This window comes from Lagenorhynchus albirostris, chromosome X (assembly GCF_949774975.1).
Source record: "Lagenorhynchus albirostris chromosome X, mLagAlb1.1, whole genome shotgun sequence".
Taxonomy (NCBI): Eukaryota; Metazoa; Chordata; class Mammalia; order Artiodactyla; family Delphinidae; genus Lagenorhynchus; species Lagenorhynchus albirostris.
Genome location: NC_083116.1, coordinates 130,660,709 through 130,731,613, shown reverse-complemented (window position 1 = coordinate 130,731,613; position 70,905 = coordinate 130,660,709). Strand labels below are relative to the sequence as shown.

The following is a 70,905-nucleotide window of genomic DNA, read 5'->3' as shown; positions in this document are numbered from 1 at the left end:
TCACTTTTCCCTCGTGCTGGGTCCTCGATGCTCTGTTTCCCCGTTTCCCCTGATGCTTCTGTGCAGACCCAAGGGGCTCACTTCCATCAACGAACTATTCTTTGAAAGAAGCCGAGGTTTCCAGCAGCCACTCTTTGCCTCTTTGGAGAAACCTTCAGTTTGGGGAAGAAAGGGGCGGGGGGCACAGGAGGGAGCTTTGAGGGCATCTTTACACAATATACGATGCAAAGCGCAATCCTTGTAGGACACAAAAGTGTTCTCAAAACATATTAGGACACTGTTATTAAAAAAGTGCTGTCCGGGACTTCCCTGGCGGTCTGGTGGTTAGGACTCAGCGCTTTCACTGCCGAAGGCCTGGGTTCAAGTGTTCAATCCCTGGTCGGGGAACTAAGATCCCACAAGCCACGCGGTGCAGCCCTAGGAACGTTAACTGACAGCTTCCAAAATGTAAAAATAGAGACACACTCTTTTTAAAATTTTAATTGAACTATCGTTGATTTACAATGCAGTGTTAGTTTCCGGTGTACAGCACAGTGATTCAGTTATATGTGTGTGTGTGTGTGTGTGTGTGTGTGTGTGTGTCTATATATATATTCTTTTCCAGATTATTTTCCCATATAGGTTATGACAAAATATTGCGTATAGTTCTCTGGGCTATACAGCACGTCCTTGCTGGTTATCTATTTTATATACTAGGCACACTCTTGAATTCACTTTTTCAAATCTGTATGTCTGATTATCAATATTTATAAAGAAATAAGTCATAAGCTTTTTTAAAATGGAAACCTATGTGCTCAATGCCTGTAAATATATATTAAGCAGTTATTTTGTAATCTATCAAAAACAACTTAGAAGAAGAATACGATTCCTAAGCCCTAAGGGAGAGGTGAAGAGAGAAGCACCATTAAAAATGTTTGGAATGGGACAGCCACGGAGGTGAGCTTTTATTTACAGACACACGTGAGCGTGCGTGCAGGTCCGCGGTAAGAGCTTGGAAACTCTTGGTGACTGGTTTGTTTTCCTTGTGATCTTAGGAAAATTACATAATCTTTTTCTTTTAACCTCTTTTTTTCTGTTCTGTATAACTGGAATCATCATTAGACTCACGTTGCTGTCAGAAGGATAAAATGCGATGTAAATAGTGTCCCTTTAACTCTGGCTGGTACTTTGTAACACACTCCGTAAGTATAAGATGTAATTGTTATTTATAGGAAGCCCCATTTTGTTGTTTCCTTTCGGCAGGCACTCTGGGTTTGTTGCTTGTCCGTAGAAAATTCAGAAGGTGACAGGACAGATATTTCTACCTTGTCACACTCTTTCCAGCCTTTGGAGATCAGCCTCACCACGCCCCCCCCCCCGGATTCAGGAGTGATCTTTCTGGGCCCCAGAGAATGATTCTTGGTAGAGGTTGCTGTCTTCAGGCAGAGGAGCGGTCTCCTTTTAGACGGTAAACACCCACAGGGTCCCCAGGATCTCGGGGCTCCCTTGGAGAGGTGATGGGTGGAAACATGCAGTGATGGACATAAGTCATGGAACAGGGCGCTCCTTTCACGGAAGCAGAGGAAGGTCTCCCGAGCGGCCCCTCTCCGGCCGGAAGCTCCCCGAGCATGACTCTGTCCTTCACCAGTGACGCCTCGGCACTTCTGGCTCCATGACCTTGGGCGAGAAACTACCTCGGTTTGTACCTGAAATGGGAATACTGGTGTTTATCCAGAAGGCCATTTGGGAAGGTCTCCTGTAGATCACAGAGGCTACTGTGAACGTGAGGGACCGTGATTTCATTATGTCTAAAAGGGTCGTGGTTCTGCCCTGGTCTATGTCGGGGTGGGAGGGGGCGAGTGTCTACACTGTGGGCATTACCGTGTCACAGCAAGAGCATTAACTCACGGATTCATTAAGAGCAGCCGACTTCACACACGCCTGGCCATTTGAATCCGGGGACCCTGTGTTTTTGTCCTGAATTTGCGATGACCCTCTCCGCAGAGACGGCAATGATTACGAAGGAGACGCATTTCATGGGTCACAGAAATAATATGCAGATGGCTGGTTTCTAATTGATGGGAAGGCATATTCTCTGGGAAGTGGAATCAATGCTGATCTGTCGGGATTGAAATGGCGTGTGGGGAACATAACCCAAGGGAGGCCCAGCATGGACCGACCTGACACGTCACCGGATGGGAATGGGGTCCCGCTCCCGTGTGTGTGTGTGTGTGTGTGTGTGTGTGTGTGTGTGTGCGCGCGCGCGCGTGTGTGTGTGTGTGTGTGTGTGTGTGTGTGTGTGTGTGTGGCCAGCACCATCAGCCGTGGGGGACCGACCCTCCTGCCACAGGAAGACACCCTGGATGGTCTCAGTTATGTAATGCTGGGCTCTTTTCCTTGTAAAGGTGTTTTCCTACCCCTGCCAGATGGGCCCCACTAGCCCCCAATCACAATGTCCTCCCCCAGGCTCACCGGAGACTCAGGCACCTCCTATGGGTGGCTTCCCCTTTCCTAATCCACTCTCCCGCAGTGTGTGTGTTTGTTGTAATTCTGGCTCCTAATTCACGTGCGGTGCGTGGGATGCAGACTTGTGAGGTACTTTCTCTGGTGGAGGGGGGACAGTTTTCAAGGCATCATATTTGGGGATGTGATCACGAATCTTTTAACCTCCTTTCGCGCAGCTAATTCACCTGATACCTAAGGCGCGGCGCTTCAGAAATTTATCAGAAGTATTTGCCTAGTCTGTTTCGAACCCAGCTGAGCAAATCTTAGGCTCTAGCTCTAGAGATGGGGGTTGGGGGCGGTGGGGGCGGTGGACAGGGGAAGCGGACCGGTCTCCGGAGCTGGGGCAGGCCCTCCAGAGATGCATGTGACAGGAGAGCGTTTCCCCAGCCAGCTCCACAGAACGCCTTCAGAATGCATTTGCATTCGGGGCATTGTCTGGGGGGTGTCCTCGGATCTCTCTTCCCTCAAACAGCGTTTGTCATCTTGAAAATGGGTCTCCCCTCCCCGCCCTCCAGGTCCTCAGACACTGGATCTTGGAGACGTGCGCTGGAGGCTGCAGGACCACTCTCCGACTCCGCACCAATTTTAACCGCAGGAGAAAACCCACGCAACGCGCACAAACCCTGATCGCCCCACATCAGACAGGCTCGCTCCCCTTGGGTTTTCCAAAGATTCCGGGGGACGAGGAGTGCCTGCGCTTTCAGTTTCCTTAACCCTCCAGGGGCTGGAAACGGTTAGTGGGAGAGGAATGCACTAACATGAATTGCACAAAGCTGGGCTGCTGAGAGCTGGGGCGGCTCCCTCATGACCGCCGGGACCCAGACATCCCCCTCTGCCCTGATTACCCCAGGAAGACGGCCTAGCCATCTGCAGGTGCATAAACTGGCAGCCTGTCTAAGATGGGTGTTTTTCCTCACGCGTTCCTTCTGCACAGAGACGTTCAGAGAGAGGTATTTTTTTCTGGATAACAAGATATTTATTTAAGTCGCAAACTTGCTCGGCACACCTGGCGGAGGGCAAAGCTTTCCCACTTTCCCTCTCCTCTGGGGTAGGGGGCTAGGGCACCGGGGAGGAATTCCCATCCCCGCGGGTCTGCGCCCCTCGGGGGTGCCTGGGGCGTGAGGAGGGCGCCCCGGGCTTTCGACCCGTTTTCCACTGCTGGCGGGAGGTATCCCTTTGCGGTGGATGGCGCTCGGCCCCCCCGCGCCGCGCTCTCTCCGCACGGCCCGGCGGGGCTGCCCGGGGTCCTCCGCGCGGGGGCCCCGCGCCCGCGGGCCGACGGCTGGGGACCCGGCAGCGCGCGGCAGCAACCGGGCGCCCGGCAGCTCGGTCCCGCTCCGCCCCGGGCCGCTGCGCAGGTGGCGACCCAAGGCGGGAGCGCCCGGCTCCTCGGACCCAAGGCGCCGGGCTGGATCGGGGGGCGCCCGGCCCTCCGCACGCCCTCCCGCCGCCGCCTCCCCCCGGGTGGCGAGGCCGGGGCGCGGCGCCCACCCGGGGCCGGTCCCGCGCCGGCACCCCGCGCCCGCCGCGAAGTTGCGGCTCGCCCCCGCCTCGCCCCGCAGGGCGGCCGCCGGAGTGCACTCACCCGCTCTGCCCGCTCCGTCCCTGAAGGTCAAGGCCAGGTGGCTGCGGCGGGCGCGCGGCGGGGCCCGGGGCGGGGGGCGCCGGCGGGCCGCCCCGCCCCCATGCCCGGCGCCGCGGGGGCGCCCTCAGCGCGGCGGGCCCCGGGGGCCGCGGCGCTCAGATGCCGTGGTCGCAGTCCACATCGCGGCAGATGTACCAGAGGATCACGTACAGGATGAGCAGGATGGCGAAGATGAAGAGGGCCACCAGGATCGCCTTGGTCACCGGCGAGATGAGCGACTGCATGGCCCCGGCGGGGCGCGCGGGGCGCGGGGCGCGGCGCTCACGACCCCCGAGCGCGCCCGGAGCCCCGCGCCGGCCCCGCGCCTCATCCGCAGTGCTCCGTGCCGGGGACGGGCGCCCGCCGCTCGGCCGCGGCTGCTCGGGGCGGCTGCGCGCGGGGTCCGACCGCCCGGCGCCGCTCCGGGGCCCGCGCTCCTGCGCTCACCGGGCCCGGCGGCCGCGGGGCTGGGCGGGCGGCGCGGGGGGCGCGGCGGCCATGGGCGAGGACGCGGACGCGGACGGAGGCGGCGAGGCGGCGCGCCCGGCAGGTCCCCGCAAACTTGGGCGGCGGCGAGAAGGCGGGCGCGCGGGGACAGGTGGAAGCCCGGCCCCGCGGGGCGCGGCGCGCGGCCGTCCGCGGGCGGCGTGGGGCGCGGGGCTGCCGGGCGGCGGGGGCGCGGCGGGGAGGCGCGGGGCCGCGCGCGGGGAGGGGCTGCGGCGCGGCGGGGGGGGGGGAGCCGCGTCCCCACCCGCGGCCCGCGCGCGCCCCTCCCGCCCCGGCGCCCCGGCCCTCTCGCTCCGTCTCAGCCTCGGCGGTCCGCCCGCTCCCCGTCCGCGCGCCCCCCTCGCTCCCCGTTTCCCGGGCGCCCGCCCCTCAGCCCGCGGCCGGGGCGCTGAGCTGTAATTACGGAGGACCGGGGAAGGCGGGCAAGAGGCAACGGCGGAGTCGGGCAGCCCCTTCCTGCCCCCTCTCTCCCGGAGCGCTGCTGGCTGGCTGGACTCGGGAGGGGCTGCGGGTTGTATCCAACTCACTGCTGACCCGGGCAGGACGGGGTGCAGACGCGATGGGGCAGAGGCAGGGGGCAGGTTCAGACCGGAGTGCCCTTACGTAAGGGGGCGCCCCGTTCTGGAGGAAATGGATGAAGAGCCCGGGGCTGGACCTCCCGGAATGGGGAGGCGGGCTTGTGCCCTGACGGACGAGAAGCCTCGCACGCCCGCGCCACCTTCCCATACGTGCGTCTCCCACCCTCCTGGGCTGGGCCTTGTGGATGACAAACCAGACCTTGTCCCCCACCGCCTACACACTCACACACACACACACACACACACACACACACACACACACACACACCCCTTTCCTGCGGGCTGGGCTGCGCTTAGGGCTGATGCCCCCTGGCCCTTCCGGCAGGGACAGCCGGAAGGAGGTAGAATCCCCCCAGCCCAGCACTTCAGGGACGCGGTGCAGGACAGGGGTACCAGGGCCTAGACTAGAACTTCGGGATATGCGAAAAACAGAGCCACCGGTGTCCCAGAGGATAGGGCGTTCAGGACCCAGGAGCTCCGATTTCAGTCTCCACCACGTGAGGCCCCCAACGCCAGGGGCTGGGTGGTCAGAAGGCCTCATGTGTGCAGGGTGAGGGGCTGTGAACGGGAGGAACGCATCTGCAGGGGAGCCCCCCATCCCTGAGTCCCGGGTGCCTCGGGGGCGGGGGGCGGCCAGGGGCTCTTTTCCTGTACTCACTCCAGGTGACCTTCAGAGCCTGGACACAGGGCCTGAACCCACCGGAAACAGCATCCCCTCTGACGGCAGCCGAGTGAGGATGCGTGCAGGACGTGCACGGTGATCGTGAGGGGATGGTCTGGTCCGGCGGGGACACAGGGCAGGAAAGAATCAGGAGTGGATTCCAGAGTGGCCCTGGACCCCTTCCTGCAGCCCACCCCGGGGACTGTGCTCTCCCCGCGGTGCGGCATAGGAAGAACGGAGGGTACCCACCCGCGCTGGGGCCAAAGAAGGAGGCCACATCCCCGGCTCCGGGCAGCCAGGACGGGTCTGCGGTCTGTGAAAGGAGTAGGGGCTGAAGGAATGTCCTTGCAGGTGAGGTGACCCAGCCCAGCAGGATTTGCAGTCAGGGGGCTTCTCAAGGTCACCTGGCGGGGTGGGGGGGGGGATGCCTAGTACCTGCACACACACAGCAAACAGTTGGTATCCCCCAGGAAGTATCTGATGAGCAGCAATACTGTGCATCTTTTTGCAGGGCTGCAGCTTCTAATTCTGAAGGCATCTGCCTTCCCAGCCTCAAGCTGTCCCCGGGCCAAAGCAAGAAGGGCAACGGGCTGCCTGTTCCCGCTTCCGGTACTCCCACCTCACTCGCACACGCAGAGTTCCTGTTTCTTGGGGGTCCGCTAGGGAGGGGAGCCTATCTCTGACATTCTTCGTTAAACTTAACTTTGTCGGCAGAACCTCTCCGACGCCCAGAGCCAGAGCCGCCCTGGTGTGAAGGCATAGGAGGTGTCTGAGGACACATGTCACCATTCTTTGCTCGCCAAATGGACTTGGATGTTGACCGTGAGAAAATGAACTCAGTTCAGGGAGCGTTTTCCACATGGCTCTCCTGAGCTTTGGTGCCTTCTGGTTGGTCGCCATCTGTTAACGTCTTGTGTGTGTGTGTGTTTAACTTAATCGGATTCCCGGAGGAGCCTTGACATAGAAGCTAGTCCTGTGGATGGCGAGAGAACAGTCACTCTGTCGAGAAGCATGCCCTCGCCCAGCACCGTAAAACTCATACCGTGTCCAGGCTCTGTGCACCCTCAGAGCCAGCCTGCCCTTCGCACCCTCGTCTGGGTTACTTAACTTTTTTTTTTTTTTTTTTTGCGGTACCCGGGCCTCTCACTGTTGTGGCCTCTCCCATTGCGGAGCGCAGGCTCAGCGGCCATGGCTCACGGGCCCAGCCGCTCCGCGGCATGTGGGATCCCCCCGGACCGGGGCACGAACCCGCGTTCCCTGCATCGGCAGGCGGACTCTCGACCACTGCGCCACCAGGGAAGCCCGTGGGTTACTTGACTTTTGCTCTCAGCCCCCGTTCCCCGCACTCGTGGCTTTATCTGAAAGCTGCTCTCACACGGAGGCTCCTGTCCGTTCTCCTTCCACTCGCAGAATTGTCCTTGTTGCCTTTTATTTCTATTTACTCCTGCCATGGGTTTTCCTCTTCCAAGTCCTGCAGGAACACAACTTTCAGTGCCTGTGATCTTCCTGGAGTGAATTGTTTTGGAATCAGATACATGGCTGGTGCCGAGATCAAATTTCAGGAGCTGCTAAAACCTCTTCCTAGGTACAGTGGCTGAACCCGCAGGCCTCCGGGCAATGATTGGTCCACTCTTAGCCATCAGGGCTTCCTTTTTTTCCCGACGTGTGTACGTTTGTCTAAAACCTTTCCTTGCTACTGAGTGTACAAAGCAACCTGAAAATCCAGGCCAGACGGTCCCTACAGGGGAACTTGAACTTTAGAGAGAAATTGTGGATGAATCGACACACCTTCATCCTGGCTTTGGTGCACTGTTTTTCAGACTGCAGGTCACGACCGGTGAGAAGGGTCTGAGATGGATTTGGGTGGATGCGATGGGAATTGTTAAAAACCCAGTGGATTGTAACAGCAGACGGCGCCACCTGCAGGAAGCATCGGTGCTGTGTCAGGAAGCTCTGGGTGTGTGTGTGGGGGTGTGTGTGGGCGTGTGTGTGTGTCTGCATGCCCATGCGCACACACACATGTGCTGGTTGTTAATGGATACTGTCTGTCAAAGGTGCTAGAGGGTAGCCACCCTGTGGGCGGAGACTTGAAAGATGCAGAAACTACGACGGGGGAGTTTGGATGGAAGGTTAGGAACAAAATTTTTTTTTAATGTTATTGACGTAGAGTTGATTTGCAATCGTGTGTTAATTTCTACTGTACAGCAAAGGGATTCAGTTACACATATACATACATTCTTTTTCGTATTCTTTTCCATGATGGTTTATCCCAGGATGTTGAAGAGTTCCCTGTGCTCTACAGTAGGGCCTTGTTGTTGATCCATCCTATATCTACTGGTTTGCATCCGCTAACCCCAGACTCCCAATCTTTCCCTCCAGATGGTCTTGGTAAGCAAAGCCATGAGCGGACATCTGTAAGCCACAGGTGAGTCCCCTGGATTGGTTTTCATTTGAGCTGGCGGTAGCATTTGGGAACTCAGGGGCAAGGGCACCCCATGGGTTTGGGGCAGGCAGAGAAGAGCAGGGAAGGTCCCCCAATGACCCAGGGCTCCTGCATGACTAGGAGAATCAGGAATCCAGTCCCCTTCTGTCTGATTGTCTGGCTTGATGTCTGTCTGACCAAGCATTGGCCGTGGTCCACCCAGAGAAGCTGTGGGCCCCTGGCGAGCCACTCTCTCTAGGTAGGCTGGTGCAAGAGATGTGTGTATTTTCCTGAACGGACTACAGGTCTTTGGGGTAACCCTAGAGCAAGCTGGGGGCGGCCCAGCGTTTTATATAGAAGACTGAACACCTTTCCTGAGAGTTTTTGGACAGTGTCTTTTTCTGGCTTGACTCAACTGCCTGAGTTAATCCAATACTAATTGCTTCTCCCTCAGCATCACTTGGAACGCCCACATGTGTGTTTTTATCATAGGAAGCTTGCCCGAACGGCCCCCCGTGTCCATCTCCCGTGGAGGATTACGGATCTGGGGACCCCGTCTCCCGGGTTTCCACGTCGAGTCGCCAGTATTCAGCACCCACGAAGCCTGGTCAGGGGTCCTGTTCCTGGATCCCAGGATTCCCGCTCCTACAACTCGATTTGTGTAACTGTCAGTTTTCTCTCTGGCTCTGTGGCTGGTGCATGTGTCTTGGGATGAGAGCGGCGGTGTTGAAATTAGCATCCTTTTCCATCTTGCTAGGTTTCTGTGATGATAGGTTTTCGCCTACATGTTGGCTTAGGCGAAAACAGACTTGCTAATTGAGGCCAAAAAACAAAGCAAATGGTAAAAACCCACGGGAGCCAATGAACTAAAACGGGATGTTTCCATAGTAGCAAGATGTCACCCTAAGGCTGGGATGGCATTTCATCTTCTTAGCGTGTGGTTTCTGCTTGCCTTTACTCTCTCAGCTTTCTTATCTGTGGGATATGCCTTTTTATAATTTGTCCAAATCCTTTCAAAGCTCACACGGGTCAGCCCAGTGGATAATAGCTAAGGCTTTACGTAGATGCACTCAATACACTGAAATTAAAAATTGAGATGTACCGCATTTCCGTCTGTGAACCGAAACGCCTATAGGAGAAAGACCTCCCCGTAAAGGGAAGCAGCTGCAGTCCATCTGCCCCTTAGAATGGGGTCGCTTTACAAGGAAACATTCCTCGCATTCTTGGGATAACTGCTTTGTCCCAGAAGACAGATGCATTAAACTCAGTGCATTGGAAAGGTAGTCATCAAGTAACAGAGTAACCAAGGCAGCGCTCATGGCAAGTTCAGACTTTAGCACTTTGAAAAAAACTTTATTGCAGCAGCTCTGGGTCGGTGACCAACTATAGGAACCGTAGGAAAGGGTTTTACTTTTGAATGGTTGTGTTTGTAGTCTCCTTTTAAAAAATGTTTATGAGGTGGATGGTGTAACCATCTGTATTTCATGCATCAGGGTCCTGTCGACAGAGTGTGGAATCTTTTATAACTTGCATGCAGGTCTGTGGCCTCCAATTAACATTTGAAACGCTCCTCAATTAGGAGATCACGAGGGCTGACTTCAATCCGTATTTATGCCCTTTTATGGGGAGTGGGGGGGGTCCTTGCTTCCCACGGAGTGGGTGCTCGATAAAGATTGATGGTCCGTGAAAATCAGGGGAAATCCCGCCAAGATAGAGCACTGATGGCTTGTAGGAAAATGTCCACTTTCGTGACAAGCTCAACACCACCCACCCTCCCAAAGGGACGGGGGAAACTCAGGTGTCCGGAGGACCTCCTGGTTCTGTCAATGGGATATTTAACAAGCAGTTTCATGTTCTGTGAAAAACATCATATCCTTTAAGGCAGGAATGCCCACGTGCTCTTCATCCTTAACCGTCAGGCTGAATGTAAGATGACTAGCAAGGACCTACCGTATAGCACAGGGCACTATAGTCAGTACCTTGTAATAACCTATAGGAATGCCCTAGTAGGGAAAACTACGGGACTGGGGGACTAGAGGGGAACAAACAGACAATATGCGTTCATCGATTGCCCTTTCATGGTGTTTCCTGTGTGTGGAAATATTTTACATAAAGCCCATCGCTTTGAGGGAGGAAGGACTGTGCCCCTTTCAAAGGAAATAGTGGGGGAGCCAGACCAACTCATCTATGGGGTTTGAACCCCACCCTTCCTTGCGGGGACAACGGTAGGGGTCATTCAGTGTCAATAGATAATTATGGTTTGTTTCTAAAAAGGTGTAAGAAGTGTGGTTTTTAAATCTTCCCTGCCTTTAACACAAATTCCAAATTTCCAAGTATAAAGCCAGACTTGGGTGCCCACTTGAGGCATCAGAAAACTCATGATGGCAAAGTGTCTCCTATGCTCTACGTTGTCTAATATTTACTCTCTTTTTAAACCGGAGTATGGCTGGTTTACAATGCTGCGTTAGTTTCAAGTGTACCACAAAGTGCTTCAGTTATACTTCTATAAATATCTATTCTTTTTCAGATTCTTTTCCATTATAGGTGGTCCCAGGATACTGAATAGAGTCCCCTGTGCTCTACAGGAGGACCTTGTTGTTGATTTTAGGTCCAGTGATACGTATCTGTTCATCCCACGCTCCTAATTTATCCCTCCCCCTCCCCTTTCCCCTCTGGTAACCCTGCGTTAGTGTTCTATGTCTGGGAGTGTGTTTACGGTATTTAGTCTTTAATCGACCTCTGACCTTGTGCATCTCGCGCCTCCCAGGGTTGGGGCGGGGCGGGGCCGTGGCACCCTGGCTGGGTTTCCTTCGAGCATGGGGAGGGTCCTGGCGGGATGACTGTGCGGGGTCATCACGTGTGTGAGGACCTAGCACAGCGTGCGGGGTGAGGCTGCCCCGCAGACTCCAGCTGTGATTCGGGGGCTGCCTGCCGGGACGCAGGCACCGGCGCAGCTCGGACCCCCTTTACCGCGATCTGATGGCGCCACCTACCGGCCCTGCAGGGCGCGCGCTGCCCGCCTGGTCTTTTCCAGGCGCAGCTGCTGTTGTTGCCCGTGCGCCTGTCGGAAGCCTGGTGCCGCCCTGGGTCCACCTGCCCGGCCGCCCCTGGGGTGCTGTGCACGGTGTCACCTGCCGTCCGTCGGGTTTGGGAAGAGCTCAGAGCAGGGCACAAAGAGTGCCCATTTTGTTAGGGATTTCTGAGGTGGCTCACCCCATCTAAGCTTCTTTAATAATGGAAACTTTTTGGTGATGTGGTGCTGGGTTCTAGAGAGGAAACGGAGGGGTTGGGGAAAGGGGGAGGGAGAGAGAGGCTGAGGCCGATTGGCCATTTCCTGAGCCATGACTGATTTACAGTGTTAGGTAAGTTTCAGGTGTACAACATAGTGGTTCAATGTTTGTACAGGTTAATATACTCCGCTTCCCTTTATTATAAAATGTTGGCTACATTCCTCGTCTTGTACAATATATCCTTGTAGCTTATTTTATACATAATAGTTTGTGCTTCTTAATCCCCTACGCCATCATGCCCCTCCCCCTTCCCTCTCCCCGCTGGGAACTATTAGTTTGTTCTCTATCTATGGGAGTCCGCTTCTGTTTTGCACAGACGTTCATTTGGTTTTATTTTTTTAGATTCCACACATAAGTGATATCATGCAGTACTTGTGTCTGACATCTCATTAAGCATAATATTCTCTAAGTCTATCCATGTAGCTGCAAATGGCATTATTTCATTCTTTTTCATGGCCGAGTAATATTCCATTGTATATATGGACCACATCTTCTTTATCCATTCCTTGGCTATTGTGAATAGTGCTGCTATGAATACCGGGGTGCATGTATCTTTTCGAATCAGAGTTTTCATTTGTCTCTGGACATATGCCCAGGAGAGGAGGTGCTCGATCACGTGTGATGCACTCTTCTCCCCCCAAATGAGAAGAGCAGCGTCACTGGGGTGTTTTAAGCCATCCACCGTATCCAGTGAAATCACTATGGGAACACACGGACTCCGTGAGGCCGCGGGCCGCATGCGCGAGAGCGCGCCGTCCACAGGGCACCGGGGTGGTGGCCGCGGGGCTCGACATCGCAGCGCTTCCTCCCCGGAGAAACCTCAGTGGCATCCGGGAACCCCGAGGAGCGCGGGGCTCAGGGGCTGCGAGTTTCCAGTGAAATCACTATGGGAACACAGAAGCCCTGGAATTTCAGTGGCTTAACACATTAAATGTTAAATATTTATTTCTAGGAATTCCCTGGCGGTCCAGTGGTTAGGATTATGGCCTTTCACTGCTGGGGGCCCAGGTGGTTTTTTTGGTTTGGTTTTTTTGTGTTTTTTGGCTGCGTTCGGTCTTCGTTGCTGCAGGTGGGCTTTCTCTAGTTGCGGCGAGCGGGGGCTGCTCTTCGTTGCGGTGCGCTGGCTTCTCATTGTAGTGGCTTCTCTTTCTTGTTGCGGAGCACGGGCCCTAGAGCGTGCGGGCTTCAGTAGCTGTGGCACATAGGCTCAGTAGTCGTGGCGCATGGGCTTAGCTGCTCCGCGGCATGTGGGATCTTCCCGGACCAAGGCTCAAACCCGTGATCCCTGCATTGGCAGGCGGATTCTTGACCACTGCACCACCAGGGAGGTCCTGCTCATTTATTTTTCAAGAAGTGTTTTCACAGGGGTAACATAAACTAATTGGTGGTGTTGGAAAGATCCTACATTGTGTGAGACTTCCAATTATGATGGTAAAGTGATGTTTAGAGTGTGGCCGTGGTGGTGACAGCTGAAGTTAATTGATAAGGGACGTCATGATCATAAAAGCGGCATCTTGATGAATATTAAGATAACTCCAAGAGGTGGGTATTCCAAGAGCAACGTAAATCAACGTCTGAGTCATGGGAGGAAGGGCAGAGGAATCCCAGAACGGTTAAGTTCATGTGCTTTGTGGGCAGAACCCAAATGCCACCTTCGGGCTGGATGACCCTCGGCAGGTCCCAGCCTTGCATCTCAGCCCTTACAATGGGGTGTCTTTAGTCCATTCGGGCTGCTATAGCAAAACTATCACAGACTGGGTGGTTTATAAATAATAGAAGCGTATTCCTCACAGTCCTGGGGGCTGGAGGTCTGAGATCCCGGCGAGGGCAGATTTAGCGTCTGGTGAGGACCCTCTTCCTGGTTCATCGATGGTGTCTTCTCGCTGTGTCTTCACCTGGTGGAAGGGTCGAGGGAGCTCTCTGGGGTTTCTTTTCTAAGGACACTAATCCCATTTAGGGGGGCTCCACCCTCATGACCTCATCACCCCCAAAGGCCCCACCTCCTGACACCATCACGTTGGGGGTTAGGGCTTCCATATATGAATTTGGGGGGGGGACATAGACTTTCACGCTATATCATGGGGGTGAGGAACCAACTCTGCAGGGTTGTAGTGAAAATAAAATCAGATCATGTAAAGGACTTAGTACCTGGTGCTTAAAAACCAGTCCATAAATATTAACTCTCATTACTTTTAAGACATGGCTGTTCATGTGGGAAATAACACTATAATAATAGGTTTAACATGCAAAGGAAAGGTGATTCTTTAATAGGTTGTGCTTCTCATAAATATGTTCCCAGGGACAGAAGATGTTCTGTTTCATATTAAAAATATAAAAAACCTCTTGACTTCTCATTAGCCTCTTAAAAATATTGCAGTGATGTCCATGGTATTAAAAATGTAGGGACGTCCCTGGTGGTGCAGTGGTTAAGAATCCACCTGCCAAGGCAGGGGACACGGGTTCTAGCCCTGGTCCGGGAAGATCCCACATGCCATGGAGCAACTAAGTCCGTGCACCACAACTACTGAGCCCACGTGCCACAACTACTGAAGCCCACGCGCCTAGAGCCCGTGTTCCGCAACAAGAGAAGCCACCACCGTGAGAAGCCCGCTGACCGCAATGAAGAGTAGCCCCCGCTCGCCGCAACTAGAGAAAGCCTTCACACAGCAACGAAGACCCAACACAGCCAAAAGTAAATAAATAAATTTATTCAAACAAAATGCAAACTTTTAAGAGATATTGTTTGTCGAGGAGCAGAGAGAGAGCAGTGGCTTAGCTGGCCTCTGGCCAGGATGGCTGGTGATTGATTGATTGAATTTTATTTTTTAATTATTCAAATCATACCTTAATTAAATGTTAAAATTCACATTCAGCATTGACTTCAGGGTACTTGAGTGTTTCAGATGGTTTTCTCTCCCAGTGAAGAGTGCAGTTACACAGGGCACCTCTCTCCCAGGGGTAGCTGGAAACAGAAGGAGACCTCACAGAGCTTCCTTTTTCCGTGAGTCTAGAATTCAGTTTTGACGCTGACCCTTCAAGGTATGGAGAACATTGGGTGAAAGACCGCACACTCAGTGAAGTGGTTTTAAAATCTCCTTCTAAGCAGCCCCCGTTGGCCCTAGGAACTCTTTTCTTCCCTCTGGTTCTGATTGTCTGGGACACTTTGCCTTGCAAGGCAGGCTCTGCGGAAGGGAGGGAAGTCCTTCCACATTTGGGTTTTAGATCCTCCTTCTTTTTCTGATAGCCGTCTGCTGGGAAGAACTTGAGATCTGCTCCCAGAAAATTTGTGAATTAATCTCATCCATGTTATTTGTGGTGAGTAAATTAATAAATATGGTAGATAGAGATAAATACATGGATGGGTGGATGCATGGATAACCTGGATGGATGGATGGAGGGAGGGATGGAGAGATAGATGATGGATGGATTATAAATAGATGATAGACAGATGGATATAGATAGATGGTAGGTAGGTAGATATAGATGCATGGATGGGTGGAAGAATGGATGGATAGAGAGGTGGATGGATGGATGGGTAAATAGATGATTGATAGATTTATAGATAGATAGATACATGGAAGGAGGGACAGGCGGGCCGAGAGCTGAAGCAGTAGTCACCCCTGAAGACTCCTGACCCAAAGGCCAGCTGCCCAGAACCAAGAGCCGGGCCCCGTCCTCAGGTGGTGAAGGCTCCCAGCACCCTCTAGAATTAAGTGGGCTGCTGCGTTGCGCTCAGAGAAGAAGAATGGTCCATGACACTCATCATGAACCCCCTGAGTACCAGGCTTTGGACATAGGTTTTACTGAATCCTCCCCAGACCCAGGGAAGGGGCCACAACCATGTCCGTGTCAGATATGTCAACAGTCCAGGAGGTTAGGAGTCGTTCAGAATCATGGGATTGGGCTTCCCTGGTGGCGCAGTGGTTGAGAGTCCGCCTGCCGAGGCAGGGGACGCGGGTTCATGCCCCGGTCCGGGAAGATCCCACGTGCCGCGGAGCGGCTGGGCCCGTGAGCCATGGCCGCTGAGCCTGCGCGTCCGGAGCCTGTGCTCCGCAACGGGAGAGGCCACAGCAGTGAGAGGCCCGCGTACCGCAAAAAAAAAAAAAAAAAAAAAAAGTCATGGGATCAGTCTACATGGCCCCCTGGGAGGGGCAGGCGGAGGTCGGATCATCCGTGTACCGGAAGATGCTGGGCGGACGAATCTGACCACAGAGAGAGACTGAGGAGGAGGGAGGACCCATCTACCCACGAGTCTGGTCAGACGGGGACTCTGACCTCTGTGTGCTTCTTTGTCTATGTCTGCGTTCCTTATAAAATCCTTATTGTTCAAGATTTCATTGGCTTGTTTGCGAAAGACATGATAGGTTACTAAAAATGGTACACCTAAAACCATCTTTATGGCAGCTTTGCAAGAAAATTGACCTCCAATAACATCAAAACCTTTACTATTAGAAATGCATGGAATAGCTTATACATTATTAAGCTTTTCCTTCTTTGGCCAACGCCTAAGAGATGAGTCAGATATATTCTTGGGTGACTTCAAGCTTTAAATGCTGGCCTAGTTCCTGTTTTGTTTTGTTTTGTTTTCGGGGTGGAGACAACTTTCTGAAACATGTATAAAATTGTTTATCCTTCATGCATACTCCTTTCCATCTTGACAGAATTAAAACAAAAGACTTTTATAAATTGTTCTTTCCTTCCCCCCATCCTGTGCCAACAGAAAGCACAAGTGTGTTAGCCCATGTTTATGCACAAAGTTCTACTGCCAGATGTTTCATATCCTTGGAATAGGGTTTAACACACACACACACACACACACACACACACACACACACAACTTGAGAGTAATGGAAATGGGATAACCCAGGTCTGGATTTGAACATACAGCTCACAAAGTGTCCATTTTTGGACACAAAATATAGTTTTGCTCTGTTTACCTGTTTAAGCAGTTTTTGCACTTTGTAAAGGACACCCACTTCTTTTCGGAATGGGCAAGGCTACGAGAACTCTGATGTGGACCCCTTCGTTGTGACATAAAACCGCATTGAACGGCCGATTTAACATGAATCACGCTTCCGCCCATCTGCTTCTGCAGCTGCTTTGAGTTTCCTGAGGCCAGAATGATGCTCACCAGAAGTGACAGCTGGTTCCCAAGGAAACCCCACCCCAGGGGCTGCACCCGGGGAACCTTCTGCTTCCCTAAGAAGCAAATGACACACGCAACTGGGAAGCAACAGGGGTGCTTGCAAGGCACCCCCGGGCTCTGCTGCTTCCATTAATCTTTCAAACCTGAGAGTGACTTTGCAGACTTACATCACCTCGGCCACGGTGACTCCCAGCCCTGTCTGTGTGATCCAGGGACCTTAAAGAACACCGAAGCCGGGAGCCCCTCCCCTGCCCTGAGATTCTGATGTCTTTGGGGTCTTGGGGGCAGCTTCTCCATCAGATACCCAGGGCTGGGAGGTGTGAAACTTGGGAATGAAACTCTTTATTCAGTGTCCTAAGCTGATAGGCATTTGGGCTGAACGGCCATGCAGGAAAGTAAGGATTAAACATCCAGCAATCCCACTCCTGGGCATATATCCGGAGAAAACCATAATTTGAAAAGACACATGCACCCCAATGTTCATTGCAGCACTATTTACAATAGCCAAGATGTGGAAGCAACGTAAGTGTCCATCAGCAGATGAGTGGATAAAGAAGAGGTGGTACATATACACAATGGAATATTGCTCAGCCATAAAAAAGAATGAAATCATGCCGTTTGCAGCAACATGGATGGACCTAGAGATGATCATACTGAGTGAAGTAAGTCAGACAGAGAAAGACAAATGTCATATGATAGCAGTTATATGTGGAATCTAAAAAAAGCAATACAAATGAACTTGTTTACAAAACAGAAATAGAATGACAGACATAGAAAACAAACTTATGGTTACCGAAGGGGAAACGTGGGGGGGAAGTGATAAATTAAGAGACTGGGATTAACAGATACACACTACTGTATATAAAATAGATAAGCAACAAGGATCTACTGTAGAGCACAGGGAACTCAATATTCTGTAATAACCTATAATGGAAAAGAATTTGAAAAAGAATGGATATATATGCGTATGTATTGCCAAATCACTTTGCTGTACACTTGAAACGAACACAATATTGTAAATCAACTATATTCCAATAAAAATTTAGAGATAAACAAATAAACAGAGTTTATAAACAGAGTTTATAAACAGAGATAAACAAATCAATATTGGCTAAGAACAGGGTCCAAACAGCTCTTATGATTCAGCCCCTGCCTCTAGGTGCCTGGTCCGTGGGGCTCATGCCTTTGGGAGTGGATGACACCATGGCACGAGAGGGCAGATGCAGAAGGATGAAAGGGGACAGTGGGGTGCCTTCACTTCCCGCCACTGTTGTCACAATTACCAACACTTAAAATAATGCAAACGTATTATCTGACGCTTCTGGAAGTCTGAAGTCCGGGATGGGCGTCGCTGGGTTACGACGGAGGTGTTGGCAAGGTCACAAACGCTCTGGAATCGCTTCCAATGAATCCGTTCCTTTCCTTGTCCAGTTTCCAGAGGCCACCTGCATCCTTGGCTGGTGGCCCCTTTCTCCATCTTCAAAGACCATCTCTCGGACCTCTGCTTTCATCAGCACATTTTTTTCTGTGGTTAAATCTCCCTCTTATGAGGACCTTTGTGATTCCGTTGGGATTGTGTGGAAAATCCAGGACCATCTCCCCATCTCAATATCCTTCACTTAATCCCATCTGCAGAATCACCCTTTTTCAGGGACACTAACACCTTCACAGCCTCCAAGGATTAGGATATGAGCGTCTTTGGGGACCACTCTCCAGCCCACCACGTGGTGTCTGTACAATTCATGGGATCCAGGAGCCTGGAAAGGAGGGAGCGCTGAGTCGCTGTGGGGCTGGGTCCTTGAGAACCAAGTTGTTGGAGCAGGTGATCCAGGAGGGTGGTGACTCCTGAGGGCACCGGCTTAGCAGAATGAAGGGGTCCATGGATGGAGAGACACTGGGAGTCTCCAACTGAGAGAGGGAGCCACCTACGTACAAAGGGAACCCTTTATATGTAGATCCCTGTGTGACAATAGGATTGTATCTAAGCAACTTACATGAATGGAGAAGTTCAACCTCAAGAAGGTGAGCGCAAGCGATATCAGTGGTTTCCTTCAAGGGCAAATGTGAGTGTTGTGTGTGTGTGTGTTTTCCTCCATTTACCGTATTCTTTTGGTTTTCCTGGTTGTCTGTAATGAGCAGACTGCTTTCAAGATGGGAAAGTAAACACTGCACTTTGATGCTCGAGGGAAGGATGTTAGCGATGGGACACCAGTAGAAGCAGCTTAAGAGCCCGAGCCAAGGGCAGCTGTGGGCAGGAGGGGGCTCTCGGGGAGCATGCTGGGATGGGGGACCCCATGAGCGTGGGAAGCAAGGATGGCGCTGGGGAAGAGTCAAAGGGACGTTTTCAGGATTGGGCTGCCCCCCCACCCCGTCCTCACCTCACCCTGCTCACTTTGCCCCACCCTAGCCCACACTTCCTCTTTTCTTTTCCCCACTTAGCACCCCCGGCATCCTCTGCCCCGCCTGTCACGTGGGATGCCGCCACCCAACACTCCCTTCCGGTCCCCTTGGAGTCACAAATCCTGCTTCTTCTTCAACAGTCAGCACAGATATTGCTTCCCCTCTCGCGAACCCCTCTGATCCCCATCTGGGCTCCTGCCAGACCCCCTGGGGTCCCCTTTGGAAGCATGCAGAGCCCCAGACCCCTCATCATTGTTGTTCGCACAGAGGTGCTTCATACTCTGTTGAAGATTTGGTTCCCAGCCTCCTTCTCTATTGGATTCTAAGCACAAGGAAGGTGGACGTCTGGCTGATCTGGGCAGACCCTGGGCATCTGGTGGTTTTCTAAGCTGGACCATCCCCATGGGTGCGGGAAATGGAATATTGTCGGCCATATCAGTAAACAAAGGATGTCACAGTCATCAGTGGTTGCAGCCAGGTGAGAGGGTGAGCCCTGAAGGAACTCAGGAAGGGAAGAATGCCTGCCACCAAGCAGCCATCAGACGGCAGCCACTCCCCGCGGTGAGCCCTGAGGAAACTCAGGACGTGAAAACACGGGATCCTGGCCCCAGAGAGCTGAGGTGCCTATCAAAGGAATGCTTTCAGTGACCCCACACTCTTGCACCTTCCCATACATAGAAAAGCGCTGAAGTCCTTAACTTGACATATTTGGTTCTCTTTCATTAACAGTAATCGTCTGACGTTCCAACTACCTGCCCTTTGTTACAAAACTCCTAGATATCCTAGACCCCCCCTCGCCTCCTAGGAGCAGTTCTCTCAGGGTCACTTGAGACGCTGCCCCCCAGGCTTGAAGTCTTAAAAATTCCCGCCGAATAAAACAGAACTCTCAACTTTTAGGTTGTGAAAATATTCTTTAGTCAACAGGTGCACCTGTGCCCTGGGCGGGGGCCAGTCCTCCTTTTGCTTGCTTCTTTCCTGTCACTGGACCGCCTCACCTTACGTTGCCCCCTGCCCCTGCCCCCCGACCTTCGCAGCTCATGCAGCTCCCAGGCTTCCCGGAAGCTCTCCCTGATGGCAGGAATGCATCGACGTGCCCCCTCCCTCCCATAAGTGCACAAATTCTGCAGCAGCTGCTACTCTGGGACTTTGTTGAGATTTCGCCTTTTTAGACATATCTAAGGATATAATGACAACGCACCTTCCTGCCAGCAGTCACAGGGAACAGCTCCAGACACCGTGAACGTGCCACACTTTCAAACCAACATCTAATAGCTCTCCAGCTTAACACGGGCATCCAGCCTTCCCAGCATCTCCTCAGCTCTGTGCCCACCACCTCCCACCTCAACCCACCGTCTTGTCCCTCCTAATCCCATGGGCACCCCTGACGATCTTCGCAACGGCCATCATCAGATCCTAGGTCTTCGGCAAAACCAATAGCAGAGGAAAGACGTCCCTCTGGGTAACAGGGGCATCTTCCTCAAGTCTTGAACTGTTGACTTAATGTCCTCCCCACAGTAACATAAAGGTGTTATGGGAGTTTCCTATCTTTTCCTGTGACAAGTAGCCGCAAACTCTGTGGCTGAAAACCAAGCAGGTTCGTTCTTGTATACTTCTGGAGGTCAGAAGACTGCCCGGGTCTCACTGGGCTAAACTCCAGGTGTCAGTAGGGCTGGTTCCTTCTGGGGGCTCCAGGGGAGAATCCATTTCCTGGCCTTTTCCGGCTTGAAGAGGCACCTGATTCCTTGGCTGCGGGGCCTCTTCCTCCATCTTCAAAGCCAGCAATGCATCATCTTGAAATCTCTCTGACTCTGGCCCCCCTGCTTCCCTCGTTCACTTATAAGGATGCCTGTGATTCCACGGCGCCACCTGAGTCATCCAGGTATATCTCCCTGTCCCAGCGACCGTCATTCCATCTGGAATGTTAATTCAATTCCCCATTGCCACATGATATAACATATCCAGAGGTTCCAGGGATTAGGATGTGGGCATAGCAGCAGGTAGGGCTGTGGCTAGGGGGCTGTCAACAGGAGTTGCCTAGGGATCCATGTGCTGGGCAGGAGGGATGGAGAGAGGGAGGGATGGATGGATGGATGGGTGAATGGATGGATGGATGGGTGAATGGATGGATGAGTATTTGAGTGGATGTATGTATGGGTGTTTGAGTAGATGGATGGGTGGATGGATGGATGGATGGATGGGTAGATGGACAGATGGGTGTTTGAGTGGATGGTGTTTGAGTAGATGGATGGGTGGATGGATGGATGGATGGATGGGAGTTTGAGTGGATGGTGGATGGTGTTTGAGTAGATGGATGGGTGGATGGATGGATGGATGGATGGATGGATAGATGGACAGATGGGTGTTTGAGTGGGTGGTGGATGGTGTTTGAGTAGATGGATGGGTGGGTGGATGGATGGATGGATGGATGGACAGATGGGTGTTTGAGTGGATGGTGGATGGATGAGTGGATGGATGGGTGGAGTTTGAATGGCTGGACGGGTGGATCAACAGATAGAGAGACAAAGGTAGCTTTATTACAATGACAGCCAGAATTTCCCCCTTTGGGTCAGAAAGGGGGAATTACACCTCCAGGCCTGTGTCATTTTGTCAGCATGGGGCCCTCTTCCCAGCCTCCCGGTGTCCAGAGAAAACCCAGTGCAGATGTAGAGTAACCCTGGGCGGTGAGCCCAGCTGTCTTCTCTGTGGGGCGATCTTCCCCAGATCCTTGAACTGTCCTCGGTCTCCCTCACCTCCTTTGTCAAGTGGAAGTCTCTGGGGTTCTCCTTCTCTGTGACATGTGGCTCTTCAGTATCCGGAGGAAGGGGGGGCAGCCTGAGCCTCTCTGGGAACCCCTTCCTGCCCACCACCTCCTATCTCTTTGGGCCACACTTGAAACTCTAGGATGGGCTGCTCGGGTTTCTCTTCCGGGGCTGTTTGTGGGAGTCCCCGCCCCACAAATGCACAGATTCCTTCCCTCACCCATTCCATCCTCTCCTTCCTGCCAGTGAGCTGCCCCTGCTGGCATCAGCCACTTCCTGACACAGGGACCCTTGTTCAGAGCTCGCTGACAAGGCGCCGCTGCCTGAGTGGGAACCCCGCGGGGCACAGCCCACTGCGGACATTTTTGCAAAAGTCACTCAAATGCCTGGTCGTTTACATCCTGTCTGCAAACACATCTGAACATGCTTCCTCCCCACTGGGCACATGACTCCTTGCCCTTTCACCGCCAAACCAAGGCGGGGTAGGGAGGGTTGTCTATACTGCCCACGGGATGGCCGGAGACAGAGTCTCTGAGTGTTTGAAAGTGGGGTCAGAGTGTCTGGTTTCTCCTAGAAGCCAGGCACGTGGCACTCAGGGCCACACCAGCTGAGTTTGCGAGTGGCTGGCGGGGCAGCTGAGCGACCAACCAATGAAACGAGGCCCTGGGAGAGTTGGGGGGCTGGGATGCCATTTCCCTGCCCCAGTAAATTGCATTTTTTTGTCCTAGTTCTGGAGTCTTCCAGCTCTTTTTCCATCCCAAGTGGGCAATGGGATGTCTTTGCCTCTAGCCTGTCCCTGGGGTATCACCCCACCGTGCACTAAGAAAGACAGAACATGGACCAGGAGACCCAGCTTTTTCAGTCAGTGTGTGTATTCTTTTCCCCCATGGTGCGCACTAACTTATGGACACAGGCAACAGACCACAACAGTATTCGAGCTGCCTGTGGATTTGTGACCAATCATAATCACAGGTATTTTCATATCACTGCAGTGGACTTTCAAATATCTTAAAGTATCCTTCATGCTCATCACCACAGCAAAATTATCACGGTTAGCATGCCTATAGATGCTTTAATTTAACGGATCTCTAAGTGCATGACAGGGTTTACCTGACAGCAAATGAAACCATGATTTACCAGTTGCCCAGGTGAATTGAAGCATGTTTGATAGCTGGGAAAAATCATTCAGGATTTTTAGAAGTCCCCTATGTAGCTGGATTTTAGACTTGGGAGTCAATCTCGTAGGATTTGCTGCCCGATTTTAAGATGACACACATGTTTGAAGACCTTGACTGTAGCATAGGTTTTGAAATGCCACGTTGGTTTCTAACAGCAGATGGATCTCATGTTGGGGCAAAACTGTATAGCCTTGGTAGTATCTAGTGTACACTTGTGTGGGCATGCGTGAAAATTTGCAATTCTTTTCTATATTCATCTAAAGTGGAAGAGAACTGGAAATAGAGTGTGCTTCTTTTGCAATTCCCATACCTCTGCTTTATGCGTATATCAATTTCTAAGAGGAGCTAGTGGGCTGTTTTGCCTTTCAGAACAATACTCTTCCCTGACCCAAAATTTGAGCTGACCTAGAACCATCCCCACTGGACCCAACCGGGGACAAGCCAGCCTGAATTTTAGTGCTGTTTAAAATACATTAAAACCTCAATTGCTTTTTGAAGAGCTACCTTACCCTAGAACAAATGTGGAGATGTTCTCCTGTGGAAATTAGACATCTATCAGAGCAACCCAAGCTCTGCTTTACATAAGAGACCCACAATTATTTAGAAATGTTGATTCCTCGGGATTTGGAAATACAGTTCTAACCAGAAGACAGGAACTGCATGAACCCTTCCTCTAAACACTTTCAGTCGTCTTTCTGTTCAGAGTTGCATTTCCACCTTCTGTACAAATGCAGTGATGACGAGGAGGTCATGAATGCATGACTGAGTTCACTTCTGTGTGACCAGAAAGCTTCCGTGTTGTGAATGTGGGCATCTGTGATTCTCTCCAAAGGTTTCTCTTTAGTGTGGTGAATGTGTGATGGAGATGAAAATGTTCCGTATTCTGAGGATGGTCCATTTTCCTCCAGACCACAGTCAATCACTGTGGCTTCAAAGGTAGAGATGTTCAAGCTCAGTTTTGCCCACAGACAGAGGCTGGTAATCACCTGTTTAGCAAGGGCACCATTAACAGTTGGGATCTCCCCAAGAGGAAGGTGATGGTTGTTGTCATATTTTAAAAATTTATTTATTTTATTTATTTATTTTTGGCTGCATTGGGTCTTCGTTGCTGTGCGCGGGCTTTCTCTAGTTGCAGCGAGAGAGGGCTACTCTTCGTTGCGGTGCGTGGGCTACTCATTGCGGTGGCTTCTCTTGATGTGGAGCACAGACTCTAGGGTCATGGGCTCAGTAGTTGTGGCTCGCGGGCCCTAGAGCACAGACTCAGTAGTTGTGGCGCACGGGCTTAGTTGCTCCATGACATGTGGGATCTTCCCAGACCAGGGCTGGAACCCTTGCACTGGCAGGCAGACTCTTGACCACTGCGCCACCAGGGAAGCCTGTTGTTGTCATTTTAATCGTGCCTGAATTTTAGCTGACATCCTGGGGGTGGAAAGCTCTGTGGCTGATACCCATTTCTCAGCCAAGGTGAGAAGCAGGGGTCTTACCTCCTGTGTCAGGGGAAGAGGCATGGACACCTGCACAGAATCAGAGTGTGGAGTGGTGGGAAGGCAATCAAGGGCGTCTACTATAAACGTTTATGATGAATCCCTTCCACCTATCGACACTGGTCGAGGTGCATAGCCCCAGAGGGAAGAATACCCTGGAACAAGCAAGCATAGGAGAGAGTGAGGCTCAGGGCCTGGGTCCACCCCACCCGGGAAGATTCCAAAAAGTCTCAGGCAGCTCATTTCTGTTTCCTCTCTGGAGGGCTAGCTTCGGCGACTCATTCATCCAATCAAACGTTGCACAGATAGCTACCGAGCTAACCTGTCTCAGAGAAGCAGCCCAGAGGTGGAGACACAGGAGAAATGGATGGCTGGGGCACACAGGGAGGGCATAGGAGACAAATCCTCGTGAGTGACGTCAGCGAGCGTCACTTTAAGGGATGCGGTCAGCAAGAAAGGGGTGAATTTTCATTTCAGAACGTTTGCTCTGGGAGCAAAGGATGGATTCAAGGAGGACCAGAACAGAATTGCAACGATGTGTCCTGAAGGCCAGGGGGGTTGGATGATGGGCAGATGCGAGTGTGAAGGTGACGAGGAACCCAATGGTGACGAGTTCATGGAAGGCTATGCAAGATAACCAAGGGTCATCTTTGTCAACTCATTCATACATTCTTCTGGCGGATAAGCACCAAGTCCCACCGTGCCCCACCGAGCATGTGTGTGTGTGTGTGAGAGAGAAAGAGAGAGAGATTTAGGGTGATGTAGCGGGGAGGAGAGAGAGATGGCAGGGGGCATTTGCTGAGGTGTGAGAAGAAGGAAAGAGTTCCTCCTTGGGACTTCCCTGGTGGTCCAGTGGTTAGGACTCCAAGCTTCCACTGCAGGGGGCACAGGTTCGATCCCTGGTCGGGGAACTAAGATCCCACATGCCTTGTGGTGCGACAAAAAGAAAAGAAAAGAAAAGAAGATTTCCTCCTTGGAGGAAGGAAGAGGTTGCCTACATCTATTGCCTTCGTGTGAATTACAAGACATGGAGTGTCATGTGGGATCTGGCTTGGATGGAGATGCCCACTGAGTACCATATGTGTGATGGCGGCCATGCCAGTCTCCACGAGACAAAGGTATTCTGGTCTCCTTGTACCTGGAGTCCTATGGAGGGCCAGGAAGGGGAAGAATAAAGCAATATTCTCTTCCTGCATCTTGAAAGAAAGCATCACGGGCACCATCTCTTCCATGCAAAGGAGAAGACACACTCCACTCGCCAGTGACGTGGTTGTCAACGCTCCAGTGCAGACGGTCCTAGACTGTGTCCAAATTTCTTCAGGTTTGAGATGAGTGCGTGAAGGTTCAGGTCTTCAGGTCTGAAGCACATCTCATCTATTTGGGGAGCGTGCACTTAGGAATAGGATGACTTATTCTTATGCGCTGGGCAGAGGGGTAAAGATGGGGGTGATGAAGAGAGACAGAATTGCCCAGCACTGGGGCAGTCTCCGGTGAGACACACGCTATTTTTTGCCTCTGGGTCTGTGCTGTGTTTTTAAAAATATCTGTGGCTGATAAAATAACAAAATACTCAAAATATAGGAAAAATAAGATCCCTAAGATACCATAAAATATCTTCAGTTTATAGAGATCACCCTAATGTATCTTCAATTTGGAAAGGATTCATATAGATCCATATAGAAACTGCACGATAGAGTGAACTTTATTCTGATCAGAAAAAGAATAATTTTTTTTTTGTTCTTTGGACAAAAGAGTCCTAAGAAGGAATAAGATTTGAAATATCCATGCTTACTATAAAGTTGCTTAAAGAAAAAAACTCAAAAAAAAAATCCATGGCAATGGTAAGAAGCTTTTAAAACCTCAATCTGCTCCCCGATCTAACATTTTTCAGTTCCTGCAAACAAAACCTGCACCGGGGCAGGAAATCTTACTAATCTTCAGCCCTTCATTCTTTGTGGTTTAAAAAAAGCCCGATTTAGAGCTGCACAAGATCTCCATGGAGAAGGTGAAAACAAAACAGCAGAAGCGAGAAGGGCCGGCGGGAAGCCTGAGCTGAGCCATGCGGAGACCCGGCGGCGGCCGGGGCGGGGCAGCGGGCAGGCATCTGGGTGCAGAGGGCCTCTGCTGCTTCGGTAGAGCTTTCGCTTGCGTTCCGCTTGGTAGCGAAGCAAAGCAACACGGCCGTGCAGAAGTACCTTCATTTGTCCTGACCCCAAGCGAAGGGTGCTCCTTCTAGACCAATGAATATCTTATTTTAACACCACGGTCGGAGGGAAAAAACGGACCTGGGGTTTTCCCTGAGACACATTTACTTAATTTATGATTTAAAATTTTTTAAAAAAATTTTTAATTTAACTCATTTTATATTGGAGTAGAGTTGATTTGCAATATTGTGTTAGTTTCAGGTGTGCAGCAAAGTGATTCAGTTGTACGTATACGTATATTCATTCCCTTTTAGGCCCGGTGTCCCCCTGACCGGAGCACATTGGCTGCCAGACAGGCCAGCTCCAGAGGACGAGGGACATAGGATTTTTACGTGGCCGGTGACACCAAATGTCTTCCAGATGCTGGATGACCCATTTTTAAAAAAGTCGAATTCGTCATTAGAAAATGAAGAAGTATATGGGTGTCCTTTTCATTTTCATGGAGTAAAAGTCGCCTTTGCTCACGCTGATTTTTAGGGCCATTAGTGGGTTGAAACTTGGAGACCCTTCAAAGACATGTGGGAGACCCCGAAATAGGCTAAGACGAGGGGGTGTTGAGATGGGAAACGGAATTTCGAGGCAAATAAGCACGGCAGCTGGAGCGTTCTCCACGTGTGATTATTAATGAACGGTTCCTGACGGGCTGTGTGTTGAAAACATTAACAGAGCAGATTCACACGTCCCGGGAGATGAGGAACCTTATCATTTTATTTATTTTATTTTGTTCTCTTCTATTTTTTTTTTCTTGGCTGTGTTGGGTCTTTGTTGCTGCACACGGGCTTTCTTTTTTTTTTTAAACATCTTTATTGGAGTATAATTGCTTTACATTGGTATGTTAGTTTCAGCTTCACAACAAAATGAATCAGTTATATATATACATATGTTCCCATATCTCTTCCCGCTTGCGTCTCCCTCCCTCCCACCCTCCCTATCCCACCCCTCCAGGCGGTCACAAAGCACCGAGCTGATCTCCCTTGCACACGGGCTTTCTCTAGTTGCGGTGAGCAGGGGTTACTCTTTGTTGCGGTGCACGGGCTTCACATTGCAGTGGCTTCTCTTGCTGTGGAGCACGGGCTCTAGGCGCATGAGCTTCAGTAGTTGCGGCACACGGGCTCAGTAGTTGTGGCACACGGGCTTAGTTGCTCCACGGCATGTGCGATCTTCCTGGACCAGGGCTCAAATCCGCGTCCCCTGCATTGGCAGGAGGATTCTCAACCACTGCGCCACCGGGGAAGTACCTCTATTTTTATTTGTTTTATCTTATTCTCTTCTATTCTACTTTATTCCTACTTTATTCTATTTATTTAACTTTATTTATTCTTGTTTTATTCTTAGTCACACTTATTTTATTCTATTTATTCTATTCTATTCTACTGTTCTTATTTATTTTGTTTTAGTTTACTTTAGTTTTAGTTTTTCACAATTTATGGGATTTCTTTGTATTCCAATTTAAGCAATTCAACTGTAATCCACGTATTTTAAGACAAAGTGTAAAGATATTCCCTGCCTTGATATTTGATGAAATTGTGAATTATTGATCTTATTATTATTTTTTTTTTGGTACACAGGCCTCTCACTGTTGTGGCCTCCCCCGTTGCACAGCACAGGCTCCGGAAGCGCAGGCCCAGCGGCCATGGCTCACGGGCCCAGCCACTCCGCGGCATGCGGGATCTTCCCGGACCGGGGCACGAACCCGCGTCCCCTGCATCGGCAGGTGGACTCTCAACCACTGTGCCACCAGGGAAGCCCTGTAGTAGTTTTTAAATATGAAATTTCACCTTCAGAGATACTCAAATATTTATCGATCATTTTTAGGGTGTAATGGTTTTTAAATATGAAATTTCACTTTCAGAGATAGTTACTCAAATATTTGCAGATGAAGTTTTATGATGTCTGGGATTTGTTTGTAAATAATCCAGGGTGAGATGAGCAATAGATGAAACAAGACTGGCTGAGTTTACAAGCATACACTATTCTTTTTACCTTTGAAGAAAGGAACCTCCTATTTTAAACGAGACATTGAAAACAGATTATACGGCGCACTCACAGGGGTGACAGGGAAGGACTTTGCTGAGTGGAGTTTGGCTCAGTGACGCCTTGACACATCCTAGTGAATGTAGGGCCATTAAGAAGTGGTTCGTGAAGCCCATTGCTCACGGCGGGCTGAACAGAATGGTGACAACTTTCCCACGTCTGGGCCACTCCCCTCCCCGTGAACTCCAGTGCAGAAGCAACCTCAGAAGACATTTCCCAGTTTCCCTTGCAGTTGGAGGAGGGGACCTGAATCCTGGGGTCTGTGACCAGATGCATCTGTTCCCAGGCTTTTCATGGGGGGCTCGAGACACAGCTGGAAGTCAGTCTCTCCAGAGGCAGAGATGGGACAGCAAGGCTGAGTTCCCGGGGCTGTGGTGCCCAGAGAAATATCCTCACAGGCCAGTTTTGGGGGTTGGTTTGGGGGCATTTTCCTGTCTGCAGGGTCCCAAGGCTGCTTCTCCGGCTGAAGTCGTTTTCTGATAGTGCATAACCAACTAGTGCAAATTTAGCATCTTCAACACACGTTTGTTATCTCATAGTTTCTGTTGGACCAGGAGTCCAAGCCTGGCTTAGCTGGGTTCCTGCTTCAGGGTCTGAGCAGGCAGCCATCCTGGGATAAGCTGGGCTGTATTCTCAATCAGATGCTCATCTGGGGTCAGGTCCACTTCTTGTGGTGTTTGAGGCTGTCGGTGGAATTCATCTCCCAGCAGCTGCAGGCAGGGCTGATGCTTCCGTATCTTGCTGGAAGCAGCTCTCAGGTCACCGATCCTTCTGTATCATGTGAGCTCCTCTATCTTGGTCATTTACCTCATGGCAGCTTGGTTTGCCAAAGCCAGTGACTAGAGGAGAGAGAGAGAGAGAGAGAGAGAATGAGAATAGAGCTTTTCTTGCTAAGAAAGCTACATCGTGTGTAATCATGGCAGGGACATCCCATCCTTTTTGCCATATTCTCTGGGTTAGAAGCACATCTCAGATCTCACCCACACCGAAGGCAAGGGGATTATACAATATTATAAACATATAAACATTTCATATCTGTGCACCCACCGGCTCTTTAGCAATTCTGCAAATATCCAAATTCCTTTTTTTTTTTTTTTTGCAACATCATTCAGAAGTCTATTCTTTGCTTGCACCTAAGAAACTGAATAGAGGACAGATCAACGGTGCAGCAGAATGACCCCAAACAACACTTGTGTCCCTTAATTATTTCTGCCTCTGACTGTCATATGTCTCTCCACCCTCCCTCACACACACACACACACACACACACACACACACACAAATGATGATGTGAAGAAAGGCATGTGAGTGCAGAGAGGATATCGTTAAGTGCATGGGCTCATCATTGTTTTATGGGAAAGACTGTCAGCACGGGTCTGATCTTTGTATGTATTTCCAGGGGCTGCCAAAACAAACTACCTCAAACTAGGTGCCTGAAAAACAACAGGAATTTATTTGCTCACTGTTCTGGAGACCAGAAATCTGGAATCAACAGGTCAGTGAGGCTAAGTCCTTCTGGAGGTGCTGGGGGAGAATCTGTTCCACGCTGCAACCTCCACTTCATTCAGGTGGCCTCAGAGGCCACCTGTGTCTTCAAAGAGGTCTTCTTGGACCACCTCCTGCCTATCATCCTCCATCCTCATCACCCTCTCTGCCCATCACCCTCTGTATTTGTCAGGGTTCTCCAGAGAGACAGAAAAAATAGGATATGTGGACATACGTATAAGAGAAGATTTATTATAGAAATCAGTGGTGGTCCAGTGGTAAAGAATCCACCTTCCAATGCAGGGAACGCAGGTTCTATGCCTGGTTGAGGAACTAAGATCCCACAGGCCACAGGGTAACTAATCCCACACACCACAACTACTGAGCTCGAGCACCTCAACTAGAGAGCCCGCGTGCTGCAAACTACAGAGCCCACACGCTCTGGAACCCGTGCACCACAACTGCAGAGCCCACGCGCTTTGGAGCCCACGTGCCACAACTAGAGAAGAGAAAACCCGCACGTCACAACTAGAGAGAAGCCCACGTGCCCCAATGAAGAGCCTTTGCTTCACAAAGAAAGATCCCGCATGCCTCAATGAAGATCCCGCGTGCCACAACTAAGACCCGAAGGAGCTAAATAATAAATAAATAAAATCATTAAAAAAAAAGAAAGAAAGAAATTGGCTCATGGTTATGGAGGCTGAGAAGTCCCACGGTCTGCTGTCTGCACGCTGGACACCCGGGAGAGCTGGTGGTGGTGTCAGTCCAAGTCCAAAGGCCTGAGAACGCTGAGAAGATGGATGTCTTTGCTTAAGCAGAGAGGGAGCAAATTCCTCCTTCCACCATCTTGTTTTTCCATTCTAGCACTCAGTGGGTTGAATGAGTCCCGTCCACATGGGGTGTGACCTCATTCTTTTGGTTTCCAGCTTTCTGGAAAAGTCTTAGCCAACAACTTTACACTCCTGACATGGCCTCAGATGTAAAATTAAAGCCACATGGACTTGCTTGCCGGCATCTGCTTTTCTGTGTGTACCACCAAAAATGAAGTATTTCTTATTCATGATCATTTCCAGTCAGTGGCATTTAAACAGGAAAAAATTACGGTTTTGACTGTGAAACATTTCCTGTGACTTTTGGCTACACTAGTGTTCTACTTGTGCTTTTTTTTTCTTTTTTTTTCTTTTCCTTGATACACTCTCTTTACATTAAGAAGCACCAATATTTCAGATATAATTAAAGACTATTTCAAACACTCCTATATACATTTTTTTTTTTTTTTTTTTTTTTTTGCGGTACGCGGGCCTCTCACTGTTGTGGCCTCTCCCGTTGCGGAGCACAGGCTCCGGACGCACAGGCTTAGCGGCCATGGCTCACGGGCCCAGCCGCTCCGCGGCATGTGGGATCTTCCCGGAGCGGGGCACGAACCCGCGTCTCCTGCATCGGCAGGCGGGCTCTCAACCACTGCGCCACCAGGGAAGCCCTCCTATATACATTTTTTGAGTCTCAATTTTCTAACATCGGTTCGATGACAGATAGAGGAGGGAAAAAATGATTCCTACCAATGGAAAATGCTGACGATAAGAAATAAAGTTCTAGCGGGCAGGTAGCTGTGTAGGTGGGGGCTTGGAGGAGGGAAATGCTTGTGGGCTTGGCCCTCGTGACTGCCAAAGGCCAACGGGTCAGGTGCTGCCCAGGCTTGAAGATTAAAGCCTTAAGCTTGAAAGGGCACTAGAGCTGACCTGATTCAGCGTAGCGGGCTGGCTGAATATACACCAGGTTGCAGATCTGTCAAGTTTGGCTGACTCCCCAAGAATAATTTAAACGTCAGGAGAAAGTCTGGTGAACATGATTCGGTGTGGCCAGGTGCTAATAACATTTATCCATCCATCCCTCCATCCATCTGACCTTCCTTCCCTCCATCCTCCCATCCTTCCATCCATCCACTCATTGATCCATCCGTCCATCCACCTACTCCCCATTCACCCATCCATCCATCCATCCACCTACTACCCACCCATCCATCCATCCATCCATCCACCTACTCCCCACTCATCCGCCCATCCATCCATCCATCCACCGACTCCCCACTCACCCATCCATCCATCCATCCACCTACTCCCCACTCACCCATGCATCTGTCCATCCACCTACTCCCCACTCACCCATCCATCCGTCCATCCACCTACTCCCCACTCACCCATCCTTCCGTCCATCCACCTACTCCCCACTCACCCATCCATCCGTCCATCCACCTACTCCCCACTCACCCATCCATTCGTCCATCCACCTACTACCTACACATCCATTCATCCATCCATCCACCTACTCCCCACTCATCCATTCATCCGTCCATCCACCTACTCCCCACTCACCCATCCATCCATCCATCCATCCATCCATCCACCTACTCCCCACTCACCCATCCATCCATCCACCCACCTACTACCCACTCACCCATCCATCCATCCAACCATCTATCCATATATCCTTCCCTCCTTGCTATCTTCCTTTCTTCCTGCCATCCATTTTGTGTACATGTGAGACTTCAAGTTGACCATCCCATATCCTTTAGCCCTTCTTCCACAGTATGGAGCTTTGATTTTATTGTGGGTGGTGATGTAGTGGACATTGTTGATGCTCCCCAAGCCTGGACACCTGACTGCCAACAGCTATGAGTGTTGGCTATTAACTGCCCCTTCTTCACAGAACGGTCCTGGCCTGAAGATGAGCCACCTTACCCTAAAGGTTATGCCCGTATACTCCCTTCCTAGGGTTGAAGGCAGTGCCTGGCCAACGACTGACGACTGGGGTGGACAGAAGCCCCTCTGGCCTCTAGGAGATACATTCCACGCTCCAGAGTGCCCGGCAGGGTCAGGGTAAGCCCTATCCCCAGCTGACACTACCTCCTTGCTCAGCTCTTGGCCCTGTCCTGGCCAGCCTCCCTAACTTTCTCCTCCCGCGAGCTCTCCCTCCATAACCCACCGGCACAAGAATGCCCATCTCAGGTTCTGCTTCTGGGAATGCAACTCGAGCCTCCTCTTTCTCAGCGGCAGTACTTGATATTTTCTGCCAACTCCAGGAGGGCACTCTGCTCATATATTTTCTGGACTTCAGGCTTCCCATGGTCCTTTTGTCTGTTCTCACTGCTTCCACGTCCACGGGTGAGAGGGGAGGTCAGACTCCATCCTATTAAATTACCATCATATTTCCAGGACCTCCTTCCTGAACTAGGTCACACTCTAGGGCGTTCTCCAAATTTCCACTCTTACAATTTTAAAATACATTTACCTCCTATTCAAAAATAATGCAGTGCAGAAAATTTAGAAAACACAGACACCAAAACATCCCTCATAATCTAAGAACGAATTCCTACTGAAGGTTTAGTGTGTGTCCTGCTATTCACTTTCACTTGTTTATAGAGAGTTTCTATAGAACTTGCATTGGCTTAGGCTGTGCCTTTAAGATTTACGAGTATTTGCAAATCATTAAACGTTCTTTTACGATGCTTTCAAATGGCTGCGGAGTTTCCCAGTACACACTGATTTCCTGTAGTGCCTATAGTTGTTTTCTGTTGTGTTTGTTTTTACTATTTTTCTGTTGTAAAGAATATTCTTGATGGATGGAGGTGGTTATGGACTGAATGTGTGCGTGTTCCCGAAAATTCACATGCAGAAGCCCTGATTCCTGAGGTGATGGTGTTAGGATTTTAGGAGGTGATTACGGTTAGATGAGGTCATGAGGATGGGGCCCCTGTGATGGGATTAGTGTCCTTAGAAGAAGAGGAAGAGACACCAGATCTGTCTCTCCGTCATGTGAGGACACAGCAAGAAGGTGGCATCTGTAAGCCAGGAAGAGAGCCTGCCCAGGAACTAATCTGCCCATGCCATGAGCTCAGACTCCCAGCCTCCAGGACTGTGAGAAATAATGTCTGTTGTTTAAGCCGCGTGTGAGCGTGTGTTTTAGAGGAAATATATACCTATGCATGAATATCTGGCTTGGAGAGCAGGTTAGGAAGGGACCAAAGTCAGATGCGTTAACAGTTAAAAACTGAAGAGATCGACGAGGTCCCAGCTTAAGACGGGGAGTCACCAAGGGTAACGCTGGAACACAGAATTGCCCTTTGCCTCCATCAAAAATGGTCCAACCTTGGTCACGTCCTGTGGTTCAACCAGCATAAGGCACGTGTTACTGAACCAGGTTTGTGCGCCTGACACCGAGCAAGCCAAACGCTGTGATGCTGAGGTCTGCAGCAGAGAGAAAGGGCTAATTCACGAGGCAGCCAGGTGGGAAGACAGGAGAAGAAATCGCACCTTGGCCTCCCTGAAGGTGAAGGGCTTAGGGTATGTATGGGGCAAAGCTGAGGCGTGGGGAGTGTGTGGAAAGGTGACTGAAGATAAGAAAAAAATGTGTGATCACATTGGTCAGAATGGACAACAGTAAAAAGTCTACAAATAATAAATTCTGGAGAGGGTGTGGAGAAGAGGGGCCCCTCCTACACTGTTGGTGGGAATGTAAATTGATGCAGCCACTATGGAGAACAGGATGGAGGTTCCTCAGAAAACTAAACATAGAGCTACCATATGATCCAGCAATCCCATTCCTGGGTGTATATCCAGATAAAACTCTTAATTCAAAAAGATACATGCACCCCAGTGTTCATAGCAGCACTATTTACAATAGCCAAGACATGGAAGCAACGTAAATGTCCATCAACAGATGGATGGATAAAGAAGATGTGGTACATATATACAATGGAATATTACTCAGCCATGAAAAAGAATGCAATAACGCCATTTACAGCAACACAGATGGACCTAGAGATGATCATACCAACTGAAGTAAGTCAGAGAAAGACACGTACCATATGATGTCACTTATACGTGGAATCTAAAATTTTGTGTTCTAAAACACAAAAGAACTTATCTACAAAACAGAAACAGACTCACAGGCATAGAGAACAGACTTGTGGTTGCCAAGGGGGAGGGGGGTGGGGGAGGGATGGATTGGGAGTTTGGGGTCAGCAGATGCAAACTAATATATATAGGATGGATAAACAATAAGGTCCTACTGCAGAGCACAGGGAACTGTATTCACTGTCCTGTGATAAACCATCATGGAAAAGAATATAAAAAAAAGAATGTGTGTGTGTGTGTGTGTGTGTATCTATTTATGTATAACTGAGTCACTTTGCTGTACAGCAGAGACTAGCACAACACTGTAAATCAACTATACTTCAATTAAAAAAAATTTAAAAAAAAAAGAAAAAAGTGAGTTGATCGTCACTCTGAGAAGGTGCAACTAAGGTCCAGGCTTCTTCATGGGACCATTGTTCAGAAAATGTTGGCATTAGCTTGTTCTGAAGGTTGAGTTTTTGGCCCTGGGATGTGAAAATGTCATCAAGTGGACTCTCAGAAATGCCCAGTTGGAGGGTCTGTGGTGTTGACCAGTCTTACCTGGCTTGAGCTCAAACTGGACACAGCTGAACCCAAGTTCCTGAAAAATAACTCTGGCAAACATCTAACAGTTTAGGATCTGTGATGCTTGGGGAGCGTGTGAGGCTTTTTGTTTTCTGGGTTTTTTTTTTTTTGGTAGCAACAATTAAAGTGATCAGTGAAGGCAGGTTCCAAGTTCATTATGTATTAAGCACGTTACAGTTTAACGCATCTAACTGATGACTCCCCTGGGTTCCCCACTCGGAGCAAGAAGCCTGTTCCCAAATGCGTTCCATCCAGCTCCCAGTCCAGCTTATGGACTTCACATGGGTTCTGTGGTGTTTGGATACAAGTGAGGAAGCTTTTTCAAGTAATTTAATTTTCATTCTGGAAGTTAGAGCTTTCTGAAGCCAAAGCATCTGCATGATGTTATGGAAATTTTTATTTTGAACTAAGGAAGGCAGCACTTAAAAAAAAAAGAAGAGAAGTAGCCAAAAGTCATCTTAATAAATTACAGAAGCCTTCAGAATGCCTCCCTGTAGGGACATAAATCTAAAACCTCCAGCCCTGGCATTCAGAGAGCAATGGTGCCTGAGGTTATGGCTGATGATGGGGACTCAGCCCCTCAGTGACCAAATGCACACAGCCTCCAGAAGCTTCTAAAAAGAGAAAAGTGTCAGCCGTGGTCCAGCTCAATTGTCGGAGGCTGGAGATTTGCCAGGTAGGGCCTTTCTTTTGAAGGTAATTGGGGTGAGCTGAAAAGTTCCCAGGGAAGGGTCTTTGGAATTTGACCTTGGCAGGAAGCACGTGGTTTCTTTATCTATGCTTCTTTCAGAGGCTGGCTTACCTCAAGGTGCCAAAATGGCTGCAGCAGCTCCAACATCCCCTTCCTCCCTCAGAAGTGCCCTGGACGTCCTCTTGTTTACAACTGACCAGGGTCCATATGTCCTCTATTGGCCCCAAGACTGTGGTCTGGGAAAGGGAAAGTGGTAATTGGCAGAGTCAAGGCTGAAAAGCGAGGGGTAGAAAAACATAGAGAGAGAAATTTCCCTGGAGGTATGGGGCTCTCTGGCTGAGTGGTCAACCCAGGTTAGCTACAAGAAGGGACACTTCAAAGACGGTTTTTTTGGTTTTTGTTTTCGCCCGAAAATGATTACATTACCTTCCTGACTGTAGTCTACAATCATGTGTTGGGGTTTCAGTTGGCCGAGAAAAAGAACCACCTTCTCCCTGGGTCCAGGTGTGTTTGTTCAGATTGCTCGTCCTGTAAGATAAGCAGTCTGGGGGCCCTGGGGTGTGGGTCCAGGCACCTCTGGCCAGATGTGTGTCTGACCCAGTGGGTACACGTGTCCGTTGTGTATGGCGGCAGATGGCGGCGGAAGGACAGGTGTCAGGAGGGCAGGGAGGAGGGGCCCTGAGTCATCCCGGGAGCCGGAGGGGTGTGATGGGTAAGACCTGGCCCTGGATGGGTAGGGTCGGGAGGGTAGAATCCCGGAATGTGACTCAGGGCTATTTCTGTCTGACACCTTCGTTCCAGTGTCCTGAAGGAACACGGATAGAATTTTAAGCTAATACCTTAATTTAAAAAATATTGTAAGCCCGGGACAGGGAAGGGCACCCACATTGCAGCTGTGGCTTGTGACTGTCGCCAGAGATGCCTCTCCCCCCACCAACCTGGGCGCCAGCAGCCTCGGATGGGGGAGGGGAGACATGTCCCACCCCTCCCCACCTCCGGCTCGGCGGGGAGACGCTTCCGGAGGCCGGAGGCTCCTGCAAAGGAGGTCCTTGGTCAGGCTGGGAAGTAAGGGCGGCCCTGCGCCCGGAAACCCCTACCCGTGCTCTGCGCTCTGCTACTCCAGACTGGACTTTGGGGACCGCGGGCTGTTGCACCCGAGGCAGGGGGTCCACTCTTAGCAGACCCCGGAGCGGGGGCTTCACTCCGTTGTCTAGAGAGGCCGCCCGGGGGGGTCCCCGTTAAAGAGGGGTGGGAGGGTGGAGACGCGGCCCTCCGCTTTGGGAGCAGGAGAGACTGGCCTCGCCCCGCCTCCCGAGCGCGTGCCCTGCCCCTGCGGCTCCCTGTGGCCCAGGGGTGGGGCGGCCGCCAGCGGGGAGGGCTGAGGCCGGGGCGGGGCGACCGCGCTGCACCCTGACCCGGCCCCGCCCCGGGGGTGTCCCTCCCGCCGCCACCGTCCGCGCGCCACTCCCGGGACAGACACTGTGCGTCGCGGGGCGCACCATGGCGCGCCGGGCGGCCCTCGCGCTGCTGCTGTTCGGCCTGCTTGGCACCCAGGTGCCCACCCGGGGTGAGTGAGAGGCGGCCGGTGGGGCTCACGGGGGCGCGGGCCTGGCTTGGGGACCCGCGTCGGGGCCCCAGGGAAGGGCCGCGGGAGGGGGTCGAACCTTGGGGGACGGACGCTCCGTGTGGGGTGGACATACTTCGGGGGGCATAGTGCGTAGGACACGTAGTTTTGGGGGTCGCACTGGGGAAGCATGCACCTCGGGGGCGCGCTGTGCGGGGCCTACACACGTTGGGGGACGCATGGCGAGGGACGTATTTTGGGGGCGCACTGTGTGTGGGGGGGGTGGCGCGTGGAGGGCGACGCGCCGGGGAGCCCTGAGCCGTCCTTCCCGCCTAGAGGGACCCGCTGTGCCAACGGGTGGCCAACGGCCCAAGGAGGCGGCCTTACCCTTTCCTCCCCGCTTTCTTCCCGGGCGCCTTTGCACTCACTCCGCAGGCGGAATGTCAGCGTTTGTTTTCACATTCACAGACTCTTAAAAGTTGGAAGGCCCCTGGGTGGGGCGGTGGCCCCCGAGTCCCCTCCCCCTCCTCCTCCCCCCGGGGTTCCCTTCAGTTCCCGGGCGCGGGTGTGCGCCTCTGCGGCCGCCCCGCGCCCCGGCCAGAGCGCTGGCAGGGCCCGGGGACCGCGTCTTTGTTCAGGCGCTCGGTGGCCGCCTCCGGGCGCCACGCCCTGCGGCCCGGGACTAAATTTGGACTCGGCCGGGGAGCCTGAAACCCGGGAAAGGGGGAGGAAGCCAGGAAAAACTCGGGGCTCTAGAAACGCTCAGCAGCTCTTGCGGTGTCCGGGCCGCGGGGACTTTTGGCGAGCGCGCGGTCGGGTGCAGAACGACGCCGCCAAGGGACACGTGTTCTCAGGCGATCGTCCGTGTGTCCGAGTAGATAATTCGGAAAACCGCACCCAAAAAAGTGTCAGGAGAAGGACAGGACGCCCGGGACGCCCACACTCCCCAGCCAACCTGGCCTGTTTCTGGTTCTTGCCTGCGTTTTTCTGTCTTTCTCCTTTTAAAATGGAAGTTGAGATCCAGTTTTCCTGTCTCTCTCTTCTTTGAAAAGGAAAGTTGGGATCCTGCTGGGCGTGGCATAAAAAACGGGTTTCTCCGACTAACGGTTGTTTTCTGTCCTTACGTGGTTATTTTTAAGTGCACAGCCACTAGGGCAGTGTCTTTTCAGGAGTGGTCTGGTCGGTGGAGGACACGTTTTAGGAACCAGACACAGGACAGAGAAGGCCCGGTGTTTACCTGGAAATTTCCAGCTCAGCGCTAGAGGTTGAATGTTGAGCCCTGGTCCCCCGCCTGAGTTTTATTTTGGGGAGGATTTGCTAATCGATGTCTGCATTTTTAAAATGTGTGCCACGTATTCTAGAAGTTGTGTGTTCGTTGCAGGCTTTAGAACCAATTCAGCCTGATCCACGGGAAACTCTTGGAATAGTTTACAGCTTGGTGGGGAGGGCCTGGGATGGGTTTCCTGTTTCTGTTTCCTGCCCTAAATCCCACCTAGCTGCCTCACCACAGAGTTCTTCATTAGTGGGTTTTTTTTTTTTTTTTTCCTGCCGTGTGGTTGAGTCCCACCTGCTCACGAGAATTTTTCGTGCACCCCCCTGGCTACACCTTCATTCATGTTTCGTGAGTTAATTGTCCTCTGAGCCCTTAACTGTGTGCCTCGCCCCAGAGAGATGGATCACAAGGGGTTCTGGTCGCCCAGGAAGGTACCATCTGCTGGGGGGAGGGAAACATCTCACCAGGCAGATAGGACACAGGGCCGAAGCATGGTGACAGTCCCACAGTTCAAGGACTCCGGGGTGGGGAACACAGCCTTGGCCAGTGCGAGGGTGTGGCTGAGTTGGAAGCTGTCTCTGGTGACAGTTGTTTTTCGTGTGTTTGTTTTTTAACAGCTTTCACGTACAGGTTGTATTCTACCCTGTATATAAAATGTGTAATTTTTAGAAGAAACCCAGAGCACCGTTAGCCTGGAATTGCCTGACTTCTATGCAGGTTGCTCCCAGCTACTCGGGGTTGGTTGATGCTTTCAGCCAGCAGATGTTGGGGATTGAATGGCAGGGGGATGGGAGGGGGGCACAGAGCAGCGCGGGGGTGGAGAGCCAGCCTCGCCCCGAAAGAACAGAGGGAGAACAGAGCCTTGATACGTGCTGATCTCTTGGAGGACGCCTCCCCCGTCCCCTGCCTGATCCTTCTGGGGTCCGAGGCAGGGAACGGACTGTTCCTAAGATACAAATGGGGTTTTATCAGGAAAGTTTGCTTTCGAGTTGCTGAAGTTCAGAACACACTTCCCTCTAGAAATCGGGGTTTGGCTTCGTTTCCATTCTGGCTACAGACGTCCGTTGAGTCGGGGGTAGATCTTCATCGGGGTGCAGGTAGCACTGGCCTGGTTTCTGAGGCCTTGGGACCCAGGGCTCTTGTGTTCCCAGGTTTTTCTGGAAATCCCCGTGGGACAGCGTGGGGTGGAGAGACGCAGGGGCCCTAGAAGGCAAGAGGCAGCTTCGACTTAATGGAGCCCTGCTTCCTCCCGCCACCAGGGACACTTGGCCATGTCTGGAAACGTTTGTGATTGTCTCAATGGTAGGGGGTGTGCTCCCGGCATGTGGCGGGTGGAGACCAGGGCTGCTGGTCCACAGCCCGCAGTGCCCAGGACGCCCCGTATTAGAGTCACCCAGCCCCAGTGTCAGTCGTGCTGAGGCTGAGACACCCAGGGATTTGTGTCACACGTTCCAGGTTGCTGGTGGCTGGGGGTTTGGTTTCCGTAGTCTTCCTCCAGGTAGGACACTTACATCCCGGGTTTTAGAACTCCTGGCACCTGGGCGACCTAAGGGCGGACCGGGTGGGAAATGGGTCCAGGAAGGTGCTGAATCCAGGACCCCACGCTCCATGCCGGCCTCTGCACAGTAGCCAGTGCCGTTCGAAAATCCAGAAACGCCTATAGGGAAAGCGACACTTCCGGGGCAACTGCTGGGTTTCCGGGGATTCCCTCATCATCCCCGCCCGAGCAGGTGTGGCTTCTCCGGCTTCCCGTCCAGCTATTCCTGTTTCTGCCTGCCACGCAGAGAAAGTGAGTTTCATTGTCCTGCCTGCGTGTTCGGCTCTGATAAAAAGTTAATTGCGTGTTATTTCCTTTAGGGCTTTGGCTTTTTCTTCATTCTCGGTTTATGATGGTTCAACCCCCCCCCCTTTTTTTTCCATCTGGAGATATTAAAATACTTGATTTGGGGGGGGCGGTTTCTTCATGGGGGGAGATGCACTTTTCTTCATCTGGGTGATATGCTGATTGTTCGGAAAAAGAATGCAGGTGGTCGAGTAGTTATATCCATCCGACGTGTAGGAGGCAGGGTTTTCACGGGTGAAATGTGGAATTTTTTCCAGCTGAGGTTTTCCTCCCAAAGGAGACTGACTACCACACACATGGAGCCCATGTGTTTGTTCCTACTGAGATTTTCCAATCACGGTGGCTTCTTTTAGGGAGAAAAGAATCCCATGCTTGTGTATGACTTACAGACGGGGTTAGAAAGAAGACGCAGGTTGTCTTGGGGTGAGGTGTCAACTCATTCAGCGTCCTGGCTTTCCACAGAATCCTTCAGACACCCAGCTGTTGGAGGACGCCCAGCCCTGGTGGCAGCTGGGAAGACACATCTGGTACAAGACATCTCACTGAGTCCCCACGTGGTTTGTTCTGACACCCGGGTGTCCGTCCCATGTAAATCAGTGGAGATTGCCCCTTGATCTCCTTTGCCAGTTCTTAGGGTTAACGATGGAGTGTGTGTTTACAGATCTCCGAAAGTCCTTTTGGGGGGATGCAGTGGTTTTGGAAGTGTTTTCTGCAGACAGAGGGGTGTGTTCTAACCCTCAGAGGATGACACGTACTTGAAAATGAACTACCCGCAAGCACTGTTATCAACATGGGTTTCGTGATACAGGTCACGGCAGCCCCTTCGTGGCGGTAGTGTTTACCAGAGCGTCTCTGGTGGAACAGGGAAGGTGTTGTTGGGGAATCAGAATTCAACCCAACATCAACCCAGAAAGCCTCTCTGCCACGGTAGAAGGGAAAGAAACCCATTTTATGATTGAGTGAGCGTGACGCCAGGATGTGACATGCATCACAGGTGACCCACTAAGGCCGCAAAGACGCACTTTTAAAAGTAGCTAAGTAAATGTCACCCGTTCTATACAGGTCGTCAAAACAGGCTCCTTTAGCCACTGAAAATATTTACCCACCCTGGAAAAGGACAGAGAAAGATCTTCTGGAAGCAGAGGGCGAGGGAAGAGAAGTCTCTTCCTTTGTTTCCACCAGGGCTTTTATTTTTAATTTACAGTCCCTTCCAACCTTATAGGACAAAGACCCACATCACACACACACACACACACACACACACACACACAGAGAGACACACAGAGACACATACACACACATGCACACATACACACATGCACACATACACACACATGCACACACACATACACACACAATACACACACACACACACACATAGACACTTCAATCACAGTCAACAACCGTGAATACTCTGTTATATTTGTGTCCTTTTGGGAGAATGGCCAGGTTGTGTAGGATACACAAATGGTTGGTCTTAGGAGATGCTGCCGTATTGCTTCTGATTTTGGCTTTATCCTCCCAGGGAGTTCTGGTTGCCCACCCAACACTACATGTTCTTTTCTTGTTCGTGCCTAATCTCTTGGGTGAAAGAGGTTAACTAACCAGAATTCCTGTGTGTATTGACCTAATTAATAGGACAGGCACCCCTCACAGAGATTGCGGGTTCGGTTCCAGACCACCCCGGTAAAAGCAAGGCACATGAATTTTTTGGTTTCCCAGTGTATGTGAAAGTCATGTTTACATTAGACTGTAGTCTGTCGAATGTGCAGTGACATTATGTCTTAAAAAAAAAACAATGGGGCTTCCCCGGTGGCGCAGTGGTTGACAGTCCGCCTGCCGATGCAGGGGACGCGGGTTCGTGCCCCGGTCCGGGAAGATCCCACATGCCGCGGAGCGGCTGGACCCGTGAGCCATGGCCGCTGAGCCTGCACGTCAGGAGGCTGTGCTCCGCAACGGGAGAGGCCACAACAGTGAGAGGCCCGCGTACCGCAAAAAAAACCGAAAACAAAACAATGAACATGGCTTAATTGAAAAATACTTCATTTCTAAAAAATGCTAACCATCCTCTGAGCCTTCGGAGAGTTGTAGTAGTAACATCAAAGATCACTGATCAAAGGTCACCGTCACACACGTATCATAATGCAAAAGTTTGAACGATTGCGAGAATTACAAAATGTGACACAGAGAAATGAAGTGAACAAAAGTTGTTGGAAAAGTGGCACCAATAAATTTGGTCGAAACAGGGTTGCCCCAAACCCTCAGTTTGTAAAAAACATAGTAAAGCTAAATGCAATAAAATGAGGTCTGCCTGTGTCTTTCACATCTGCATCTGTATCTGTCCACATAGGGACACAGGAGTTCCTTTTTTTTTTTTTTTTTTTTTTTTTGCTTTTTGGAATCTCCTGTTTGTATTCTTCGCCTAATTCTTTTTTTAAAAATTAATTAATTAATTAATTAATTAATGGTTGTGTTGGGTCTTTGTTGCTGCACGTGGGCTTTCTCTAGATGCAGAGAGCGGGGGCTACTCTTCATTGCGGTGCACGGGCTTCTCATTGCGGTGGCTTCTCTTGTTGCCGAGCGCAGACTCTAGGCGCGTGGGCTTCAGTAGTTGTGGCACGCAGGCTCAGTAGTTGTGGCGCACGGGCTTAGCTGCTCCGTGGCATGTGGGATCTTGCCGGACCAGGGCTCGAACCCGTGTCCCCTGCATTGGCAGGCGGATTCTTAACCACTGCGTCACCAGGGAAGCCCCTCTTTGCCTAATTCTTATGGCACTTTTGGGAGTCGGTACACGGCTGTGTTAGTTTCAGCTTTGTCTTGAATGACTCGGTATGGCCACCGTCTCGCTACTCGTATTATTTTTTAAAAATCCCGTAAACAGAAAACCAGAAACTTGCTTTTTTTTTTTTTCCTCCCCCTAGAGTTAGATACAAGCCCTCTAAGCGGTGTTTTTCCAGTGGCGATTAGGGACCCTTGGACAGGCTGGGAATGTAGTGCACGTCCAGCAGCGTAGAAACAAAGAAGATCAAATAGATTAGAGTAGAAAACACCAGCATACTTTACCCACGCTTTGCTAAGTAAGCATCGGTGTGGCTTCGGTACCAGGTCAGCTGTCTGGGTGGACTGGGCCGTGTCGTAAAATGTCTTTATTTCCGCAGAAGGCAGGCGGGGGCGCTTGAAACCCGTTGCAGATCTGAACCCCTTTTCCATCGCTCTTGCTTTCTGCACTTGGACATTTTTGATAGAATCCCTCTGTTTTCAAAAAGGGCCATAAAGCCGCAGGGCATCAGCAACTTTTCAAAGAGCCAAGTAATGACTCCCAAGGGTGCTTTTGAGAAGGAAAAAAAAAGAGAGAGAGAGAGAGAATTCATTTTCATTGCTGCCTGTTCACCGCCCTTCGTGAGAAGGCAAAGAGCCAGACCTGTGGTATTCCGGGACTTGGAAGGCATTCGTCATCCGCAGACAATGCAGCCAGCGAATTCCGGCTGTTTCTGTTTGTGCATCCGCAAGGCGTTCCACCCTCCCCTCCCCCTCCCCTCCCCTCCCCTCCCCTCCCCTCCCCTCCCCTCCCCTCCCCTCCCCTCCCCTCCCCTCCCCTCCCCTCCCTTCCCCTCCCCTCCCCTCCCCCTCCCCCCGCCCTGACTCGACTCAATGCTGAGGAATTAATTAAAGACTAGTGGCCTGGCTGGAGTGAGGTAGCGCTGGACAGGTGTGATTGATGATTGATTGGTGCATGGATGATAGATAGATAGATCATAGGTTTATAGAGGATGGATGGACAGACAGATGGTGGAAGATAGATAATGGATAGATGATAGATAAACACAGGATAGATGGAGAGATGTCAAAAGATAGATGATGGATGGATGAATGGATGGATAAAAGATGATAGATAGATGCGACAGATTAGATAGAAGATACATAGATAGATAGATGATAGATAGATAGATAGATAGATAGATAGCTGCAGTACCTGTCTCAAGTGGTTGCCAGTTGGAGGGGGCCATTATCTCACTGCTCTGAAACCACCAGCACCTAGACTCACCGTAAGCACATCACCAGGCAGTGGGTTATAATCTCTGCATTCCTACAAGATAAGGAGCTGACTCAGAGTTGGGGAAGGAATCGGCGCATGGGAAGGACAGAGCAGAAGATGAGTCTCAGCTGGGGTGTGGACTGCATCCTGCTACCACAGAGAAAGCTTTCCTGGTCACCTCTTGGAAGGCAGATGCTGGTTCCCCTGCAGTCCCGCCCCCAGATCTCTCTCCACCCTAGGCTAACTTCCATAAATGCTGATAGATCTGGTCCGTCTGGATGCACCCACGGTGTCTACATTGCTCCATATCCCGGGCTTCTCATGATGTTCTCCCAGGCCGGCATGTCCTCCTTCACTCCTGCTTCTTGTGATAGGACCATTTGCCCAGATTCTCAAAATGAAAAGTCAGCTTTCATTCCTGCCAGCTCCTTCTCCCATATCCGATGTTAGCGAATCCTGTTGATTTCATTTTGTAAATCTTTCTCCACCTATGCTCCTGTCTCCATTTCTGCTTTCATTTTTAAGGCTCCCCCTGCCCCCCCAAAATCCTTCCAGGAAGAATACAAGAAGCCCTTAACCATTTTCTTTCCTGGATGCTCAGGTACTTTGAGAAGGCCTGGGGACTCCCCCTCAGAATAACATTTCTTTTTAATGCATAAAATAAAATACATAGGACTGCCAGGGAAACGAATTATATTAAACCAGCCACCCAGTGTGCAGGGGAAGAAGATGCTGGCCTTAGCTGAGGGTGTTGGCAGAGCCTGGACCAGGACAGCAGAAATGAGAGAGAAGCGACCAGCTGTGTTAAGGAGTAGTAAGGAAATAAAAATCTATACTAGTGGCTTGCGAACCGGCCCCCAAAGTTTTTTCTTTAATTGGCCTGGGGCACAGCCTGGGTCTCGGGACTTACGAGGTCTCCTTGGATGTGCAGCCAGAGATGAGAACCAAGATCTGTATTTGAGCTTCAGAAACTGTAATATGCATAGGAATCACCCATGGAAATGCTTTAGTCTGGCTGGGAGGGATCCTGAGGGCTTCCTGTAGGAGGGCAGCCTCTTATCGGGGCTTTGAGGACTGAATAGGAGTTTTCCTGGTATGGACAGAAGAGATTGGCATTTACGGCCAAGTAGAGGATTCGAGGGAAGCCCCAAGGACAGACAAGGTGCCCAAACTGTATGACCCCTCAAATCATTCACAGGATGCTGGGGGGATTGTAAATTTTCGAGGGACATAGAGTGACATCTATTGTATTTCCATAACATCTTAGAGAAAAACCCGAGTGAACTTCTTGGCCAGTCATAGTACTGATTGTACCATCCATCCTCAGCATTCAGACCCCATATTTGCAAATCTGCCTACTTGCTACAATTTATTGGTAACTCCCAAATTGATACTGAGTTCGGGGATTTGTGCCCAGCTGCAAAAACACGGGGTCACCTCTCCGGTCTTAGATCGTAAACAAGTATCTGTGTCGTGCCGCATTTTTGTGCTTTATGCTTGCGATTTTGCTTCTAAGCACGAGAAGGTTGCCGCGTGCCTGAAATACGTGTGTGAGATGAGCTTCCTTTAGGCGGGAGAAAGAGTGCTGTGAGCATCAACAGTCTAGATTAAATAAGATCAAATTCCACAGAAACATGCATGAAACAAGGTTATGTGCGATTAACTGATGGCGGTGTGACCTGAGGGTGCAGGGACTTAACCCTGGAGTTCCCCAGGAGCCATGATTGAATATTATTAGCTCATTCAGCATTTCCGGCGACTGTAAGAACGGAACCACTACGGATGACGTGCCTTGACTGTGATTAATAAACAGAACTGTCAGGTCTAGGTTAGGGGCCTTGGGCCAGGTTTCTGGAGATGCAAAGCCTCTGTGGACTGATCAAGTTTGGGGCCTTCTGACGGGTCATTTAGGGCCAGTGCGAAGGGCAGGGCGGTGACCCAGGGTGAAGGGTGATAAAATTGGAAATGGATTTGGGGCTTTGAATCAGATCCTGGAAATTATCTTTCAGGGTGACGATGACTTGGTTTCCTAGCTCAGGGAGACGGAATTTACCGGGGTCCTAGAACTACCTCCCTACAGCCGGGATGAGGGTCCTGGGCCACTCTCGCCATCCCAGCCCACCCACCAGGATCAGCACCACCTGGAGGTTGTTAGAAATTCAGATTCACAGGCCCGGCTCCCACCCACTGAGTCAGTGTCTTTGGGATCGGGGCCCAGGAACCTGGGCTCCCCAAATTCTAAAACTCACTGGTCCACGGCACCCGGAGCCCAGCCCACAGCGTCCCCGGATGCTCTGGGTTCTTCCAAAGCTTGACCCAGCCCAGAGGGGCACCCCCAGGGTTATGGTACAAGAGAAGAACCTTTCCCCTCCTTGTCACAAAATCTGTAAGGCAGAGTGTTCAATGACATGGCTCGAGAAACGGCAAAACTATGTCTGGAGCAATTCCTTCCTAGCTACAGAAAAGTAAGGGCATCTCTAATATTTAGAAATAAAATAAGATCAAACAGCATTCACCATCACCTCTGGCCCTGGACCAGCCCTGAACAGCAGTGACCAGCCTGCACGGGGCCAGGGCCGGGGGGACCCTGGTGTTGCCGTTGACATTGCAGGGGACTGGGGGCGAGTTCTGGGGTCTCCGTTTCTTCCTCCCTAAAAGAGGGTCTTGCAGATCAATGGTATTATCTAGACAGCTCCAGGAGCATGCAGGCCGTCCAGAAAATTCATCCATGGCTACTGTTAGTTTTACGTGATTCTTACCTCATTAGTAGGAAGATCTGAAAGCCCAAGGAATCTTTTAACTGCCTAAATTTTATTTTGATTCTAACTTTATTTCTAGAATTTATTTCTATTTTGTTTGTGCCTGTATTTATATTATTAGGTTCTGTGTGTAAATGATAAAATTTATGTATAATTCATAATTTCTATAATTTATTATTATAAAAATTTAAATTTTATCTCTACCCTTTTTTCTTTCTAGAGTTTGTTTCATGTATACATATATCCATTGATATAATTCATAGGTTCTGTGTATAAATTATAAATTACATAATTTATAGTTCATTATTATAAAATTTATATTTTCTAATTTTATTTCTAAAATTTATTTCTATTATATGTATACAGGTGTTCATTTACATAATTGATAGGTGTTGTGTATAAATTACATAATTTATAATTTAACTTTTTATAATTATAAAAATTTCTATTCTCATTTTATTTCTAGAATTTATTTTTATTATATGTATACATATGTTCATTTATATAATTGATAGGTGCTGTGTATAAATTATAAGTTACATAATTTATAATTTAATTTATAATTATAAAATTTATTTCTTATTCTAATATTATTTCTAGAATTTATCTCTTATATTTAAACATATATTCATTTACATAATGATAGGTTCTGTGTATAAATTATAATTTATATAATTTGTAATTTATTATTATGCAACTTTATCTTATTTCTTTTCTAATTTTGCTTGTATAATTTATTTCTATTTTATTTGTATATATTTATTTATATAGCTTATAAATTCTGTCTAAAGTATAAATGACATAATTTGTAACTTCTATAATTATATTTAATTTCTCTTCTAATTTTGTTTCTAAAGCTTATTTCTACTTATTTTTATATAATTTATAAGTTCTGTATATAAATGATAAATTCTATAGTTTGTAATTTCTGTAATTATTATTGCAACTATTTTCTTTCTGTTCTAGTTTTCTTTTTTCTTAATTTTTTACTTATTTATTATTTTTGGCTGCGTTGGGTCTTCGTTGCTGCGTGTGGGCTTTCTGTAGTTGCGGCGAGCGGGGGCTACTCTTCTTTGTGGTGCGCGGGCTTCTCATTGCGGTGGCTTCTCTTGTTGTGGAGCACGGGCTCTAGGCTCGCAGGCTTCAGTAGTTGTGGCTTACGGTCTCAGTAGTTGTGCTTTGTGGACTCTAGAGCGCAGACTCAGTAGTTGTGGTGCTCGGGCTTAGCTGCTCCGTGGCATGTGGGATCTTCCAGGACCAGGCCTCAAACCCATGTCGCCTGCATTGGCAGGCGGATTCTTAACCACTGCACCACCAGGGAAGCCCCGATCTATATTTTGTTTCTGTTCTAGTTTTGCTTCCAGTATTTATTTCACTTCTGTTTCCATTTGTATAATTTATAAGCTCCGTGTATAAATTGTGTAACTGATCATCTCTATAAATTATTATCAGCAGGATTTATATCCTCATTGTGATGTCTGCGTCAGTGCGCCACCCTGATGGAATTTAAGGGAAACCGGATTCGGGCCTCGTGCTGTGCGCTCGTCACTTGCACAGCTCATGCTTGTGGAACCTCAGATTCGCGGTTCAGCGGGTTTGTGAGGCACGTGCAGCTGCACAGCTCCCCCGGAGGAGCCGGCGCCCAGGGTGGCCTTGGGGACGTCCTGGGGCTTGTCCTCGGTCTCGGGAGGAGGGAGCCGAACAGATGGCTGGGGGGGAGGGTGCACGGCGGTGGGGGAGGGCGCACGGCCGGGGGTGTGTGTGCTGTGGGGATGACTCAGGCCCTGCGTCTGGCGGGGCGCCTCACATCTGGGGGTGTCCCCTTCCGCATCTGGAGGTTGGAGGGGCCTCCTGGAAGCTGCAGAGGCGGTGCAGGCTGCCTCCGATGGGCTGGGCAACGGCAGCCGGAAGAGAAACGCCTGGGTGTCCCCGTCGGATGCCCGGCCCCTCCCCCAGCCCCACTGGGTCTGCTGTTCCTGGGTTTTCGTGCGGGACCCCGGGGGCTCAGCAGAGGGCTCTGAGTTGAGCCGTGAGCTCTCTTCTAAGCGAGGCCACGTCAACGGTACTCAGGAGCCCAGATGCACGGGGAGCGGGGCGGGGCACGGGGCCCAGGTGGGCTGGGGAGGCTCCAGGCCCTGGACACGGAGCTACCAGGCAGACAGACAGACATGTGCACACACACGTGCACGCATGCTCACACGCAGGGCACAGACACGCATACATACACAACACTCACGCTCGACGCATATTTGCGCGCGCGCGCGCCCATGAGCACATACCTGCACCGCACACGCACCAGTGCACGTGGACATGCATGTGCACAGGTACACGTGGGCACGCGTGCAGTGCACCCACATGCAGTGTGCACGCCCGCGGGTGCACGTGCTCACAGACACGCGCACACGAGTATACTCACGTGCACATCCGTACACAGACACACCCACACAGGAGCATGCGCGCGCACGCATCACGTGTAGCAACATCTTACGTTCAAGTGTGTTGCTGTTGGTTTCAACATTCCAAAGAGCCTTGTCTGCTTGTTCTTTCCAAATCCCCGTCCGAAACGCAGCATCGTCCGCTCCTTGAATCGCTCTGTTTGGGGTTACTTGCCTCCCCCCGCCACCGTCGGGTGTGGAGGCGTCCCGATGGCAGGGGCGCTGAATATCTCAGGAAGGTCCCAGCGCCGTCGCTTCGGCAGAGGGAGCGTAGAGGGAGTGATAACGGTTGTGGGTCTCTAGGCAGACGTACGGGACCAGAGACGCGCATGTATGTGTAGGCTCTGCACCTGCCCGGGGGGCTCTTCGAGGCTGAACCAATCCCACCCTCCCCAGCCGCCCTGGCTACCACGTGGACATCTGCCGCATGCTGCAGGAACAGCTGAAACCACACCTGTCCCTTCCGGGCTCTGAGATCCAGAAACCAGCGCCCCTCCCCCCGCGAGGGCTGGGGTCCGTCCGACGCAGGGCCTTCCCAGATGCTGCTGCTTCTGCTGCCTGTTGTTTTGTTTGTTTTTAATTCGGGGGCACATCTCATTGTTCATGTCGTAGTTTTTATGGAAGTAGAGTTGATTTACAATATTAGTTTCAGGTGTACAGCAAAGCGATTCAGTTATATATATATATATATATATATATATGTATATATATATAGCAGATTCTTTTCCCATGTAAGTTATTACAAGATATTGAATAGAGTTCTGTGTGCTCTACAGTAGGTCCTTGTTGTTTATCTGTTGTATATATAGTCATGTGTATCTGTTAATCCCATACTCCTAATTTATCTGTTCCCCCCTCCCTTTCCCCTTTGGTAACCGTAAGTTTGTTTTCTATGTCTGTGAGTCTGTTTCTGCTTTGTAGATAGATTCATTTGTGTCGTAGTTTAGATTCCACATATAAGTGATATCATAGGGTGTTTGGCTTTCCCTGTCTGACTTTCTTCCCTTTCTAGGTCCATCCACGGTGCTGCAAGTGGCCTGATTTCATTCTTTTTTACCTGCCTGCCTGTTCTTAATACACACATGGAAAATCACACACACACAAAGACACTTCCCAAACTGCACGTAGACACACTTACACATGGGCACATGCCCAAACTACACATGTGCACATACAAAACCCCACATATACACATACACTACACACACCACAAATACACACATGCCAACTGCACTTAGACACACACATGTGCACACATACAAACCACCCACACACCTACACACAAAAAACCCCGTGGATCCCAAACAACTCAGTAAACGGACACACACACACACACACACACACACACACGAGAGACAGAGACAGAGAGAGAGAGTGAGTTACAGGCTGACACCTGTCTGTGAGACATTCAGGGGGACTGAACACATTGCAACCTTCTGGAGGCCCCCGGGGATGAAGGTGGCTTGTTACACGCCCAGCACTTCCTGACATGGGACACGTGTGCTCTTTGCTTCTGCCCCTGCAGGACGATCCTCCGACCCGCTGTGACCCTCCTTTCCGCTGACCGGACGGTCCAAGTGGACTGTTCCCCGATTCCCTAACTGTGTTTTCCTTCAATCCATCATTAATTGGATAGAAATAGAAATCGTATTGAAATTGCTTCAGTAAAGCGGTAGCAACGGGATAGAAGCACCGTGGAATTAAAGGCAGTTTCCCCCCTTCTCTGGGGTCACAGGAAATTTAAAAGAAAATGTACCTTTTTCCGGGTTGTCTGGTGTTTCTACGAGAAGTACATTTTGGCCGCGTAATTACAGAGATGTTTTTCTCTCCATGTTTTTTCTCCATCATGTATTGGAAATCGTTACTCACCTATTTCAAAACACCTGCTTTTTTAGACTAACGCACGTGCAGAATTATCATGGTTTCCCACTAATTTAATTGCTGCTAAACTCTAAGGTTGCCCAGAATGTAAAACCTAAGCTGACATGTTCTTACGTTTACGCATGAGAGTGAATATTTCAAACGAGAAATCACAGCATCTGATGCATTTTCAAAGCCGCCAGACATCTCAAAATCATGCCCTTTTTTAATTGTCTTCTTAACTTCCCAATTTACTTTTATTTGACTTATTTCTAATTGGACTCTTTTTCTTTTAGGCCAAGATTTTGATTTATCGCATGCCCTTGATGGTGAGTAACATTAAAACATTTTGTAAACTACAGGGAATATTTTATTGGACTATAGTCAATCTTTTGAAATATGTCTTACTGTGATAACTAGACTCACGTAGGACGAGGAAAATCAAGATGCCCTCGTCAGGGTAAATGCATCTTTTTTGGTGGAATAATTTCCACGTTCTGTGGTGGTGAATGAATGCCACGTGGGGTTGCCATGCGCTTGGGGAAGGGGCTGGTCCCCCGTGGGCTGGTCCCCTGTGTGCTCACTGATTCCATCCCTTGGCTGGTGGCTGCATGACCCCAGTCTCTGCCTCTGCCTCACGTGCCTCTATGTTCTCCCATTTCCTTCTGATAAAGGCGCTCGTCTATAAGGGTCTGTGCTAATCCACTGTGACCACATCTTAACCAGTGTTTCCAAATAAGGTCGCGTTCTGAGGTTCCCAGTGGATGTGAATTTGAGAGCCCAGTATTCAACCGAAAACATCTTTTTTTTTTTTTAATTGGAGTACAGTTGCTTTACACCGTTGTGTTAGTTTCTGCGGTACAGCAAAGTGAATCGGTCATACATATACATATATCCCCTCTTTTTTGGATGTCCTTCCCACTTAGGTCACCACAGAGCACTGAGTAGAGTTCCCTGTGCTCTACAGTAGGTCCTCGTTAGTTACCTAGCTTATACATAGTACTGTATGGATGTCAGGGCCCCAAGATATCTTTTTCACTCCTGGGGTCCGATGCAGAGGTGTGAGTCAAAACCGTGAGGGCAGTAATATTCCCAAAAGCCAGCGGGGGTTAAGTCTTATTCTTGATGTTGGAACCCTCACTGGCTGGTGGGGAGAGATGCCGGGGAGGTGTCTGTGGTCCTAATGGCCTCAGCCCACACTGCCTGGGTTGCCTGGGGGTCCCAAGGAGCAAAAGGTGTGCTGCACGCAGTGAATGTGCACAGCCTTTGAGCCGAGGGTCCCGTGTCCCTCCTTCTCCCACACAGGTCCCGGGCTCTCCCTCGTGTCCTGTGTTCTCCCGGGTTCCCCTTTCACTCACAGTCCCCCCACTTGGCGTCATGAGGTGGGAGGGTCCTTGGTCTCGGTGGCAGCCATGGTCGACATCATCCTATGTTCCTGTTGCCGTGGGTCCTCCAGTGCTTGGCTACTGCCAGGAAAAAACGATGCTTCAAACGTTTTCTGAGTCTTTTTAAGGAAAACAGAACAGTGTCGGGAGTTGCTTTCTGTGTCCCAGCTGCAAGTTTTACTGACAGAAATGTCTTTTCTCTTTAGACAAGAAACCCACTCCGGTCCCACCGAAAAAAGCCACCGGTAAGAAGCAAAGGTGCCCAACATGCAAATGCAGCCGAGAAATCGTTGTCGTGCGCCCCAGTTTTCCCAAGAGCTGGGTGAGACGTGGTCAGCGATTCACCGGCTCTGGGTCCAGCCTGGTTAATATTTGAATTATGCTGTGATGCGGGTGCTTTCAAGTCCACAGTGGCTGTAAGAGAACGGGCGCTGACACTTCGGCGAGATGCGTTTGGGTCCCCGGGAAGGCATCTCGGGATGCCTTTCTCCTGAGTGTCTGTCCCTGGTTTTGGATACTCATTTCTTGGCAGGAACAGTTTTAGGACCCTGGGACCCTCCTATAACCCATGAGCAAACTTCGATCTCAGCCTCTAGGAGGAGCCTACTAGCTGTCACTAACCCTTTCCAATAAAAGTCAGGAATCAGACCGATCATGGAACTGACCAAGGGTCAGAGTCACTGGTGGTTAGTCACCCACAGTAAAATCGATGCCCAGAGTTACAGAGCTCCTATCACTGATTTTTTTAAAAATGTGATAGCTCTCTTCAAATGTTGGGCTTCTCATCTAGAAGGGCATCTTAGGAGGAAAAAGACAGCCTTGTTCAGAGCCAGGTCCTTGCCCTGTGCAGACACGCGGAGGATGCTGGACCAGTCATTATTGAACAATGGACTTTGCTCCCCGGGGCAGCAACGGTGTTTCCCAGTCGTGACTCGTGATGGGTCAGTACATCGTGTTGGGTGGATACACAGGCTCACCTAGATGTCGCTGGGACTTGCAAAGAGTCCTTAAAACTAAGAAGGCAACCTCAGAAGCCATCAGGAGTTGTCACATCATTTTGTCAAGCACACCTGGGTCAGTTGGATCATTTTCTTGGTGGGCACAAGCCCAGATCTGGCCTCAGACTTCCCCCCTTATCTCGTACTATCTACCTTGTGGAAGTTGTTGGCAACTTGGTAGGGGAAGATGCTAGGATGAACGGTCCCCGGGGAAGAATTGTCTGCAGGCGGAAGTTGGAATTTCAACTCGGTCCATGGGGCGTACTTGATTTATAAATTACTTGCATTGTTTTGGTTTGGTTTTTGCCTTTTATTCCTTTCCTTGGAGAGAAGGAGGATATGGATACAGTCAGGAATTTGGTTTTTCTGTTGAGACGTTGGTCAGACTGATACTCAGGAAAGTGTTTGGAGATGTGGAGATGCAGTGTTTCCTCCATCTATTAAGGAAGTCATTTCTGTTCCTCGTTTCACCCAGAACTTCAGTATTAACTATCTGTTTTTCTCCTTTAGATGATAACTTGAATTTAGAAGATGCCCTTGGTGGAGGGAACAGTAAGTGGTACCTCTTAAATCTCCTATGTGTCTGACTTGCTTATTTATCATTGCAAAGAGGCTTATCTCTTTTAAATAAGTCGAATTCGTTTTTACCACGAAAACCTAAGGAATAGATGTATTGTTTGTTGTGGTTGAGTTTTTTTGGCTTTTATCCGTAGGCCTGCTTTTATTTTAAAGCTCTTACAGTCTTTGGGGTGATATAAGACAAACTGAATATCCTTGCCAGGGCTGGCCTCGTGGGTGCGTAGGGTCACACAGGGCTCCACACTCAGAAGGGCTTCCCTCCTTGGTGGACTGCTCTGTGGCCGCCATATTGAATTTCTTAGTACAGTTTAAGCAAGGGACTCTGCCTTCTCATTTTGCCCCGGGTTCCGCAAACTCTGTAGCTGGTCCAGCCGTCTGCTTTATTTTCTATTGGAAATACATGAATTTAAGTATTGCAGCTGGATGATGATGGAAAGAAGTCCACAGGTGCCTGTGTGTATGGGTATCCCTATCATGACAAAGTACTTGTCCTGCCGTGACAAAGGACATGCTTCCGTTTCTAACTGTTTAGTGAACCATCTGTGTGCAAATGCACGTTTTGTTGTTTTGACTGCAAAGTGCTCATAATTGCCGTTCTCCTCTTTTACAGATGACCCAGTGACACCCGAAGCACCCAAACCAAAACCTAATCCAAACCCCAAGCAGCCCGGCTCTTCTGGTAAGACCTTCTCGCCCCTGTGGGTCCTTGTGTGTTTTTCAGAGTACAGCGATTTCCATGTCAGCTGAAAGGAGGTAATTTCAGATTTAGCACGATCTTACTGTGAACTCTCTGTGCAAGGTAATGCCCATCTTCCAGTCGTGGAAAACAGTTTTCAAAAAGATATTTTTGGTTCGGGGTTGATTTTCAGTTTGCTGATTTCACTTCCAAGGTTTTAATGGAAACTTTAAAACATTAAATGTAAGATTTTAAATATAGAGAATCAATATGGAGAAACGTATCAGCTTGTTCTTTCCCTTTAGAGAAGCTCTTGGTTTTGTTTTTTTTTTTTAAAGGTTTTTGCCGCCTTTTTTCGGACACACCATAGTATTCTCTGAGTATTTGACCAACATCAGTGTTCTGAGTTGAATGGCTGTTGAAACTTCAGATTTTGAGTTGGCTTTTTTGATTGTTTATACATTTGTTTAATTTTTAATGCAGAAAAGTAGAAATACTGTCCGTCCTCTACCACAGTGAAGATGGTTTTTCTCCCTAGTATTTCATATCAATTTAAATGAAACAACTGTTAAGTAAAACTGTCAATCTTTTATTCACACTGTGTCATAACATTATGTTTTGCTTATTAGTATTCCATAAGCATTTTCTTATGTCATTTAATAATTTTTATCATATGACTTTTCTTGGCAGTTATATACTGTCATAACTAATCCCTAATTTTGAAAATGTTATGTCTCTCTGCTATTTTAGAAGTATGAGTTGCAAAGCAAATTGAAGCCACCTTCATATGCTTTCTTATGGTTTTATTTCTTTTTTTTTAATAAATAAATTATTTTATTTATTTACTTATTTTTGGCTGCGTCGGGTCTTCGTTGCGGTGCATGCGCTTCTCATTGCGGTGGCTTCGCTTGTTGCGGAGCACAGGCTCTAGGCGCGCGGGCTTTAGTAGTTGCGGCACGCGGGCTCCGTAGTTGTGGCTCACGGGCTCTAGGTGCGCGGGCTCGGTAGTCGTGGCGCACAGGCTTAGTTGCTCCGCGGCATGTGGGATCTTCCCGGACCAGGGCTCGAACCCGTGTCGCCTACATTGGCAGGTGGATTCTTAACCGCTGCGCCACTGGGGAAAGTCCAGTAATTGTATCTTTGAAAGATTCCTTCCATAGAGTAGTACGTTTATGGGGTTCCCTGCCACCCCATGTCTGCTTTTGATTCTGTTTCCCTTCACCCCAAGACATCAAGACACTCCCGACGGTTCTGATGTGAGACATGATGCTGTCTTTTTCCTTCTAGATGGCTTTTCGGATTCGGACCTTACTGATGGGACTTCAGATGGAGGTAGGGTTCCCCTTCTTTTTTTGTCTTTCTCTCTCTTTTTTTTTTTTTAATCTTTTGTCTGCGCCGCGCGGCATGTGGGATCTTAGTTCCCCGACCAGGGATTGAACCCACACCAGGAAGGGCAGAGTGTTAACCACTGGACCGCCAGGGAAGTCCCTCAGTTTTTTATTTTATATTGGAGTAGAGGTGATGAACAATGTTGTGTTAGCTTCAGGTGTAGAGCAAAGTGAGTCAGTTCTACATAGACACGTGTCTATTCTTTTTCAAATTCTTTTCCTGTGTAGGTTATTACAGAATATTGAGCAGAGTCCCCTGTGCTCCACCGTAGGTCCTTTTTCCACTTCTGTCTTTAAAGTCTTAGGTCCATGTGGAGGCAAAGCAGTATTTAAATATAATAAATAAATAAGTATAAAATTCATATATGCTTAGAATAGTTATAACTTGAAGAAATATATAGTCATTTTTATGTACTTATGTATGTATAAGTGATCGTGTATACGTATGTTACATATAAATATATTTGTACTATATTCATCTGTTATGCATATGTAATCTAAAATAGGTATATGTGTAGTATATGTGTACATAATATATAATGCGTAGCCAGACACAAGGTAAAGATCTTCTCCCCCAGGATTCCTTTGGGCCACCCTCAGGAGGTGGGGAAGATTGTGCGTCAGCCTTGAATTTGGGCGTCACTCTTGGCCCACAGCCTCCTAGGAGGGCTGCAGACTCAGAGCCTCTGGACCTCCCCCTGGAGGGAAGCTCCTTCCATGGCAGTTAACTCCAGCTTCCCCCCCAGGTAGAAAACCCTGGCTTCAGCCCCCAGTTTGGGAAATCTTTTATTTCCAACTCTGCCATCGAGCTCTGGTTCTTGTTTGTTTCTTGGAGAATGGAGCGTAAACGGTGAATAATAATAATAAGATGATGTGAAGATTTCCCAGGAGGTGACCCATGACTCTGACCTCCTTGGCGAGGGACTTTCATGCTCTGATGTCTCCCCACACTCCCACCCTGACCCGTGTTCTTCCCCCTGCGTGTACAATCTGTTTATTGTCCCTTCTCTTTTTAAGCATTTAGGTTATACCAGTTTCTTTTTTTTTTTAATAAAAAAATAACATTTTTAGTTAACTGCCTGATACTCCTTAATACTTTTTTTTGAGTTTATCGTTGCTGTACAGTATTGTATAAGTTTCAGGTGTATGACGTAGTGATTCAGTATTTTTCTAGGTTGTACTCCATTTAAAGTTATTATAAGATATTGGCTCTATTCCCTGTGTTGTGCAATCTATCCTTGTAGCTTATTGATTTTATATATAGTAGTTTGTACCTCTTAATCCCCTCCCCCTGTTTTGCCCGTCCCCCTGGGCACAGACTGGGAACCACTCCTCCCTACTGGGAACCACTGGGAACCACTCGTTTGTTCTCTATATCTGTGAGGCTGCTTCTTTTTTGTTATTTTCACTAGTTTGTTGTGATTTTTAGATTCTGCACCGGTTTCTTGTACATATCTTTACGCTTTGATATCGGATGTCCTCCATGTGGTTCCCTTAAGGTGGTTTCTAAGAAGTAGGGTTTCTGAAAGGAGTTCCCACTTTTACATCCCTTCATGGATTGCTAAATTGCTTTCCAGAATGGCTGGGATCGTTGATAGTCCCACTGGTAAGAGGACCATGTAAGAGATTCCTGGGTTCATTCCTCTCTGGCCTGCCTTAAATGTTACTGGAAACATTTTTGCTTTGAATCCTTGCTTGTTGGAGTGCCATTGATTGACATCAATGGATGAACCAGCCCCCAAAGGGTTATAAGTCTGTTTCCATCAGTCACGCCCTTACGGTGACATGCTTTTTTATCATCTCGTTTGCCTTCTACCGGGAATGCCCCTACCTCCCCTCTTGAGCTCACATACCTTTCAGAGTAAACCCCTTCTACCCTGGTCCCCAAAGTCACATCTACAGTGGCTAGCTGTCTACCTTCTAATTGGTTTTCCGTTTAAATTTACGTCTCTAGGTGCTGTACAAGATCGCCCCATTTTGAGGAGTGTAACAGACAGGATTCTAGTTTGATACCCGTGTAACGTGCTCTTACCCACTGAATGTAACAGGCCGTACGCTGGCTCTGTAGCTGCGTAACATGCAGCCCCTCCTTTGTAGCAGGCAGTGTTGCTCCATAGCCATGTAACATGCAGTGCCTGTGTGACTATACTGTAAAGACACACTGGGAGTGACTGGCTGACATTAAACAAAGCTAAAGGCACCCTCACAAGTGTACAGTCCACTGGGTGGATTCCTGGTTTGTGCACTAATAATTGTACAAGCATCAGCTTAACATCAAGTATCAGGAATTGCCTGACGGTCCAGTGGTTAGGACTCTTCACTTTCACTGCCGAGGGTGCGGGTTCAGTCCCTGGTCGGGGAGCTAAGGTCCACAAGCTGCGTAGTGTGGGCAAAAAGAAAAAACAAAACGAGACAAACAACGACAAAAGCATCGAGTATCCCTTGGCATTAAACGTGGAAAAAGTAGAGGGGGTGGTGAGGTGGTGTCCCTTAGCCCCGGGGAAAGCACGAAGGAAGACCATACCCAGAGGTGGTGGGTCTGTGGATAGCACATGGCTGACAACCACCCCTAGTGAGACTGGGGGGCCTGAGAGGTAACAGGAATGTGCCTGGGATGACCCCATAGCCATGCGAGCATTTAGGTTATACCAGTTTCTTTTTTTTCTCCATTTTTTTTTCCTCTCTTTTTTTTCTCTTTTTTTTCTTCAAGGGTGGAGTAGAGCTGTGCCCACTTCTCAGGTGGGCTCTGAGGCCCTTGCTGGGTTTCTCCCCGAATCCCTGGGGGACTTTGAAGACTCAGTGGGTCTCCTGGGGCCCACCATGGGGCCAGGGGGTTGAGTCAGGTGCCAAGCCTGGATTTCAGGGACACGGGAGCAAGACGGGTGATACCGCCCGCAGAACGAGGACAGCCCCTCCCAGCAGTGGAAAGGGACACCCTGATATTAACGGCCTTATCAATCCCACGGTCATTTCTCTTAAGGAACCTTCACAACCCAGGGTCGGAGGAGCTGGTCCTTGGTATGAGTTTTCGGTTACCGAACGTCTTCCCAGCGCCATTTGTCACCAAGCCTCGTTCCTCTCTTACAGGAGGTGGTGATGGCGGCAACCAGAGGCCTGGAGGGGCGGAGCAGGGTACGTACCCCTGGTTCCTGATGTCCTGGGTTCCTCACGTGTACTATCGAGGAAAGCAGGAGCCAGTGGTCACAGCCTCACTTTTAGTATTTGCAGCGTCATCTGAAAGATACTGGCATGAAGAATAGTTCTCTGGACACGCGTTCCAAGGGGGCTCAGCGGAAACACAGGCACCCCCGGAGATGCTGGGGATTCAGGTCCAGACCACCGCAATCAAGCGAATATCGCGATACAGCAAGTCGCACGAATTGTATGGTTCCCCAGTGCATCTAACAGGGATGTTCACACTACACTGTAGTCTGTTCAGTGTGCAGCGGTGTTATGGCCAAGAAAAAACACCACGTGCAGGCCTAGATTTATAAAACTTTTTATTGCTAATGAATGCTCACCACCCTCTGAGCCTTCAGCGAGTCATAGGAGTAATGTCAGAGATCACGGATACCGTCACAAACAGAATCATAATGAAAAACTTGAAATATTAGAAGAATTACCAAAATGTGATGCAAAGACGTGAGGTGGACAAATGCTGTTGGAAAAATGGCGCTGATAGACTTGCCTGGCGTAGGGTGGCCACAAACCTTCAATTCGTTAAAAAAAAAAAAAAACAGGGCTTCCCTGGTGGCGCAGTGGTTCAGGGTCCGCCTGCTGATGCAGGGGACACGGGTTCATGCCCCGGTCCGGGAAGATCCCACATGCCGCGGAGCGGCTGGGCCCGTGAGCCATGGCCGCTGAGCCTGCGCGTCCGGAGCCTGTGCTCCGCAACGGGAGAGGCCACAACGGTGAGAGGCCTGCGTACCGCAAAAAAAACGCCAAAAAACAAAAAACCCCACAGTGTCCGTGACGCGCGCTAGCTTGAGGTCTACCTGCTACCGACGGGATCTGCATTTTAAGTTCAGTCGCCCTCCCAAGGTGTCCTAAGAAGGAACGCCACCCATATTACCCAGGGTCCTCCAGAGAAACGGGACCGCTAGGATGTATAGAGATGAGTAGAAAGACACTTATTGTAAGGAGTTGGCCCACGTAGTTACGGAGGCTCAGAAGGGCCTCGATCTGCTATCTGCACGCCGGACACTCAGGGAAGTGGCCAGTCAGTCCCCATGCGAAACACCGACAACCAGGACAGCGAATGGCGTAGGTCCCGGTCTGAGTCCAAAATCCCAAGAAGCAGGATCACCGATGTCCAAGGGCGGGAGAAGACAGACATGCCAGCTCAGGCAGAGAGCACAGTGTCCCTTTGGGATCTAATCAGACCCTCAGTGGATTGAACGATGCCCGTCCACGTTGGTGAGGGCTTCTACCCAGGCTAACGGGTTCGAACGTTATTTTTTTCTGGAGAGGGCCACATGGACACATCCAGAAATGAAGTGTTCCCAGCTGCCTAGCAGGCCCTGGCCAGTCCAGCTGACACATAGGGTGAACCGTCCATCACACCGTCCTCCTTTTTATTCACGGGGGAGGATGTCTTGTGCACCTGCCGTGTCAAGAAGCAGCTGTAGATGTGGGACGGATGCAGGTAGTTTTAGGATTCTTGGTGGGGGGTGGAAACCCCGTCACCGTAGAGCACATGAGACTAACGAAGAGGTGGGCGACTTTGATTTTTCGGAAGGTACATGAAGAGACGGCCGTCTGGCTGCTTGAGGTCACACGGCCTCTGAGTGGTCCCCGCTGGGCCCCCTTCCACTGGGTTTATCACCCACCTGAGACCTTCCTCACTGAGCTGGGAGGACAGCTGAGCTGGTCCTAGGGGTGGGGAAGAGGTGGGGTTTGGCCTCCCACTGGGAGCCAGTTCTTGGATTGGAAACGGCTCGCGTAGTAAAGTGAGTTCCGACGTGGCTCCGGAGTGACGGGCCCTCCGAGGTGACCGGGGGCCCCGCCTCTCAGGCCTCAGCCCCACCCTCTTCCTCCGGGCAGGGCCGCCAGCCCCCGGCCCCGTGGTCCGTCCGCGAGGGTTACGTGCTTGCCTGTCACGGTGTCCTGTGCTTCCTTCCACAGCCGACTCCCCGGGGGTGGTCCCTGGGATCATCGGTGCCGTCGCAGTGGCCGTGGCCGGGGCCATCTCCAGCTTCATCGCCTACCAGAAGAAGAAACTCTGCTTCAGAGAGAACGGTAAGGCGCTCACCGCCGCGTCCTTTCCGTGGGGCCTTGCTGCTTTGAAAAGCGTGCTTTCTTTTAAAAAAAAGAACTAAAAAGCAGAGCTCAGGTTGGCACAAACACGTGGAAGGCGGCCGAGGGGGTCCTGAAGTGGCTAGAGAACTGGGATCTGACTTTGTGGCTTTGATCCCAGCGTCTCCTGCATTTAGCCGTGTGAGTTGGTGCAAGTTACTAACCATTCCATTGTGGGGGGGCGGGCGTCCCCGTAACGGGGAGAGATGAGAGTCTGCGCTTTAGGATTTTTGTGAAGGTCAATAAGGTCATTGTGAAGGGCAGTAAGGTCATGTGTGAAGGGCAGTAAGGTCATGTGTGAAGGGCAGTAAGGTCATGCGTGAAGGTCAGTAAGGTCATGCGTGAAGGTCAGTAAGGTCATGGGTGAAAGTCTTGACAGGTTGCCTGGGAGAGAGTGAGTGTTGAAGAAATGTTCTTACGATTCATTCGTTGTTATTACATGGACCGCCGAATACCACCGTTACAGCACAGAGATCGGAATTCCATCACCGGGCATTTTGGGACTTTGTACTCAAATGCTAAGTTACTTAGGATTCGTCCTGACATCAGTGAGTTCTGCTGTTCTGAGCACAGTTTATGTTTGTGCATCTCTGGAAGGCTCTGTCCAGGTCTGGCTTTGAGAACCAGCGAGGGCTGGGTTGCGGTGTTTGTGGCTGTGGCTGCCCATCCTCCGTGGAGGAGGCTTGTGGTATCTGAACTTCCCTTCTGTGTAGGACCCTAAGTCCTTATCCATACTTTGCCGTTGGCCATAGGTGTCATCTGCCTAAAGGACCCTTTCCTGAGGGTTCTTGGGAAATTCCCAGAAGACTTGATGGAGGCCAAGTTACCCTCTAGGGATGGAGTTTATCCTTCATCTTCCATCATTCCAGATTTCTAGGTTCACAAACACTATTTATAGCCTGAAAGTAAAAGTCTGACACAGCGTTTGGATTCAGAGACCTAAAATAAGAGGCCATTTTTATATCCCTCTGCTAGCAGTGGAGGGTAAGGGTGCCTGAGTGCATCTTATTTCCCTCGTGTGAGTGGGTCGCCTTCCATGTGGCCGCGCTCAGGAAAGTGTGGTTGGCTGGCGGAATGGTGGGCGTCCAGCAATGCCCAAATGGACAGATGGCCAAGTTCCAGGAGATACTTACAAAAGATCTACAGTTAGAACCGAGTGGGGGGAAACAGAACAAAAGAAAACACCTTTTTGTTTTGCTTCTCCTAGAACGAGCAAAGACGTAAAAGACTAGGGATTCGATAGAAGTGAATTTCTGTTTCCTTTTCGATCACACTTTCCGCTTTCTCTGAAGATGCTCAAACTCAGAGCTTGACGCCCAGCCAGGAGAGGAAGGCGCTCTCTAGGCAAGAGGCACAGGAGGTCCTGGCCCCGAGATTTCCTGAAAATCTTCAGGTGAACCCCAGTTGGACTCTGGAATTACAAAGCATTTCTGTTACCGTGTGAACGGGATATATGACTCTCTGGATGTTCGTATGTCAAGACACAGGGATTTGAGGAAACACGCAAGAGTCTTAATAGACTTGACATCATCTCATATTTGGAAAAGGGATTCAGAAATTGGGAAAACCAAGTGTTCTGCATCCCACCCTACCCCACCCCGGGGTCTTGGTCTTGGGTTCAAGCACTGTTCCCCCATTGCAGGGGGAAGGGGTGGGCATGGAAACGGAAAGCTTCCCGGGTAGAAAGAGTTGAACGTACGATTTTCAAAACCAAAGCGAACTTTCTGAAGAACTGGCTCAGAGCAGGTGAGGATTCAACTTTTGCTTCCGGAGAGGCTGGCTACATTCATTCCGCTAGAATATGTCCTCCAGTCTGTCTTCGTAGGCTGAATTAACATTAGGTGCGACTTTACATTTTTGATTTGCTTTGTGGTTTTCACAGGTCTGTGCTCTTGAGCTGATGTAGATTGCACAAAGAAAAAGGAAAAAAAAGGGGGGGGTGAACCTTCATGAGGGAAGGGAGCGGGTGTTTCTGATTTCAGTAATTAAGCACTTTTGTCTCCAGCTGTAAAGTGTCCAGCAGTGACACAAAGAAACTCAGGTCCCTTTTCTCATATAAGCACCGAGTCTAACGCAAACAGTGAGCATCTTTCTGACTACGTGCGTAGATATCGTGGTTTATAGACCTGCCTTATAAAATGAATTCAGTGTTTGTTGTCAGTTATGTCTTTTTATGAACAGAGATGGCCAGGTATCGGGTCCGTGACGATGCTAGACCTTTTCAGGTCCGTGCAGGACTAGTTTATAGGCTTTATTTCTGGGGTGGTTATTTTAAGGTGTGCAGCTGTGAGCTTGGAGATTTCGTAAGGAGGATGTGGCTCGAGCGGGTACAGTGAGCTCGCGTCCTTGGAGGAAGCGTGGTTTGGGGTGAACCATTATTCTCTGAGCGTGGCGGTTTGCAGAGTGACTTTCCGGGACCTCGTTGTTGTACTGAATTTTGTAGTGTCTGTTGAATTTGCGCCAAGCTTCCTCTCGAGCACTTACGGGGGAAGCAGATGTGTTTTCCCAACGTGGAGACACATCCATCTAGTACTGTCAGCCTTGATATATACTTAGTTAAGAGCTTCTCCGTGTTACATTTTGTGAGAAGGTATGAGAAAACCTCCACGGCCAGCGAAGTTTGGTAGCTCTGTCTTTTATTCCTAAAGGTTTGAAGTTGTGACTCTAGGAGTTTAATCTGGTTTTCTTCCAAGTGATGCAAGCTGGCCTCTTAAAGCCGTTTTGGGACGCAGGCCCCTGGTTGATGTGTGTCTTTGCGTTTTCGTGGGTTGGGTTCAAGTCACCAGTTTAAATGATGAGTGATGCTGAGACTGACCCGCTGGGACAGGGCACAGTGTTTGGTTGTTGTCACTGGATGCGGTCGATAGCTGATTCTCGTTGCTCACTGCACATCCGCCAGCTGCTTCCCTTGTCCTTGATGGTAGCGGATTGTTGCGGCTTTGGTGAAATGAGCTACTGGCATGTCCTCTCCCTCCCTTCTTTCCTTCCTTCCTTCCTCCTTCCCTTCCTGCCTTCCCTCCTTTCCTCCCCGCCCCCCTTCCCTCCCCCCACTTAATTCTGGTGTCCACTCTGTGATGCTCTGCTCTGTCAGCCTGTCTCCTCAACTTCTGAGCCCAGAGGGCATCTTCCTAACCGCTCTCTCTCACTGCTGCCTGGGCTGTGGGCACGCACCTGAAGCAAACCTTTTGGACGTTTACTTCTCGTTGTTTGTTTGTTTCTCTTTCATTTTCCTTTCCTGACTTTCCGTTTCAGATGAGTCGAAGACCTAGGGATGAGCAGAAAACCCCCGGTGGGGCCTCAAGATCGTCCTTTCCGATCCGTGTTTATCTACCAAGACGCAGAGTCGAAAGCAGACCTTGTCATTTGTCCTTTTCCTTATTAGTAAAACTGCCACCGTGATGTGTTTCTCCCAGACCAGATGCCATACCTTGAATCCTATATGTTTTCTCCCTTCATGGTGCACAGAAGCGTATGATACTATATTTTAAGGCCCAGGTAGCTTCAGAATAAGGAAGAGAAATGCAGACATTTCCTTTAACGTAAAATCCAACAGAAAGGAATGGTACCGGCGGGGGCTTCCATGAACGAACCAGGTTTCTCAGCATCCCCCATCCTTGCCAGTGTATCCTGCAGCGGGTGAGCCGTCCTGTTTTCAGAGTCCTGGGGCAAAGTCGGCCCTGGGTCATAGGGTTTCATCTTTCACGCTCATGATGGAATTTTTACCCTTCTGATTCCATAGCCCCTGGATTTTTATGGTCCATTTCCATGAAGTATTTCCTAACTCTTTCTCAGATCAGTTTTTGCCAATTATGTGAATTTCCCAGTTCGCAGCGGGTGAAAAAAAAATCTACATATTTAGGCAAAACCTAAAAATCTCACGATCTTAAATTTCTGAGGTCAGCGGAGAAGTGAGTGTTGGGATCTTGACACCCTAGAATTCTTGCATCCTTGTATATCCCCGTAAGCATGGAAGTCATCGCTGCATTTTTTTTTTTTTCTTTTTAACATCGGACCATATCCTTCTTGTGCTGGCTTCTCGGGCTTCCCTGGTGGTGCAGTGGTTGAGAGTCCGCCTGCCGATGCAGGGGACACGGGTTCGTGCCCCGGTCCGGGAGGATCCCACATGCCGCGGAGCGGCTGGGCCCGTGAGCCATGGCCGCTGAGCCTGCGCGTCCGGAGCCTGTGCTCCGCAATGGGAGAGGCCACAACAGTGAGAGGCCCGCGTACCGCAAAAAAAAAAAAAGAACCCTGTAACAGAGGCTCTCCGTGCCCCTCCCGTGGGCCTGGTCATCTTCCACCGGTCACCTTGATGGCCTTGACAGTGGTCACCTTGCCGGCCGTGTGGGTCTTTGAAGATAGCGTCTGCAGATTTCTTGGTTCTGATGAATTAAAGCCCGTGTCCCGGTTAGCACAGGGGTGCATTTAAATCGAATCTCTGTGCCCCAAGAAGGAAGTCCTGGGTGTGATCTACAGATGAGACCCTGCCGGTCAGTGGTCTCTGGGGTCTGCCTTTGGCCCCCAGTACCTGCTGTGTTTACATAAACAGCCCGCACACAGAGAGACCCCTAACGCTGCCATTGCTGCAATTGCCTCTATAGCTCAAGCGGCTCCTGGCTTAAAAGAAAGGCATGTGAGTTGCTTTGGTTCTGAGTTTGAGATGGGGTGTGTTTGGCCTTCTGAGTGTTGAGGTTGCAGCGGGAAGATGCACCTGGTGGAGCCCGGGTCTCCTCTTAGGGGTCCACGGGGTTGGGTTGGGCGCTTGGCATCGGGGAATCCGGCCCTGCATCCCTGACCACACGGCTCCGGCTAAACGGATCCCAGGGGGCCGATCCCTTTCCCCGCCCACGAAGCACCCACCCACTCTCAGGCTCTCCCCAAATGCTGGGCGTTGGTGACACCAACATCAAAACTGGGTGTGCCGGCATCCCCTCCCCCCCCCCCAAATGTCTCTTCAGATAATGGATTGAACATGTCTTTTACTTGTTGGAAATAACGTTTGGCCCCACATGGATTTGGGTTTCGCTGTACTTTATTATTTCCCAGGGGCATTTCTTTTTTTCTTTTCCTTGAACATACCTGGATATAGGGTTTCTGCGGACCCATTAGAATATTTTGACTGGGTTTTTTCTTCCTTTGTTTTTCTTTTGGTAGGGAGATTCTTTGTCATGTGAAATTAAAGCACATTTAGGATTTATCGTCATAATAGTTGACTCTACAATGTGAGCGTGTTTGTTCAGAGCCTGCCTCCTGCCCGGCCAGCAGAAGACGTGACATTGGCAGTGACCGCCCTGCAGTGTTTTCACAGATCTCTTCAAACTCTCTCTTCTTTGGGTGTTTCTCTTTCTTTCTTTGTCATCTTAGAATTTTGGTCTCTGACTGGGGTCTCCTTTTGTGGTTGGGGGAAAGGCTGGTGGCTCACGGAATCCATTTCATACAGACGGGGGGTTGCGTGTTTCTGGGACCGGGATGAAAAGTGGTGTTGGGTGTTCACGCATGATGCTAACCCCAGATGCTGCAGTTTTGCAAAAATCAAAGCTTCGGGAATATAGGAGAACGGTCGTCCTGGGTCCCGTGAGCTACTTCAGTCCTTTTCACGTCATACATGCTTCCGTGTCCCTTCCCAAGCATGCAGTAAAGAAATAAACAAGTTCTGACTGGGACTCTCTCCTGCGTTTTTGTTTCTAACTGAAGTGTAGTTGGTTTACAATGTTGTGTTAATTTCTGCTGCACAGCCGTGATTCAGTTATACACATATATGTTCGCTTTCATATTCTTTTCCGTGATGGCGTCTCCCAGGATATCGAATCGAGTTCCCTGTGCTCTACAGTAGGGCCTTGTTGTGGATCCATCCTCAGCATTAGCCGTTTGCATCTGCTCATCCCAATCTCCCACTCCATCCCGCCCTCCACGCTGTCGTCCCGTCCTGTCCCCCGCCCCGCTCGCCCGTGCATTTTGAATTCTGTCGCCTCGCACTGTATGCTGGGAGATCGTTTCTGGGGGCCGGCGGGGCGCGGCAGGGTCCCCTTTGCGTTGACGTATGTGTGTTCGAAAACTTTTGGAGTAGAAATTGGGAAATAAAATGATAGACTGAAAAAGCATGGGAGCGAAGAAACCAGACCCCGCGAGGTGCCCTTCGTGCCGTGATGACCAGGGCGGTCCTCTGCTTGGGGGCGGCGGATGGAGACAGGAGGTGGGAGGCCAGTTCAGCTTGAGAGTGACCATCAGGGCACGTTGTCTCGGTATTCACCCTCCTGGGGCGTTCTGTTCTTCTTGCAGCTGACCAAGGCGAGATGAACATGGAGAACCATCAGGGCACCAACGCCGAGCCACCCGGTAAGAAGCGTCCCGAGTGGCCCCCTCCCGCCCCCCCGCGGGTCTGTGTTACCTCCTCTCACCACTGTCCTGCTCAGATTCTTGGATGGGATCCTTTGTGTCTCGAAGTTTTCAAGGGGGTTCTCTGGGGAGATGCTACATAGACTTTCCGGGGCTTGAGGCTTCCGGTGAGACCTAAGTCTGCTTCAAGTTCTCTTTAAATGTCGGCCAGGAGAGTTTTCCAAGTGTCGCCCCACTGCCGCATGGCCGGAGTCAGCAGGTGGCCGGATTGCATCTTCTGAGATGCACCCTTTGCAGCATTTTCACGTGCTGCGGTCACTTTTACAGAATCCTCCCAACCTGGTGGAGAATTGGACCAAGAACAGGAGGTGGTGCAAATTATGGAAACTTCTCAGGGCCAGAGGTGGGACGTTCAGTGATTAGAACCACTTCTGAAAACGGCAGGAAAACACAAATTATGTGTCTATACACCTGTGTGTGTTTCTTTCTTTCATTGGTGTATATATGTGGAGACCCACTCCTTTGCCCAAGAAAGGCAACATTTATTGCATAGGATGCCTGTGGAATTGACATAAGTTTGGGTTTTTTTTTTTTAAACGTTTTTGGCCACACCCCACGGCATGCGGGATCTTAGTTCCCCAACCAGGAATTTTGAACCCATGCCTTCTGCGTTATAAGGCAGAGTCTTAACCACTGGACCACCGGGGAAGTCCCGAGATAAGTTTTTAGTGAAAAGTTAACATAGTTTTAATTCTAAAAATACGGACTTTTAGAAAGTGTCTAGCTCGTTGCTCTTTCAAATAAGGGAAGAAGGATGTGTAACATGAGCTATCCTTTTTTAAGGACAAGAAAATGCGAAAGAGACCTCCAAAACAGAAATGAACTGATCCGAAAATCTTAGCCCTGCATTGTTGTAAATGAACCAACGCCGTGGCCCCTCATTTACAGAATTATTTATTCTGAAATTTGTAGTTTACAGACATTTCTTACCGTCTCAGAGAAGTCGCTAGTAGAGAATGCCTCTTCTTAGTTTCTTTCTACTTTTCCCGAAGTGTCCGTTTTTTACGAGTGACCGTTGCATCGTAGTATGAAATGTACTGAATTGTTTTTTCTAACCAGTTAGATTTAGTTTTTGCTTTCTGTCCGCAGTGAGTTTTGAGCACACTTCTATCTTCTGTAGAAATAGAGTCACCCGCTTCTGGAATTTTCCACCTGCAGGTACTCGCGTGCTTGTCGGGGCCGCTGGGGGTGCCTTGTAAAATCTGTTCTTGTGTCTCGGTCCTCTGTAGTTCAACAGACCCTTCTGGAGAAATAGGAGGTCGGCCGCCAAGTGAGTCATAGCAGGGTCTCGAGCTGGCCTGCTGAGCCTCTCCGAAGATCGCCTGCAGGGACAGAGCGGCCCCGCCGGAAACAAGCCCCGGCTTGTCCGTGCCTTTGCTCAACTTGGGATTCCTAGTTTGAATCTTGAGGTGCGTCACCACCGTGCTGGGTGGGTGAGATTGACTTGGGATGAGTTTTGCCTGCAGAGGGCAATTACACTCACCTTCTCCACGGCCCTGAGGCGTTTCCCGCGTGCTGTGAAAGGCTGACCGACCAAGTCCCCGTCATTCAACCCCACTGAAGTTCCCCAACCAGAAACGCCGCGCTGTTTACAAATTGCCTGTAAATTGAATGCGTCTGAACCTCTGCCGACATTGACCTTTTTATAGAGTGAGGTAAGCCTTCGGCTAGTTTCCTCAAAAGTTCTTCCATTTACTAGGATTTTTTTTTTTTTTTTGCCCACACCAAACTAATAAAGAGAAATTAGAAACCAAGTACTTTTTACTTAATGTTTTGCCATGGGGTGACTTTTAAAAAAGGTTGTGAAACTAGTGGGATGGATCCCCTGTTCCCTTCTCTGGGGCTGTAAGACAGACGATCGCGCTAAGTGCTCGCTCTTTATAGCATCTTGCAATGAACGGAATGCCTGCTCTTCTCCCGGTAACACACGATGACTTCTCCACCTTTAGAAGCATTTCCCCCGTTTAGGACAGCGCACGCACTGCACAGCGCCCAGA

The 70,905-nt window shown here is 50.0% G+C and overlaps 1 protein-coding gene and 1 long non-coding RNA gene across 3 annotated transcripts; both read left to right on the top strand.

Moving 5' to 3' along the window:
• The first annotated feature begins 7,103 nt into the window (after nucleotides 1-7,103).
• LOC132513651 (uncharacterized) lies at nucleotides 7,104-9,496 on the top strand. The gene is made up of 3 exons (XR_009538510.1): nucleotides 7,104-7,983; nucleotides 8,234-8,279; nucleotides 8,769-9,496. It is a non-coding gene; the product is annotated as an uncharacterized LOC132513651 (long non-coding RNA).
• Nucleotides 9,497-37,852: 28,356 nt separating this feature from the next.
• Nucleotides 37,853-70,662, top strand: CD99 (CD99 molecule (Xg blood group)). Of its 2 annotated transcripts, none has more exons than XM_060138415.1 (10): nucleotides 37,853-37,991; nucleotides 52,491-52,523; nucleotides 53,786-53,824; nucleotides 55,088-55,129; nucleotides 55,767-55,835; nucleotides 57,120-57,164; nucleotides 60,308-60,352; nucleotides 62,345-62,458; nucleotides 68,792-68,848; nucleotides 69,176-70,122. In XM_060138415.1, exons 1-10 carry the CDS (start codon nucleotides 37,925-37,927, stop codon nucleotides 69,265-69,267), a joined length of 603 nt encoding a protein of 200 aa, XP_059994398.1. In that variant the 5' UTR covers nucleotides 37,853-37,924; the 3' UTR covers nucleotides 69,268-70,122. The 2 variants fall into 2 exon arrangements, with proteins under 2 accessions (XP_059994398.1, XP_059994396.1); XM_060138413.1 differs by lacking the exon at nucleotides 69,176-70,122 and adding an exon at nucleotides 70,138-70,662 and having other exon boundaries at nucleotides 37,856-37,991.
• The last annotated feature ends 243 nt before the right edge of the window (nucleotides 70,663-70,905 follow it).

Excerpts from the sequence above, each read along its gene's own strand:
- CD99 (XM_060138415.1), top strand. The coding sequence starts at position 37,925 with ATGGCGCGCCGGGCGGCCCTCGCGCTGCTGCTGTTCGGCCTGCTTGGC. Across the intron at positions 37,992-52,490 it reads CACCCAGGTGCCCACCCGGG|GCCAAGATTTTGATTTATCG; the intron begins GTGAGTGAGAGG and ends TTTTTCTTTTAG. Across the intron at positions 57,165-60,307 it reads TGATGGGACTTCAGATGGAG|GAGGTGGTGATGGCGGCAAC; the intron begins GTAGGGTTCCCC and ends CCTCTCTTACAG.